Source organism: Capsicum annuum, unplaced genomic scaffold (genome assembly GCF_002878395.1).
Source record: "Capsicum annuum cultivar UCD-10X-F1 unplaced genomic scaffold, UCD10Xv1.1 ctg3705, whole genome shotgun sequence".
Classification (NCBI taxonomy): Eukaryota; Viridiplantae; Streptophyta; class Magnoliopsida; order Solanales; family Solanaceae; genus Capsicum; species Capsicum annuum.
In genome coordinates this window covers 35,001-107,089 of record NW_025844076.1, presented here as the reverse complement: position 1 = coordinate 107,089, position 72,089 = coordinate 35,001, and the positions used below count along the sequence as shown (strand labels likewise).

General features: G+C 35.7%; 2 protein-coding genes across 2 annotated transcripts; both read right to left on the bottom strand.

Annotated features, from left to right (window-relative positions):
- Positions 1 to 27,189: 27,189 nt before the first annotated feature.
- LOC107874132 (5'-nucleotidase SurE-like) lies at positions 27,190 to 33,999 on the bottom strand (the record flags this gene model as incomplete). Its single annotated transcript, XM_047403271.1, has 7 exons — positions 27,190 to 27,286; positions 27,445 to 27,692; positions 28,233 to 28,415; positions 28,796 to 28,949; positions 29,008 to 29,115; positions 29,517 to 29,560; positions 33,916 to 33,999. Coding segments are annotated over 6 exons (819 nt in total), but the record flags the coding sequence as incomplete, so codon positions are not given.
- Positions 34,000 to 40,368: 6,369 nt separating this feature from the next.
- LOC107874948 (protein FANTASTIC FOUR 3-like) lies at positions 40,369 to 41,389 on the bottom strand. The gene has a single exon (XM_016721639.2). It carries the CDS (start codon positions 41,239 to 41,241, stop codon positions 40,426 to 40,428), a length of 816 nt encoding a protein of 271 aa, XP_016577125.2. The 5' UTR covers positions 41,242 to 41,389; the 3' UTR covers positions 40,369 to 40,425.
- Between the last annotated feature and the right edge of the window lie 30,700 nt (positions 41,390 to 72,089).

Here is a 72,089-nt window from a genome sequence, read left to right as displayed (position 1 = left end):
GAGATTTTTATAAAAGGAAAATTCAAAAAAAGATGGAGAAAGTTTTGTACATTTTGCATAACGAAAATACCAAAAAAAAATCTTTCATAGTTGTTGGTGTCAGTTTTATGTGAAGTGTCAAATTTAAAAAAAAACAAAAAAATTTTATTGACATTCTTCATCTTTTGTCTATGGTTGTGTCTCTCAAGTTAGGGTTCAGTTTGTAAGTTAATCCCTAATTGTTCAATATGGACGAACTACGCACACCTGGTTGTCCTCACTTAGGAGTGAAATTCGTAGGCAGACTTTCTAGGATTCGGTGATCTTATTTCAAAAATCCACAAAAAATTTCTTCACTCTTCATTTAGAGTAGGTGGCATATACATCTTTAAAAGAAAACTATAAGAAGATTATCCTTTAGTAGTATTAAGTTTCACTTTCGTTTGAAATTCAAAATCGAAAACCCAGAAAGATTTTTTTTTGGTAATCATAGGTTTCACTTTGTATAGGGATATTAAAGTTGAAAAATTCAAAAAAAAAATTGTCAATTCTCTTGGCATTTGTTATTTTTCTTTTCTTCCTAAAGCTTCAAGAAAAAGAAAAAGAAAGAGAATTTGATCGGCCATGTTGTGCCAAAACTTCACGAACTATGCACACTTGATTCTCCTCTCTCAGGAGTGTGGTACATAGGTGACCTTCTCGGGTTCACTAATCCTTTCGAGAGAAAAATAAAAAAGAAAAAGGTTTTGAGAAAGTGTTGAACTCTAACGTATTTGTTATCTCTTGTTCAGTTAGTTTAAGGTGGTTGGTTTCTGGCATTTTGGTAGGTCTTCCATATTGCACCAAGTTGAAGAGAAAGTTATGGCCAACAAGGATACTGAGGTTGTTGTCACTAGTCAGATAGGGAGTTCGGAGAATGAGAATTTGGGAGCTAATTAGAAAATTAAGGCAGCAAATAATAGAAATGCATTGAGCTTGGGCTAACGGGTTTCCACCTCCTCCATTTTCTACTGATAATTTGAAATATCTTTATAGCTTGTCTCCCATGTCACATGCAAAATTTCTCATTTTTCTTGACATGCCACAACATGCATCAGGGTCCACTCCGGGGCAACAATATCCAAACACTTTCAATATTCATTTCCTCACTCTTCAAAACAAATTTACAACATGCTCGGCTCCACCTGCGATTCCCATTTATGCAAATGCCCCCTTCCCCATATGAGCCCCTACTTCTGAGGGTCATCAAACAGTTATGCTTCCCCACTCTATGGGAGAGCATGTATTGAATATTTTTGGTGGTCAACATTATGCTCTTGACCCCACATTTAAGTCGATTGGTCCTTATGGCTACACTCAACCGCCTGAATTTCCTCTTAACACTGAGAAACCTATTATGACAGCAGAACAAGAGAAAATGACCAAAAAATTGAGAAGTTTGGAATTGGCTATGAAGAACTTCCAAAGACATGGGTGTTACAAAAGTGTCTCTCATAAAGATATATGCATGATTCCAAGTGTTAATCTCCCTCTTGGTTTTAAAATGACAAAGTTTGAGAAATAAGATGGACATGAGGACCCAGTGGCACATTTAAGGCATTATTATAACCAACTAAGGGGCACTGAAGGGAAGGAAGAATTAGTCATGTCCTATTTCGGTGAGGGTCTTTCAGGTTTAGCTCCAAAATGGTTTGTTGATCAAGACATCGACAAGTGGAATATTTGGGATAACCTAGCTAATGAATTTGTGCAATAATTCCAATGCAATTTGATGTTGATACCTTATAAGAAATCCTTAATTAATTTGAAGAATAAGAACACCAAAATTTTCAGGGAGTATGTGATTAGAAGGCGTGAATAAGCTACTAGAGTGAAACCGTCAATGAAAGAAAGCAAGATAGTGGAGGAATTTATTCAAGCACAAGATGAAATATATTATCAACACTTGTTATCAATATTAGGAAAGCAATTTATTGAGGTCCTCAAAATAAGGAAGATGATAGAGGATGGAATTAAGACTGGCCGTATTGTGAATTTTGCAACATTAAAAGCAACTACTCAAGCAACTCAAAAGGATTTAGGAAATGCTAGAGGAAATAAGAATAAGGAAGATGTAGCTACAATTGTTGTTGGACAACGGGCACGATAAAAAAGATGACATCGTCAGTACCCTCAGGATTAACCCAAGTTCATGCCCAAGCTCCACAGAATCACTCTCAAAATCCAGTATACCCCATTCCCCACCTCTATATCTACTGTATAATGTACAACCACATGTTCAACCCCCATCTTACCCACAATGGCATGAACCAACTCCTCAGAGTCATTCTCCAACTCCATAAACATACAAAACCTTTCTAGGCCCAATTTTAAATCCAAGACAAATAATGAAATAAGTAAGAAGCCGAGGGATAGCTTCATACCAATTGGAGAGTCATATGCTAGTTTATTCTAGAGATTGGTATAGTGGGGAATGCTCACTCCTTTCCTTAGGAATACTCCTGACCCATATTCAAGAAGTTTTAATCCTAATGTATGATATGCATATCATTTTGATGTTCAGGGTTACAGTATTGAAGATTGTCTTGCTTTGAAAAGAGAAATAGAAAATATAATTCAAGATAAATAGATTATGGTGCATAATATTAATGGTTTTGAAAGCTCTAGTCATGCTGATGTACAAACCAGAGACTAAGATGTCAGGCTCAGCAAATGAGAAGTCACTCCTCTCCTTACAAGCAAAGGTTTCGGTAGCTTATTTTGTTTTCTTTTCTATTATTTGAATTATTCAGGGTTGTAGTTTGGGAACTATCTTGTTTTTTCCCTTTGTCGTTATGTTCAAACCCTTCTATTATTTATGGAGTGTCCTTTTGTTCCTTTGTGTTGTAAATATGTGTTGCTTGTTTGTTTTATTTTACATATACATTTTATCTTGGTTCTAGTGATATGACATGCTGGCAAAATTTACAGCTAGATCATAAAATCTGATTTAATCATGAAACATTGAATCAGAGGGCTAAAGCTAGAGAAAAAAAACATCTGAGAAATTGATAGAGTGTTGAGACATTTGGTGCCCACATTGAGGCCTTCTTTCAAAATTAAGGAAATTATTTTGAGAATTACAAGAATAACTTGGTCATCAATTGGAAAGTATAGCTTAATTAGGTCAAATAGTAGATGCGTAGTCTTTATATCCAGAGAAATAGGAAGATAATCAGCTCCACGAAGTCATGAGTCCTTCAGCATGAGGAATATATAACAAAAGATGAATGGTATATTGAACAAAGTGCAAGAGTAGTGATGCACAAATTTAGTAAAAGTTAGTGTTGTAAAAATTTCACTAATGATCTCCATCTTTCACTTTCACATTGCATGATATGTACTTGCATTTTTAAAGATTGATATGATGTAGGCATTTCATTCTGCTATCCAAGCATTGTGTCATCCTTTGTGAACCCCGTTTGAGCTTTAGTTCTATTTTCTTTCATACCCTCTTTTGGAATCAAGATAAGAGTCAACAAAGTTAAAAAAAGTGTCGAGCAAAAAAATAGAGTCAGAAAAATGTGTCAAAAATAAAGAAAAGAAGAGTGTCAAGAAACACAAAGCCAGAAAAAGTTTCAAAAAAAAGAAAAAAAAACTTTCAGAAAAAAAAAGGAGAAGAAATTAGAATCAAGAAAAAGAGCGAGTTGTCGGAACTACGTGTGACCTGATTCTTCTCTCTCGGGGGTGAGATACGTAGGTTGCCTTACTCTTGGATTAGTCTAACCAAACAAATAATTTAGAGTTACCCAGTCAAAAGAAACTAGGGTATGAGTTAATTTTTGTTGTTTGAGTCGATTCCAAAAGTTGTAAGTCCCACCCCACTTCAAGTGTTTTTTGGGCCCCATGTCATCCTTTCTTTCTAACCTTATCCAAAAGTCGAGTGACAACCAAAAAAAGACCTTTATATCAACCTTTGAGAATGATAAGGCTTAACATACAATGCATATGATAATGCATTTTGGAAACTACTCGTCTTCCTCAGCAAAAGGAATCAGGAGAGAAATAAAATGAGAGAGTCTTATTGATGAAACCCTTGCACGCACCATAAGATGATAGTAAGTTGAGAGAGATAAAAATGAAAAAGTCTTATTGGTGAAAACCCTCACGGGCATTGTAAGACAACTGTGAGTTGAGAGAAATAAAAATAAGAGAGTCTCATTGGTGAAAAACCCTCACGGACACCATAAGGCAATGCTGAGCTGAGAAAAAGAAAATGAGAGAGTCTTGTTGGTGAAAATCCTTCAAGACGCCACTAGCCGAATGAAGTCTTAAATGTAATTGACCTAAAGAAGCAACTCAGTTTCAAGGTCATTAACTCAACAATAATTGGTAGAAAGTTTGGATGGAAAAATTAGGCAGATTAATCCAAAATGCATGGCATAATCATTAGAGTTGACTATCATTTTTAGATAAATTTTTTATTTCTTTATTTCAAATGGGGACATTCATTGTCTTTTCTTTATTCTCTTTATTTTTATTTTATTTTCTTGAGTCAATTATCCAAATAAAAAAATTATTGTTATTTTTTCTCATCTTTGAGTCAAGTCTATGTCAAAACAAGTGAGAAAAGATTTCAAAACTGGATACCGACTTCTTCAATTGCACAAAGAAAGACAGAAAGGCCGACGCATGAAAGAGACATGATTGTAAGCCTAAATAAAGCATACAGAAAGTTTCGCCAACAAACAAATTTGGAAACTGATGGAAATACCAATGTTCAAAGAGTTTATCTGAGGAGCATGGAAAAGAGAAGATGTTGTGTTTTGTTTCAGAGTCACTCTTAATAATCTGAGTTTGGGTCAATAATGCAGTAAGTCAATGACATATGTTAATTATTGAAAGCAATATTGAATATGACCAGCACAAGAGCAATTGCCTCAAAGGCCAAAGCCCCAAACCATCCACCATATTTTTAAACTTACAAGTTTTCTTTGTATGAAACAGGAACACATATTACCTTTAAATCAAGGATTTCAAAGCCTAAACATAAAAGGCCGTAATTTCTTACTTTTACAAATGCAAGAGGCAATGTTGCTACACAGGTTTGGTATTCAAAACCATGGTAAAACTCATAATCCAATATCTCTAGGAGACACACTTCCTTGTCCAGGAGACACATTACCTTTGGGTAATTTATTTGGCATTTGTAAGGAGACACATTTTCTTGTATGGGTAAATTAAGTGACATTTGTAAGGAGGTGCATTTTCTTGGGAAATTTAAGTGGCATTTATATGGAGATGGATTTTCTTGTCTAGATAATTTAAGTGGTATTTGTAAGGAGACACATTTTCTTGTGTGGATATTTCAAGCAGCATTTGTAAGGAGATGCACTTCCTTGTTTGGGTAATTCAAATGACATTTGTAAGTAGATGCACTTTGTTATTTGGATAATTCAAGAAGCATTTGTAAGGAGACGCACTTCCTTGTTTGGGTAATTCAAGCGGCATTTGTAAAGAGATACACTTTTTTATTTGGGTAATTCAAGCGGCATTGGTGAGGAGACGTACTTCTTTATTTTGGTAATTCACTACCTTGAATGGGTAATTTAAATTTTACTTGTTAGGTGATATACTTCCCAACTTAAGCCTTCATTCCTAGAAGATGTACTTCCTGGTCAAGTCAATACCCTTAATTCCTAGAAGATGTACTTCCTGGTTGAGCCATTCCCCTTGATTCTTAGAAGATATACTTTCAATCGAGTCAATCCAATCGATTACTAGAAGATGTACCTCCTGGTCAAGTCATTCCCCTTGATTCCTAAAAGATGTACTTACTGGTCGAGTCAGTCCACTTGATTCCTAGAAGATGTACTTCCTATTCAAGTCAGTCTCCTTGATTCCTAGAAGATATACTTCTTGGCTGTGTCAGTCCTCTTAATTCTTAGGAGATGAACTTCCTGGTCGAGTCATTCCTCTTAATTCCTAGAAGATGATACTTCCTAGTTGAGTCAGTCCACTTGATTCCTAGAAGATGTACTTTCTAGTCGAGTCATTCCCTTTGACTCCTAGAAAATGCACGTTCTAGTTGAATCATTCCAAGTAACCCATAGAAGATACATTTCCTTGTTTGGGGTTTTCAGGTAGTTATGATGTGACTCTCACAAAAGTCCTCTAATGATAAACTGGGGCAAAAATTTAATTCCTGTTGTTTGAAAATTTACCTTTATGGCAAATGTAATCTCTCTTTATAATAATCTTTGTTTGGAATAATTATCTTTCTAGTTTTGATGTGATTTCAAGAGTCCGCTTGAAAAACTGGGCGAATAAATGAAAATTCAAGCAATAAGGTAAAGAATTTGAAAGTCAAGAAACAAGGTGAAGAAATTCAAAGTCAACGGGTGATGACATTGCAAGTTAGGAGCCCACCTGAAGAACGGGGTGAAGAAACTGAAAATCAAAAGATTAAAAAATAGTAAGTCAGGAGACCGCCTAGAGAACAGGGTGATGAAACTGAAAATCAAAAGATTAAAAAATAGTAAGTCAATAGCCCGCCTAGAGAATAGGGTGAAGAAATTGAAAGCCAAGCAACAAGGTGATGAAATAGCAAGACAAGAGTCAAGGAAAGCTATTTAGTTTGGACTTTTGTAATTTTATTTATCTTTTAACTTGTAATTTTCATTTTTGATGTAATGACAGAGCCGCAAATTGGAACCTCATAGGACCTCACTCGACTCTCCAACTCAGTTGTTCCCCCTCCTTCTGTTTCTTCCTTTGAATAATGGTTTGGTCAAAATTTTGTCTTGTTGTCTACTTCTTTGCATGAAAACACTTTGTGTTTACATCCAAAGAGGGGCATGATGTAGAAACATATTTTTGTCCCTCCCGAGAGTGTACTTTTACCCATTTACCCTCACTTTACCATAGATCTTCGCCTATGTGATAAATTTCACATAATAACAAATCCAACAAATTCTTAATAACTTTTAACACCTCATCCTAACAAATTCACTACCCATCCTAACTAATTTTGACACCTCATACCCCATAACCATACCTCCTATCACTCCTATCCCTTGTACCCCCAATACCCCCTACCCCACATTCCACCCTAAACCCACTAACAATTTTATTCCCCTTGACAAAATAGACCCACGAGGGGAAGAGGGATTTTTTCTCATTGATTATTCCATCAGCAATACACATACACTGGTATATATACTCATATACACATCACACTTCAGGGGATAAAAAAAATACACATAATTCTCACACACTCACAATTCCACTCACAAACTCCATTAACACACACATACACAGACCTCATAATTTCCATTTTACCAACAAATATAAATACACATACACATACATCAGGCCAGAAAAAGCTCCCAATTTTCATTGAATACACAATATCTATACACACAAAATACTCACTGAAATTGAATAGAAAACACACATAGTGAAAACTGTCTCTCTTATTGAAGCACACACCTGAGAAGGCACATACATACTCCTATAGCAACACACCCATGGAGATATATGCACACACAAGTTAGTGAGCGGGAAGAGAGCTCGAGATACACAACAAAATAGTGAAAGAAAAAATAAGGGAGAGTTCGGCGATCGAAAAACTAAGAAAAAAATGGGGGGAAATCCAATCAGCTCACTGGAAATACCCTCTTACTGGCGACCAAGCTCCTCATAGGAAAATGACTCAAACCTACTAGAAATGAGTGAAAAAGGGTCGGTTTGCATAAAATTGGGTTCGGCTGTGGTCTATTTGTCACGACTTCTATTTTGGGTCTAGTTGGTTTTTGGATTACGCAATTTCATTATTGGTTTTTAATTCGAGATGAGGTTCAATACGAGGTTTTTGATTGCGGATTCTATTTTGTTCAAGCAGAATAATACATCAAATTTTGAAATATTTAAATTGAGGTCCAATTCTATTCTTTTCCTCTCTTTATTTCGTCGCTTATTATATTTGATACATTGGATTGAACATTGTTTGTTGGGTTGATCCCTGTTGGTGATGGATAATTGCTTGTGTTGATGCATTATTGATTTTACTTGATTGGTAGCTTGCATATTAAATTGATTTAAACATGTCGAGAATGGAATTAAGGGAGCAAATTGAAACATTGATAAAAGTGAATATTGATTTATGTTGATTCATTGATAGTCTCTTGATTCGGAATAAGTATCGACTTTGTTAAATTCGATAGCCTCATGTATTAGGTCAATAATTGTTAGGCAAATAACAGGGGGTAGGCAAAACTTAGGGATTGTGGATCGCTGAATGTTTGGAATATTTTGTTGATTGATTCTATTTTTCTCGCATTTAGAAATGTATTCATTTAGCTGGGGAATACCCCAAGTTCATTTGTATTTATTTACCAAAGAATGACCCAAAGTATCTTGTCCTAGGGGAATGCCTAACACCTTTCCCTTGGTCAACAAAATTCCTTAGCTGGAATCTCTATTTGTGGATTAGTTTTTAAAGTCAAACTGTTTTGAAAAAGAATTTCCAAAGGTGACTTGACACACCCGATTTATGTCAAGTGGTGACTCTGAGTTTAAATGTAAATAATTCTTTTTGAAACAAATTTTCATTTTTGTCACTTAATAATAAAATCCCTTTTCAAACTTAAAATTAATCTTTTTGGTTAAAAAAAGGGTGTGACACTCATGAGGAACCAAATCATATAACTAGAGTTGTGGGATCTATGAGGTTTGTTTAATTGGTTTAATAGTTGGATAAGGTTTGATTGACTGAGGTAACATCTTGATAATTCTTTTGTAATGAATGTTTTCTGTTGGTTGCAAATAATAGATCTAGCCTTAAGTTGGTTTTCTTGAACTGAGAAATCAATTAAAGGAAGTGAATTATCAATGAGGATTTGGAAAGACTAAATTCCATCTAATGATTAATGCTATAACAAGATTAATCAACTCGACATAAAATCAGTGTGATTAGGAGATTTTCCCAAGTTTGAAAGAATTAGGAAATCTAGTATTTAAGTAGGTTGAAAGAAACTTGGATCAACTATCGATAATGATAATCTATACTATCGATAATGATAATCTGTTGTTTCTTGTATGTCATGATAATCTAACACTGCAACTATTATCCAATAAGCACCAATACTCATAGTGACCAAAACTCTAGTTTTATTATATCATTGATTTGAAATATTGAAATATTGACTTTGAGATACCAAAATAAAGTGAATAGTAATAATTAATTGGCTGATAAAAAACCCCTAATTAAAGGAAACTACTAGTAGTTAGTCAATTTAATCACAAATAGCCTTGATTAACACCGTATTCCCTATGGGATTCGACCCCAATCTAGTTGGTTTATATATTCAATGAAAACCGCTTGCTCTCTCATAAAAGAGGTGTAATTCGGGTGTATTAAATTTTGGCATTATTTCCAGGGAATACGGTTGTCAATTAAGAATATCTGTGTTAATTGACTTGTAGTTAAGTTTTCTAATTTTACTTTTATTTGTTGTTTTTTATCATTATAGGTTCTCTGTTGTATATGCTACAAACCATAAGGTCAGGAGAACTATTATTACCTTTCAACCTAGAACCTTATCTTATTGGGAGAATTGTTGGATAACAAGAAGCCGAAAGATTAGCTGTTTTACCTAATACACAACTCAATTAGCAAAGCACTGATAACCCAGGTTGAGTAGCTAATGTAGATGATGATGACCTGGGGTATGATGATCTGATTTATCCTATAAATAGAAGACGTGCAGAGAATATAGCTGCACCAGTGAATCAAAATCGGCCATTCAGAGAGAGAGTAAACCGCCAACCTACTGTACAATTTGCATTAAATGATGAGGATAATATTGATTTAGATGAAGATGGTGCTACAGGAGTAATTATTCCACCACCATTAGCACCAGGTGTGAAGTTCAATATCACAAGCACTATGATATATCTATTAAACCTTAATGGGTTGTTTGGTAGACTTTCAAGGGATGATCCAAATATGCATCTAGAGAACTTTATCAAAATTTGCAAATATTTTGATAATCCTGGAGTAGGGGAGAATGCAACCCGTCTGCAGTTATTCCAATTGTCTCTGTCTGAGGAGGCAACACTATGGTTGAATGAGTTAGCTCACAATTCTATAACAAATTGGAGGCAATTGAAAGGAGTTTTCCTAGCAAGGTTCTTTCTGCCCTCCAGGATGTTACAGTTGAGGGACAAGATTTGTAATTTTAGGTAGTTACCGAATGAAGCTTTTCATAAAACATGGGTGAGATTCAAGAAGAAGTTGATACAGTTCCCTAATCACAAGATGACTGGCGAGCATTTGATAAAAACATTCTACAGGGCTTTAAACTTTATCATGAAGCCAACTATGGACAATGCTGCAGTGGAGCATTCATAGACCTTACTTTTACTAAGGCTGTAGAGATGTTGTAAAGAATGAATAAGACAAGTAGATCTTGGAATACTAGGGATTCTGTGGTAGCCAACAATACTGTATCTAGTGGGATATCAGTTGAACAACGTAGAAGAGAAAAGAAACGTGACCAAGATATGGCACATCTAATGATACAAATGAATTTGCTCACAAAGCATGTGCTATCTAGGAAGATAAAAAAGGTGAAAGTTGTGGGGTCTTAAAGTATGGGAATTGAATTAGATTCTGAGGAGGAGGCAAACTACTTGAATAATTAGGAGGTTTTCAAGGAAATAGCCAAGAGAATCAAGGTCGGAAATACCACGACAAACCTGGTTATAGAAACCATGACCAAGGTAATTGGAAAAATAACAATGATATGAGTGGATTGTATGTACCTCCTGGGAACTGTAACAATGCTATTACTAGTTTCGGTAAGATGTCGATGGAGGACATGATGGCCAAGTTGTTAAAAGAGGTAGAGTGGACTGACGCTGAAGTGAGAGAGATAAAGAGTGATCTTTCATCTATAAGTTAATTAGTTGACTCACATTGGAATTTCATTAAACAACAAAAGTAGCAGATGAACCAACTATCGGCGACATTCAATTAGAAAAAGCACAAAAGATTGCAGAGTGATACCATGCAAAATCCGAGGAATAATAATTCTTGCATGGATACCACCATGAGAAGCTGGAGAATAATGGATTTCCATTTAATTATAAGTAGGTTGATGAGTTAAAGAAAGGCAAGAGGAGGGAAGGACAGACAGTAGTTACTAGAATGCCAAAAATATCTCCTCCGTTCCTGTACAGATTTCAAAAGAAGGCAGATGGTACAAAATTTAGCAAGTTCATGGCCATGCTAAAGAAGCTATCAGTAAATGGCCTTTCTTTGAGGTGCTAGAACAAATGTCGGGCTATGCAAAATTCATGAAGGATCTTTTGACTAAGAAGTGAACCAGAAGCTACCAGCCGGTGGACAATTTTCACCATTGTAGTGATATCACTACAAGATCATTAGTGCAAAAAAAAGCTGATCCGGGAGCATTCAGTATCCCATGTACTATTGGATCGCTTGATTTTGCAAAGGCCCTTTATAATCTTGGGGCAAGTATTAATCTGATGCCATTGGAGGTTTTCAAAAAGCTGAGGTTGGGGGATCCTACACCCATCAACATGTGGTTTTTTATGGCAGATAGATCAGTGAAGAGAACGGTTGGAATACTTTATGATGTGAATGTGAAAGTGGCCAGTTTTATCTTCCCAGCAGACTTTGTAATCCTTGATTGTGATGTGGACTTTGAGGTACCCATAATCTTGGGTAGACCCTTCTTAGAAACCAGGAGTATATTGATTTACTTGTAGACCAATAGGCTAAAATTTAGGCTCAATAATGAAGAGGTGAGCTTTGATATTTGTCACTTGATGAAGCAGAAAAAGGAGATGAGAATCTTCTCAATTGTTGATGTATATTATAAAGATGAGTAAGAGGTACCAGTTGAGGAGAGATTTAGTGTGGAAACATTGGCTGCGGTATTGGTAAACTTAGATAGTGATGGAATATTGGAATATGATGAGACTGTGTGTGGACTAACAGGAATGGGGTCATATTCTTATGCCTCCAAGAGACTGGACTTAGACCTTAAAAATCACCCAACACCACCATCCAAACCTTCTATTAAGGAGCCACGAGTGTTGGAACTAAAGGAATTGCCAGGCCATTTACGGTATGTGTTTTTGAGCAGTGAAAAAGCCATTACCGATCATTATTGCAGCAGACTTGGCAGAGCAATAGGTTAAGGCCCTTATTTCTATGCTTGGGAGATACAAAAGGGCTATCAAATGGACGATTGTAGATATTATTGATATTCCATCGGGCATCTACACACATAAAATCTAGTTAGAGGAAGAATGTATACCGACCATTAAGCATTAATGCAGACTAAACCCACCTATGTAAGAAGTGGTGAAAAAAGAGATTATAAAGTGGCTCGATGTAGTGGTAGTGTACCTAATCTCCAATAGCAAGTGGGTGAGTATAGTAAAGTTCATGCCTAAGAAAAGAGGTATAATTATGGTTGCTAATAAAAAGAACGATTTGATTTCGCTTAGGCAAGTGACTATGTGGAAAGTTTGCATGGACTACCAGAAGTTGAACTCGTTGACATTGAAAGATCACTTTCCAATGCCCTTCATAGATCAAATGCTTGATCGCTCGAAAGAAAGGGGTTAGTATTGCTTTTTGGATAGGTATTCGGGATATAATCAAATTTTGATTGCCTTGGAAAATCAGGAGAAAACAAAATTTACATGTCCATATGGAACGTTTGTATTCAAGCGAATATCATTCGTATTATGTAATGCACCGGCCATATTTCAAAGGTGCATGATGTCGATTTTCGCTGACATGGTGGAGAACACTTTAAAAGTATGCATGGATAATTTCTCTGTAGTGGATGATTTATTTGAATTATACTTGGTGAACTTGAGTAGAGCACTACAGAGATGTGAAGAATTTAATCTTGTACTGAACTGGCATTAATTCCACTTCATGGTGAAGGAAGTCATCGTTCTTGGACATCGATTTCAGCAAAGGGGATTGAGGTTGACAGGGCTAAGGTAGAAGTTATAGAGAAACTACCCCCTCCTATCTCAGTGAAGGGAGTCTGTAGTTATTTGGGTTATGTTGGATTCTATCGTAGGTTCATTAAAGACTTCTCCAAGATTGCAAATCCACTTTACAAGTTGTTGGAGAAGGAGGCCAATTTTGTGCTCCATAATGATTGTATGAAGGCGTTTTTAATTCCTTAAAGAGAAGCTGGTGGCTGCCCTAATTATTGTTGCTCCAGATTAGTCTAGGCAATTCAAAATAATATGTGATGTGAGTGGAGTAGCACTAAGGGCAGTACTTGTTCTAAAAAAAGAGAAACTATTTCAACCTATTTATTATACGAGCAAAGCGTTGAATGGGGAACAAAAAAATACACAATGACTAAGTAGGAACTTTTAGCTGTTGTGTATGCATTTGAGAAGTCCCAGGCATAATTGTTTGGGACCAAGGTGGTGTTCCATACATACCATGATGCTTTGAGATATCTGATGGATAAAAAAGATGCCAAACCAAGGTTCATTAGGTGGGTGTTACTGCTGCAGAAGATTGACTTCAAGATCAAAGATAGAAAAGAATGTGAAAACCAGGTCACAGACCACCTATCGGGACTAGAGAGAGAATATTCCACTACAAAAAAGCTTGATATTGATGATACTTTCCCAAATGAACCAATATTAGTGGCTTCTCTTAAGATGGTGCTTTGGTACACTAACTTTGCCAATTTTATGGTGAGCTACATTATTCCGAAGAATCTATCGTTCCATCAGAAAAAGAAGTTTCTCTAGGATGCTACGAGATATTTCTGGGATGAGCCATACTTATTCAGATGTTGTGCTGACAATATAATCAGAAGGTGCATCCCGAAAGTTAACAAACTGAGTATTTCAGAAGCCTACCACACTTCCCCAGTTGGGGTACATTATATAGGTGATCGTACAGTGAGAAAGGTGTTGCAAAGTGGCTATTATTAGCCAACCCTATTTAAGGATGCTTATGAGTTTTTAAAGAGATTTGATTAGTGCCAGAGACAAGGGTTGATCTCAAAATATCATAAAATGCCTATGGCGAAGATGATGGAGGTTGAACTATTTGACGTCTTGTCTATTGACTTCATGGGGCCATTCGTGAGCTACTATAGGCTGAAGTATATCTTAGTGGTTGTGGAAATGTGTCCAAGTGGGTTGAGACTGTTGCTTTAGCTAACAATGAGGGAAAAAGAGTGGTTGCTTTTCTAAAAAAGAACATTTTCTCCAACTTTGGGGTACCACGGACTATCATAAGCGACGAGTGATCCCACTTCTACAACAAAATATTCTGGTCAGCATTGATGAAATATGGTGTGAAGCAACATAAGGTGGCCACTCCATACGACCCATAAACTAGTCGGCAAGTAGAGGTCTCAAATTGATAAATCAAAGCAATCTTCGTCAAAATAGTGAATGCAAGCAAAAAAGACTGGTCATGAAAGCTCAATGATGCCTTGTGGGCATATCAAACAGCTTTTAAGACACCCATTGGGATGTCACTATATTAGTTGGTCTATGGAAAAGCATACCACCTTTCGATTGAGCTGGGGCACAAAGCTTTGTGGGCTCTCAAACGATTGAACATGGATTGGAAGAAAACAACTGAGTTAAGATTGGGACAGTTGAATGAGATGGATGAATTCTGTCTTAGCGCATACAAACGAGCTGACTTGTATAAAGAGAGTATGAAGAATTACCATGATCGAAGAATTAAGGAGACTTTCATACTGGTGATTGGGTGCTATTCTTCAATTCCCAACTTAAGCTCTTTCTAGGCAAATTAAAGTCAAAATGGCGGGGACCTTTCAAAGTAGTCAAGTATTTCCATCGGGTGTGGTGGAACTTGAAAGTAAAGATGGAAACTAGTTTAAGGTTAACGGGCAAAGAATCAAGAATTATACTGGCCCAATGGATGAAGCTAAATTGTTGTCTATGGTGTATCTCAACAAAATCTAACTAGTGGAGATAATCGAGTCGTGCCGCGGCGTTAAATCAGGCGCTATTGGGAGGCAACCCAACTTTTTTTGTTGTAAGTATTTTTTTTGTTTTAAAGATTTTCTTTGAATAATAAGTTATTCAGATGTGTAGGAATATATTTAGGATCAATGTTGCTGCTGAAATGGAATTGACGATAAAAGTTGATCAATTGTCAACTTGTTGATGACCAAGCACTTAAAGTTGTCAATTAAAGCAAAAAGGAGTGCATACACTGGATTCAGTGATGACCAAGTTTATAGATTATCAGAAAGCTGACGACCTATCACTTGAAGTCATCAACTTAAATAAAAATTGGGCACATTCTGGATAAGGGTGAAAACAAGGTTGATAAGCCATCACACCTTGTTGTCAGTTGAACTAAAACTCAGCAACATTTGAACTGAAACTCAGCAGTATTCTGTATTAGGGTGATGATATATATGATGGGATATCAACCAATTGATAATCCATCACTTAAATCTTGAAACTAGGTAAGTCATTTTAACCCGAATCCAAATACATGATCCGATCCAAATCCAATACAAATTTTTGTGAATAAATGTTCCCATTTTTATTTTTTAAATATATTGTAATTAATCTCAATTAGTATTTATTAGTATTTAAAATTAAATAAAAAAATAGATAAACTTAGAAAGCAAAAAAGGTGTCTACATCAGTGCAACCTTTTCACATTTCTCATCCTTTCCCTTTTTTAACTTCTAACATTCATCTTCTCTCTTCATCTTGTCAAAAGAAAGTTAAGTGTTAGAATTTTTTTTCTTCTTGGTAAAAACTCTTTGAACTCACAATAACATAGAATAAGAAGCAATTGGTTCCCTGAGCAAGTTGAGTATTCACAAGTTGGAGTGTGGAACCAGGACGTCTGAAAGGTATGCTTCAAAAAACTTCTCTCTTCTCTAATGGAAAGAAATGAGAACTTTATGCAATTGAAAGCTTTAAGAGTTATGAAGTGTTTATGAATAAATTTGAGTAATGCTAAGATGATTGGGTCACCCAAATCGACAAAACTCTGCATTGCTAAAAGTTGCTCATGAACAACTTTTCCTCAAGTTGTGAAATTCACCATTTTTGGTAGAAGATTTAAGCTTTAATTAAATGAAAATCAATTGCACCCACGTTTTCCAAGATTTATTGTATCAAAATGGGTGCAGTGTCTTGTTGAAAACCAAAAATTAGGGTTAACAAGTTGAAGATTGGACATCAAGTTCTAATTAGCCTGTAATTCAAAAATAAATGAGTTTGTAAATATGAATTGGGTTGATTAATATGTCGATAAGTCATTAATCAAGTGAAAACTTTTCAACTAAGTCATCAATCAAAGTGCAAAAGGTTGAGGATTTAGTTTTGAGCTGACGACATGGCTGATAAGCCATCTTTAAGTGACAACTTATTAGGCTAAGTCGTCACTTGACTTGAAAAATCTTTGAATTTGTTTTAGGCTGACGACATAGCTAATAAGCCATCACTTAAGTAACAATCTATCAGGCCAAGTCTTCACTTATCATTCTAAAGTAAGTTGATTCTGCCTATGGCTGATGACATGGATGATAAGCCGTCACATAGGTGATGACTTATCAACCAAGTCGTCACACACATGTTTACTCGTTATGCTGGAACCCTTTTAAGAGTGATACTGAAAATGATTAACTCTTTGTGATTACATATTATTAGATAATAAATGATTATTTTCCCTTGATGTAGATATAATCATACCACCAAAAAGAAAGTCAAAGAAGTCCAGTAAGAAAGTGAACAAAGAAAGTTTGACTCGAAGACTATTCAATGAGTCTGAGAGTGAATAGGAAGAGGCAAAACATCAAAGACGTCATACAAGGCAAAGTCTTTGTATAGCAAAACCACCTCCCCAGTCTGAAAAAAGGGTGATTGAGGAAGAGAGCTCTGAAGAAGAAGATTCTTATTTCTCTGAACGACCTTCTTCTGAGCAACCTTCTTCTGAGCAACCAATGAAGGAAGATACTCAGATAAGGGGAGATGCCATAAAGAGTAATAATTTAGGCATTCAAGACAGTGTATGGTAGAAGGTTATAGGATAAAAAATTTATCATGAGGGATTGATAGCAATAGTAAGATGGAGCCTTATAAGGCCTGTATGTGAAGAGGTAAAAATAATCACATCTGGGCTGAGCAGATATCCACAACTAGAGAGAGCATTCAGAGAGCATAAACTAGTATAGACAACAAAGGAAGGAGATACATAATGCCCAACATTGGTAAGGGAATTTTATACCAACTACACAACTACACTCGAGAGTATATGAAAAAGGGGAGAGAAAGCTGTAGACAAACCAAACATAAATCAAATACTAGTGCGGGATGTGATGGTAGACTTTTCTGGCCATACAATCAATAGGTTTTTGCATGGTCCCAACTTTATTCCTCCAGTCACCTTACAAGAATTCTATTGTAGAATGACTGATGGAGAAAACCAACACCCTTGGTTGGCATAGGTTATAGCTGATGGGGAGCCTGAATGGTTACACAATCCAAGTGCAAGGATTTTTAAGTCATCACTAACTCAGGAAGCAAGATTCTGGTGGGGAATAGTAAGGTGAAGACTGATGCTGATAGGAAGAGATAATATCATGGGTAAGGATAGAGCAGTTTTAGTAGAAATTCTATTGTCTAACCTCCTCTGAACTTTGAGGAAATCATTGCTGACAAGATAAAGATTTGAGTAACACAACCCGATATAACATACCCATTCCCCTTCCTGATTATAAAATTATGCGAAGCGGCCCTTGTGCCAGTTACATAGGTTTAGACAAAAAGGTCCATGGAAAGAAAACTCACAATCCTTACAGATTTTATGAGAGTAAGACAATTCTGGTTCTAGACAAAGGATTATATATGGAGAGTGACACAATCAGATTTAATGGAGTGAAGAAACCTGCCACTGCTGCTGGTTCTACACAAAATGTACAGCTTTTAGTACCTGATTCTGCTCAGGCTACGTCCTCTACAGGTGTTGTGTCTGTTATAATAAGAAAATCTAGTAATGATAGCACCGATGTCTGAGTATGCACTAACTTCCTACAATTTTAAGAAGATAGTAAAGCAGGGAAAAAGGTTTGAATCTCAATTGAGGTTGTTTTCTAACCAGTTTGAGCTCACTATTGATAAGAAAATCAAGGTAGCGATGCACCTTTCTTGACTCTCTATGGATTCATTAATGAGATAGTATGTTGAGTAAATAAGAGGTTGAAAGAGATATCAGTACTGAATTTTACGATATTTGAGGCAACCTTGGAAAAGGCTAAGCCTTCCAGAGCCATCAAATTGTGATATTTTTAGACCCTATTGTTAAAAAATCTGAAGAAGAATCACCACTGCTTGACATCACTGGGAAACCGATGGATAAAAAATACAAATTCAAAAAAAAAAGTGACAACGATGAGGAAAGAAGACGTGAGAAGAGAGAAAAGAAGAAAAAGTTGAAAGAAGCTTTGAGAAAGTCAAAAGTGGATGGTGAGCCGCTTGAAGAATTATTGAGAGCCCGAGTTATGGGAGCCTCAGATAGTGGCCTCCTAAGACTATTGGGGAGTTATTTACTCCATCAACCACTATTGTAGATGTATCGTCTCAACCTGATGCCACTGATGGTAATTTTTCCAGTAACACCCCATACTTTTACCTAGCTTAAATTCATCCCAAAAATGTCAAATACTTTCTTTAAAGATGAATACACTTTTATACATGTGTAATTTTCAAGATTTTAAATTTTCATTATGTGGTAAATTGAATAAACTTTCCATCGATACCAAATTCGCCCAAATTCGACACTCGAGCGAAGAGTTAGAGCCATTTTAGTAAGACAGTGTACCACCTGAGCCATCAGCGTGTCACAGAGCCAGCCAGAATAGCAATTGTAAAAAATTAGTGAGACTTCACGATATTGGAAACTTGGCATCAATGCTCAATTTTAGAATTGTCCTTTTCCAGTGAGGTACCGTGATACCAGTGCGTCGCGCCACAACTTATTTTCAAATTTGTCAATTACCAGTGTACCAACGCAATTCCACCACGTCGTGGTGCACTTCCAGTTCACAAAAAATGGTAACGTGATACCACAGCATCACATCACCAAGAAATTTTCCATTTGTCCCTTTTCCAGTGACACGACATGATTGCGCCACGTTGCGCCAAGGGCCCAGATCAGAAATTTTTTAGTTAATTTATGGTTTTAAATTTAAAGCTTTTAAATCAATCCAGGGATACTTGAGTCTTTGTCCATGGCCCTAGTCAGCCTGTAACATGAAAATCAACCCTAATAAATCTAGTTACACTATTATTCATTCAGTTTTTCCCCAAATTAAATCATTCTCTCTCAAGAGGCAAAAATCCTAGTTCAAAAATCAAGGTCAATCCTCAAGAATCTATCCAAGAACCTTCAAGAACTCTTTCTCTCAGGTATGTTAGATGTTGATTCATGGGTTCCTTTCACCCATGAAGTCCAAAAAATTTTTTTTCAAAGTACAAAGATGATGTATTTATGATTTTCATGTTTGAATTAGATTGAATTCATGTTTATAGTATTAGTTGGGTTTCAATCCACGATTATGATAAGATTCATGAAAAATTATATTAGTATTTTTATAGGAAATTATATGAATTGCATACTAAACCCACGGAATTACAATTTGGGCATTGTAGTTTCCATGTTTGTATGTTATCCATGACTATATACATAAAGTTGTGCTCCCCAAGTGTTTAATAGAATGTCCATGTGAATAAAGTGATAAAATCATGACATGTTAGTATATGAACAAGCTTATGCCCTACAAGTGTTTGATAAAATGATTATGTAAATTGACTAGTGAAGGCATGACATATTATTATGTGATCCCATCCATGTACAAGTTAATGCATGACAAGTGTTTGATGAAATGTCTCTATGAATGAATTATGACCAAGTGAACATTGTTATGTTATTCAAGATGATGCTTTGGTTTACTTTTCATTCTATAGAGTCCTGTGTTATTTAATACCCGGTAATCTAGTTGTTAGTTAGAGCCAGTGTCAATTACAAAATAGTATCAGTCATGTCATGATAAGTAGTACTCTCATTCCATTACAGAACTCAGTAGAATTTAGTCAGTTACAGAACTTAGGAAAACTCAATAATCTCAGTATCAGTCCAGTCCAATTTAGTGTCTTTCAGATGGGAGTAGGATTCAGTACAAAGCGAGCCTAGGAATGGGGGCACACTCATTAGCTAGGACTGGGTCCCTAGAAGCAATCCCTAAGCTCCAGAACTACGTAGCCAGCGTAGGTTAAGAGATGTCACACGTTAGATAGGACTGATATACTCAGGGATCACCCGCTAGATTAGGACTGATCTCAGGGATCACCCGTTAGTTAGGATTGACTCCACAGCAGTTGTCTTTACCCATGGCACGGTACTGACATCCTTCCAATTGGGGTTACATATTGGACCCTAGCTCATTTATCTTCTCTTATTTGGGGCATGTCGATTAGATGATTACCTCTCATAGTTTCAGTTTTCGTCTTCAGTTTAGAACTCAGCTCAGTTTTACAGAATCAGGACTGTCATACACAGTCAATCATTATCAGTAATTCAATTATTAGTAATTTCAGATATTAGTCAAACAGATAGCAGAACTCAGTACTTAGCTTTAGAAAACTCAGTTATAGTATACAAGTACTTTTATGTTCAGTTACTCTATATTATTTAGTCAGTTATTATTCATGAATATGAACCCTTGCATTTAAAATTACCTCATCTAGAATACCAATATATTCTTGCGTATTGACATATATTTTCTTGCGGTATGATATTTCATATCATAGGTTCGGACGCTCAGATTTCTAACTGCGCTTAGAGAGATTCAATCAACAGTAGACGATTTAGCAGTGAGTCCTCATCTATAGAGGATATATTTTTATTTCAGTACTTCAGTTTAGCAGTATTTTAGAAGATGGAGTTAGTTGGAGAATTATCCCATCAACTTCACTTTTAGACAGATTTAGTTAGAGGCTTTTCAAACTAGATTTTCAGACAGTATTTAGTTTTATAGATGTTATATTTTATCAGTATTTCAGATGTTTTGAACCTTATGGCATTTCAGCTTATTTTTTTGCATTGATTTTAGTATTACTATTATTCATTGCTCACAGCAGGTACAAAATCATGAGTTATCTTGTAGTCCCTCAGATCGTAAGCACCATGTAATGACTAGGGGATAGTCTGAGGTCATTATATTTCCACTGATGATGCAGCAGCATAGTCTACGACTCGTGATATAAGCGTTTAAGGCGCAGTAGGTATTTACTCACTCTTATTGTTATAGTTTAATACATTTGGATTGAGGACAATGTATATTTTTATGGGGGTGGGGGTACTTGCAATCTCAGAGGTATATTTTCTATGTTCTGTGCCCTTGAGTGCTATCTAGAGAATCGACGTATTTAGAAGTAGTTGTATGTTATGTTTGTGTTATGTATGAATTGAAGAGTAACATGTGTTGAGTCGCAATTATATATTTATGATTTAGAAATTATCAAAATTATGTGCCCATCAAAAAATTTTATTGTGAGATTGATTACTAGGTGCATGGGAAACTATTTCTGTCTATGAAAGTATGCAAATATGGCACTCCTTGCTTCAGTTTGAGTTTTGATTAAGTATTTGGTGATGTTCATGAAATTCCATGCCATGAGAGAGTGAGGTTTTTCTATGAATGTGTTCTTATTGTGTTCATGCATCTAGAACTTGCCCAAATCGTTTTGTTAGAGTTTCAAGTAGTCATCTGAGAAGTGATCATAGGCCATTTTTTATTAGTGAACCATTTAGCCAAGATAATCAACCCTTAGGTACATATTATATTCTATTTTAATCCCTTATTTAGCCATTAGAATGTTTTCTTTATTCCAACAAATTGAACACCTTTCATTAAGTTTATAATAGAGCCTTGTTTTAGCCAAGTTCTCTCTTTGGACAGTTCACATGTCAACTTAGGAAAATCACCTAAGTTGAGGGTGGCTACAGTAGAGAAGATAATGATTGGAAGGTGCAAAAATGTTGTGAAATTTAGTATGATATATATATATATATATGTGTGTGTGTGTGTGTGTGTATAATATTCTTTAGTAATAGTAAATAAATGGTGATAAGTGAAATTGCTGAGAATGATGTGAAAATTGATTGGGAATTGAATGCGAAGGAGTAAGTGGGTGTAGCCTAGTATTGTAAGTGAAGAAAAAGAGGCTAAGTCACTAATCCTAAATCTACCTTCCCAACACTTAAGCCTTCATTTCAAGCTGAGAAAGTCCTGTAGTGATCTTAGTCTAACTACTAGATGAACCAAATGGGATGGTAAGGTCAAGCTTATGGAATTGTAGGTTCACAATTTGAACCTTTGTTCTGAGAGCGAGAGCTTTATTGTATGGTTGCTAAAAGAAATATGTGGATTTAGGAACTAATTTCTTCTGTGTGAGGGAACGTGAATGGTAGTGGAAGTTGCTAAATATTTGATTGAATACTCTAAGTTTAAGTCATGGCTTGTTTGTTTGAACTTTGAAGATGTGTATGGAATCTTGATGTCGCTTGGCAGAAAAAAAAAGATCACATGTTTCTTAATAGGTACAAAATAAAGGAAACAAAGGATACTCTTTACATTGATGCTTTTGTTGTGTACATAATACTGTGTTAGGTTTTTTAGGACAAGCAAGTGTTTTAAGTTGAGGGTACTGATGTGCTAGCTTTGTGTTAGCACATTTAAGGCTTTTATCTCGAAATAATTGTAAGTTCTTAAGTAACTATTGTTGTTTTTTATTATATTTCATGTGGTTTTGCAGGGAGTCTAGATGCATGAAAACCTATGAAAACTACGTCAAGAAGGATGATTTTTGGTGAAGTAGATATGAAGCTAGGTTTTAAAGATTTTAGTTAACGACTTGTCTGATAAGTCGTCAACTATCTGATAAGTCGTCAGGGGAGGCCTTCACCTATAGGTAATGTACAATAGCTGGGAAGAGTTGTTGACGACTTGTCTGATTAGTCGTCAACTTGCTGATAGATCGTCAGTGGAAGTCATTAGTTGTAGGCAGTAAGCAAGGATTGGAAAGAGCTATTGACGACTTGTCTAATAAGTCGTCAACTGTCTGATAAGCCGTCACAAAAGCTCGTCAGCTATGGGGTGGAAAAGATGGAGTTTGAAATTCAAATCCGGAAGATCTTGAGTATTTATAGAAAAATCTTAGGTTTTCATTGGTATTGTGAACTTACTCAAAAACAACAACTTTTACAGTTTGATCTCTTAAGTTTGAATTCAATTTTTGAATTATTGGTTTAGTTTTTACGATTCTTGTTTGAACTTGAAGGAGAACAATCCTCAATTCCATCTTTTGTAAGTTAATTACTTCTAAATTATGGATTTAATCTATACTATCTCTTTCTATCTTATGAGGAACTAAATCCCATAACTAGAGTTGTAGGATCTATGAGTTTTATTTTATTGGTTTAATAGTTGGCTAAGATTCGATTGACTGAGTGAACATCTTGATAATTCTTTTGTAATGAATGTTTTCTGTTGCTTGAAAATAATAGATCTAGCCTTAAGTTTGTTTGCTTGAACTGGGAAATGAATTAAAGAAAGTGAATTATCAAAGAGGGTTTAGAAAGACTAACTTACATCTAATGATTAATACTATAACAATATTAATCAATTCGAGATAAAATCAGCGTGATTAGGAGATTTTCCTAAGTTTGAAAGAATTAGAAAATCTGGTATCTAAGTAGGTTTAAAGACGCTTGGATCAACTATCGATAATGGTAATTTGTACTATCGATAATGATACTCTGTTGTTTCCCACATGTCATGAAAATCTAACGATGCAACTATTATCCAATAAGCACCAATACTCAGAATGACCACAACTCTAGTTTTATTATATCGTTGATTTGAAACATTGAAATATTGACTTTGAGTTACCAAAACAAAGTAAAAATAACAATTGATTGACTAATAAAACCCCCAATTAAAGGAAACTACTAGCTATTAGTCAGTTAAATCACAAATAGCCTTGATTAACACCATATTCCCTGTGGGATTCGAACCCAACCTAGTTGGGTTATATATTTGGCGACGAAGCTTACTGTCTCTTAAGAGAGGTGTAATATGGGTGTACCATTAAGCATCCATGATAACTAAAACACTCTAGGTGTGAACCTTTTAGAGTGAACTTACTCTGATACTAATTGTTGAAACCTTGGGGGTTGCACCACATAGTGAGGGACCAGGTCCCTCAAAATCAGTCACAAGCAATAAAATACTCCCTCCGTCCCATTTTATCCGTCCCAAATTTCCTAATCTGGTATTCCATTTTACTTGTATTTTTTTACTTATCAAGATAGACAATTTTTTTCCATGTTTTACCCTTTGCCTTAATTACTTTTTCTTTATATTTAAATGCAAACATCATTTAATAGGGGTACAATGGTAAACTAGTCATGTTATTTATTATTTTTCTTAATAGTTGTGCCATCCCAATTTGGGATGGGTAAAATGGGCCAGAGAGAGTAATAAATTAACCAGGAACATAAATAGTGCAGGAAACTTAAAGAACATAGGATTTAACGTGGAAACCTCCTTGCTCAAGGGACGAAAAATAATGGCTTGCCCTCACAAGCTCTTCAAAAGTTTACTATAATCAACCTCTTAATTATAGATTTATACTTGAACCTAACTCTAGGCTCCTCCTGCTTGTAGTAGCTCTACTACAACCTCACCTTGACAACTCTGCCAAGACTCCCTCAAGACTCATTAACTCTAACTAGTTTCAAGCTCAGGCAACTCTATCTAAGAACTCTGAACAAAGCAAAGAAACATTACTCTTAAAACATAAGTAATACAGTTACAATTCACGACTCAACTCAAGAACACTCACTCATTCTGTGCATAAGAAATAAGTACTTGAGCTATACTTGAGCAATGAAGTTGGATTAGGTTTTTGCCTCTCTTAATTTCTTTGATTCTGATTTTTGCAAAAACTATCAATTAAGAAGCATCCTTTACCTTATATAGCAGAGCAATAATTAGGGTTAAAAATGCAATTGGACCGGGTGTCCTAAATAGTACAAGAAAAACCTGCGTAGTTTGTTACACCAGATGAAAAAACTGTGCAGGCGCGTGCCAGCTGTACTTTAGCCTTGAAGATCCAAAGACCTGGTTCCTTGTAGTAAGCTACTCATCATCAAACAAACCTGGTCCCTTGTAGTAAGCTACTCATCATCAAACAAGATATAACAACAATCAATCATGGCATTGGAGTTTGAGGCTCTATATACAAATAACACCTTGGATCTAGTGTCTTTACCTATATCTAAGAAAGTCATAGGGTAGAAATGGGTATATAAAATCAAGCACAAGGCTGATGGTTCTACGAAAAGGTTTAAGGCCAGAGTGGTAGTGAAAGGCTACACTCAACAGGATAGGAGTTGACTACAGAAAAATTTCTCACCAATGGTCAAGATGACCGCAACGAAATCCTTGATTGGTTTGGTAATTGAAAAAGGTTGGCATCTGTACCAACTTTATGTAAACAATGCTTTCCTCCATGGAGATCTCTATAAGAAAGTTTACATGGTTATTCCACAAGACTGGAAGTAAGTGAGAATAAACTAGTCTACAAGTTGAGGAAGTCCTTGTATAGACTAAAATAGGCCAGTAGACAGTGGTATGAAAAGTTTAATGTAGCATTACATTTAAGGGGTTACATACACTCAAATAGTGACTATTCACTATTTCATACGAAGGATGGAGTATGCAATATTTGTTTCCGTGTATGTTGATGACATAATACTGACTGGAACGGATACAAAAGAGATAGAATCATTGAAGACATTTTTGTATGATCAGTTTAGGATCAAGGACCAAGGTAGGCTTCATTATTTCCTAGGATGAGATATTCTCTATAAGGACAATGGGGTGGTGATCAAACAATAAAAAATTATTGCTGGTTTGATCAAAGAATTTGATTGCATGAACTACAACACAACTAATGTACCCCTTTCTTGCAGTATGAAACTGAGCTCCACTGAAGGAACAGTGCTTGCTGATCCAACTTATTACAGAAAACTCAACGGAAAGCTAAACTTTTTCACTCATACTAGGGTGGATATTACTTATATGTTTAGCACCTCAGTCAGTTCCTACAAATACCAAGAAAATACACTTCAAAGCTATATTTCATGTATTGAGATATCTAAAAAGTAATGTAACTTGAGGAATCTTCTTGTCGAAAAATTGGGACTGTAAAATCAGAGTATTCTGTGATTCAAACTAGACATCATGTTCTGATTCAAGAAATTCTATAAGTGGTTACATAGCGTTAATGGGGGACAATCTCAATGGGTCGAATCAAAGAAACAGACCACTATGTAGATGAGCAAATGAAGACAATCATCTACATAGGAGATATTTTCTAGATATTTTCGTTTCTTGTATCCATGTATATATATACTATGTAGATGAGCAAATGAAGGCAGTTATCATTTTCCGCATTTCACTATCTTCTAGATTCTTCCTTCAATTTCTCTTAGTAGCTCATCTTTTCCAAGGGTTCTCCCATGGAGTTTTAGGTCAAATTCTCAAGTTGATCCATCATTCTAACAAGCTTCGTCGTCCTTCTTTCATGTTTTTCCCACTAGCCATGCTACTTTTTCCAATGTTAATTGAGTCCAACCAATTTGATCTATGGTGGGACTTTATCCACTAGAGCGTTGTTCATCTCCACATGCATATGATTTTCAAGGTGAAATCAGATCCTCCATCACTTTGGTTTTACTTTCTGCACAATGAAATCAGGCGATTTCAATAGCTTGACCAATCAACTCTAAATTCATCTTCTATTTTATTTTTTTTTAACTTGAAATAATTTTTGATCCGAGAATTCCCATTGCTGAGAATGAGAAGATGGTGCTGGCCATGCTCATGTGCACTGAATGTCCAAAATCTTTAAGCTAGGCCCTGCTAAATTATTGCAGTTAACGTGATCCTTGTCCCATACTTCAAATGGCATCTAGGAAGAGAAATGGCTTAACTAGTTCAATGTGGTCACATAAATTTGGAGAAATTGATGCAATTGCACAAGAATCAGCATTGAACTGGTGAAGGACGAAGGATATGATAGAGAGAAGAATGGAATGCATTTGCAAAACTTCCGTGATTTAAGGACTTATCAGCTGCAAGTGCTCTGATATCCGATTGCAGAGCACCTTATTCTGAAAGAACAACAAAATTATCAAGAACTGACGAATGATGCCAGTTATCTCAAACCTCAATAATAACTAAAAGTGTCCAGTTGAAACAGCTCGTTTAGGCACCATGCATATCATACTGAACATACGTAGGACTTTTAAGTCAATAGAGCAAAAGATACCATTAAGAAGAAGAAGAGATACGCTCATGAACACCAGGTAGCCATCCTTTGAAGAATTCCAAATCATCCATAGGTGGAGGAGATAAGGCTCCAAGGCGTGTAACAGTAATTGTAATGAAGGGTAAGGAACATGTTAATGATGAGCCACTAGCGAGAGTCATCAAGTAACTAATTTCTACATACATATCCTTAGCTTGTTGAAGGAAAAAGTAATCCCCATCGTCATCATCCACTGGTGCTTCCCTGACCTGGGAAAGGATAGGCATACAATAAATTTAGTAACTATGGGCAGACCCTTTACCAAAAAGAATAACATGCACAAAGTACCCAAAAAAATAACATGTACAAAGACAATTACAATGAAGGAATCCAGAATAATATGAAAATTTAACGCCAAGTAGATGACTTGCTTAAGGGCTTGAAATTTATACTAATGTAATTGTCTTGTCACTTGTGGATTAGGCACCGAAACAATTATTATTGCAAAACAAGAATAAATAATAGAGAACTCCCCCAGACAGCCATCTCATTGGAATGGAAGTAACGCTGAACTGAAATTAAATGAGATGCCAGAACCTATGAATATTTACATCAATAAGTTTTTCAAACAAAAAAAATATCAAAAATAAACTTTCCTATACAAATGTGTTAGGTATATTAGCAACCTGTTCTGTTCATCAAAGGATTTTTCTTTGTTGACCTCTTGCTCAGGGGAAGAAATGCATTCATGTGATAGCATAATCGAAACATCTAACAAATAAGTATCAGATAGAGAAAGAGATAATTACTTCTCTCTTAAACAATAGGTGTTCTTGTTGTGTGCTTAAGGTGCTCTCCTCTACACAAGCTTCTTTACCAGCTGATGAATCCATTGTCATTGTGGATAACATTTTTCCTCCTTGTGCTTCTGAGGTAACTTGTCTCCATCCCATTTTGTAAACACTCTTGCCTTGCTTGGTCAGGCGATAACCCTATCAGTATAACAATCAATATCTTTTCCTAGTCAATAGCATACCTACTTTGGCAACAATAACAACAAAACTTAACTCCATCCATCTTAGGATTACAGGATCCAGCAGAGTAGCATATTTCCTCGTAGAAACCTTCACTATCAACCACAAGATTAAATGACTTAACTAAAGACATCTATCAAGCTTTCTGAGTCATCTCTATATAAGGATATTTCTCGTTACATCAAATAATGATGAAATCAAAAGATGTTGTTTTGATAAGGTAAATCAAAAGATCGTTTATACTCCTTTTAATATTTTGAAATAATCTCATATTACTTCTCTCCAAATTTTATGTGCATGGCATGATGGCAAAGGTACAAAGTTATTGTTCAATTTACCTGGCGATTGGCAACATCGGCTGGTACATCTATGTTAAGAAAGCAACTTTGAGGATAAGTATTATTCTTGATCTCAGCCAATTTAGCTGTAATGATTGGCATGCAAGCTTCAGCTGCCAATACGAAATCATCAACCTTGCTTTTTCCACGAACCCTAAAGTTCACAAACCAAATTGAAGAAGAATAAAAAAGTAACTTGACTTTGCGTTAACCGAAAGACAGGATAACATGATGTACTATACCATTCATATGACAATGAGAGAGAAGGAACACCATGGAAGAAAGCCTCTAGTGCACCAGCCACTGTCCCTGAGTAAACACTGCATCACCAACAATGGATCCATCAGCATTAAGTAGCCATCAACATTAAGTAGCCCCTAGTATTACTATAATATAAAAAAGGCTAGTCTGTGACTTTCAATTAGGATCATCAGGAAATCTAAAACAAGAATTCGCGAGGAAGCAAGGCCTTAGACCTTCGAGATGAAGGTCTTGTCTAGCACTTTCAACACACATCACTAAGTGTTGTCGGTACTGTGCTTTATGGTCTCATGGACCCATGGGAGGTGCATGATTAAAAATGTGATACTTCGTTCAAAGAAAGATGGTTTAAATTGAGTCGTAATGGCTGAATTAAAAACGTTGAAAATTAGAACAAGAGGTAATGACTGATTACAACATGCAGAAGGATCTAAAGGCTAGATACAGAAGTTTTACTAACATGTGATAACCGCAATTGCCACCCATATTTATACCTCTGACAACCTGCAAGCATGAATTGATATGAGTACACATAGTTTAATGAGATGATATATAGTAGGCTTTAGCACACATGTAGCCTCTAGGAAAAGCTCCAATGCAAACTATTTAGACATCTACAGCATGGCACGACATTAAGCATCAGAAATAGGCCCAACAGAAAACCCTAATAGGAAAGCACCCAAGGGTGTGGTTTAGTGGTTCAATGAAGTTGGGTTGAGCATCATGAGGTCTCAGGTTCATTTCCCAACAGAGACAACACTAGATGATTTCTTTTCATCTGTTCTAGTCTTGGTGGACAAAGTTACCTGGTACCAGTTGCTGGTGGGAGGTGGTAGGTATCCCGTGGAATTAGTCGAGGCGCGCGCAAACTGGCCCGAACACCATGGTTATCTAGAAAAAAAAACTAACAGCAAATGAATTGTTAGCCAGCTATCAGAAGTATCAGAAAGAAGTCTATATAGCTAAAGAGCACCAAATTACATACACAAATATTGTCTCCCATTGGACCTTGCTCATGATTTATTCACGGAGTATCATCCCAAAAGGGAGATAGTTCACCCATATTAGATGCATCATTGTGTATGTTCGGCAGTTATCTTTGATCTTTTCATGGTTTAACCTTATTGTAATTTGGCCTTTTGTTTGTTTCTTGGATTCACACTTGGTCAAACAAAGTTGCTACCAAGCACTTGCAAGATCATTTGTTGGCTTTGTCAAATTTGGTTGGCTAGTCCAACATTGCATGCAATTTGTTTCTTGTCAAATTTGGTTGGCTAGTCCAACATTGCATGCAAGTTGTTTTCTTGTCAAATTTGGTTGGCAAAGTAGTGTGTTGATGTCATTGATGACATCAACGTAGGTTTTTCTTGTGCCTATAAATAGAGGCATTTCCACCCTCTTTGGAAAATACCATTTAGAGAAGAACACCAACATTTGAAGAAGATTTAGTTGTGTTTGTTTTCTTCTTTTTAGAGAGTATTTGTAAGAGAGTTGTGTTGGGAAATACTTTGAGTGAACCTCTTCTTTGGAGTGATCTTTGTGAGGTTATTCTTTTGGGTATTTGAGCTATTAGAGTATTTAATTACTCTAATTTTGTACTCTCTTTTGTATCTTTGTACTCTTTTTTGTTCCGTTGGTGTTTAGTAAAGTTGCTCCTCCTTTTGGTTGTGGACGTAGGTCAAGTTGACCGAACCACGTTAAATTTGTGTCTCCTTTATTTTTCTCAACTCATCGCTATTATCATCTTTATTATCATCTTCAATCGATTACTTTGTTTAATTCCGCACTATCCGGGATTTTTGATCCTAACAAATTGGTATCAGAGAGAGGTTAATCCTGATTTTATCTTAGTAGTCACCATGACAATTACAAAGATTTATGTTGAAAAATTTGACCGAAGTGCAAACTTTGGTATGTGGCAGTTGAAAATGGAAGCTATCCTAGTTCAAGATGGTTCAAATATGGCACTGCAAGGAAAGGAGAAAATTTCAGAAAAAATGACAGACGAGGAGTTTGATAGCCTTGATAAAAAGGCGAGATCTAGTATTATACTAAATCTCTCTGATGATGTATTACGTGAAGTAGCTTCGAAAACCACTGCCAAAGGCATATAGGAAAAGTTGAAAAGCCTGTATATGAAAAGGATGGTAGAGAATAGACTCTACCTGAAGCAAAAACTCTATACAATTCGTATAGATGAAAATACTTCCCTACTGTCACATCTTGATGCCTTTGATTCCATTCTTATGGATTTAAGTAATATAGATGTTAAGGTTGAGGAAGAAGATCAAGTTGTTTTGCTAATATGTTCCCTACCCCATTCCTTTAAGATTTTAGAGATACTATACTTTATGGGAAAGAAACTATCTCTTATAGAAAAATCAAATCTATGCTAAAATCTAAAGATCAGATAGATAGAGATATTACCGGGGAAGGTAGTGGAAATCAGGCGTCCGATTTATTTGTCAGGAGTAGATCTAATGAAAAGTCTAGATTTAGTAATTTAGTGTGTTATTACTGTCATAAAAAAGTCCACATCAAGTTTAATTGTCCTAAGTTGCAAAACAAGGAAAAAGTAAAGAAAAATGAGCATGGGGATTCTGACACCGCTGAAACAAGTGTTGCTGCTGATGAGATTGAAGGAGCAATATTTTTAGTAACTGAAAATATTTTTTGTTCTAACAATGAGTGGATTTTAGATTCGGCTTGTTCATTTCATATGTGTCCTAACAAGGACTTGTTTTCTACATATGATCCTGTTGAAGGAGGAGTTGTCTTGGTAGGCAACAATGTTTCTTGAAAAATTGTTGGAACAAGTACCGTCTGAATTAAAATGCATGATGGTATTGTAAGAACTCTCAGAAATGTTAGATGTGTCCCTGAGTTGAAGAAAAATCTCATCTCTTTGGGCACTCTAGAATCTTTTGGGTGCAAATACATAGGTGAAGGTGGAGTTCTTGAAGTCTCTCGAGGTGGTCTTGTGGTTATGAAGGCACGCAAGTCTGGGACGCTGTACACACTGTTGGGATCTACTATTACATGTGTTGTTACTGGTTCAATTTTAGATGGAGACTCATCTGATTCTGACGTCATGGAATTTTGAAAGTCCTTTAAGGCTTTGTGAAGAAGGTGGAGCAAATTTACTATATTAAACAAACTCAGGCCAAGGTGGAAATTTGTAATGTGGCCTTTTTTTTGTTTCTTGGGTTCACACTTGGTCAAACAAAGTTGCTACCAAGCATTTGCAAGATCATTTGTTGGCTTTGTCAAATTTGGTTGGCTAGTCCAACATTGCATGCAATTTGTTTCTTGTCAAATTTGGTTGGCTAGTCCAACATTGCATGCAAGTTGTTTTCTTGTCAAATTTGGTTGGCAAAGTAGTATGTTGATGTCATTGATGACATCAACGTAGGTTTGCTTTGTGCCTATAAATAGAGGCATTTCCACCCTTTTTCGAAAATACCATTTAGAGAAGAACACCAACATTTGAAGAAGATTTAGTTGTGTTTGTTTTCTTCTTTATAGAGAGTATTTGTAAGAGAGATGTGTTGGGAAATACTTTGAGTGATCCTCTTCTTTGGAGTGATCTTTGTGAGGTTATTCTTTTGGGTATTTGGGCTATTAGAGTATTTAATTACTCTAATTTTGTACTCTCTTTTGTATCTTTGTACTCTTTTTTGTTCCGTTGGTGTTTCGTAAAGTTGCTCCTCCTTTTGGTTGTGGACATAGGTCAAGTTGACCAAACCACGTTAAATTTGTGTCTCCTTTATTTTTCTCAACCTATCGCTATTATCGTCTTTGTTATCGTCTTCAATCGATTACTTTGTTTAATTCCGCACTATCCAGGATTTTCGATCCTAACACTTATAAAAAGTATTTTTGCATTCACCTTTTCTTATGTCTAAGTAAGACTTACTAGTGAAACCATAATTGGCAGGAAAAATAGTATCTCCTTTAATTTAGCTGCAAAGCAGTAAAACTTATTCATCCTTTTGAAAAATTAGGATATTAAATGAGGAAAAGAAGTGTCAGTGACCAGTTCTTTTTTAAAAAATATTTTTCTTATTCACTACACACCCACAAATAGGCTGAGCAACGAGTGTTGAATCTAGGTAGTACGGAAGGATTCAAAACAATTTTTTTAGCAATTAAACATTAAAATCCCTCAACCTTGTGAACCCCAAAAAAGGAAATAAAATGAACTTGCGAGATTTCACTTGTCATTTCAAGGAAAAAGGAAGCAAGAACCAAAAGCAAATTTTAATATTTTGTTTTTGATGTGTAAAAGTAATTTTACATTTAACTAAAGTGAGCTTTCTCTGTTATATAGAGACTTCCTATGAACATATATGTGACCGCTGAAGCTAAAAGGGTGTTTGGTATGAAGGAAAATTTTCCATGAAAAATGTTTTCTTGAAAAATAAGTTGATTTTTTACTTATTTTCTAGTGTTTGGTAAGTATAGAAAAAGTAATGTAATATCAGAGCATTTAAATGTAATCTAGCAAAAAAACAAAAAAGAAAGGTTGGAGGGAGTAGAGCGTGGGACCTTGGGGTGGCGGTATGGAACGGTGAAGGGGTAGGGGTTTAGGGCTTGGGTAGGTGGGAGGATACAGTACACATAAAAAATCTAGTGGACTTGTTTTCCCTACTTCCATTGAGGAAGTCATTTTCCTCTTGTTTAAAGAACGTGTCTTCCTACGGAATATGTTTTCCAAAAGTTTTATCCAATCATACATGAGAAAATAAGAAAATATTATTCGGAAAATGTTTTCCCCCATACCAAACACACCCCAAGTGCTATATGACTCTATCATAGGGCGGCGGAATAACTTGTTAAGCATTAGTATCAAATTCTACCAGATCAGGTACAAAGGGGAAGAGCATTTTGGAGAGCCCAATGGAAGTGGAATCTGCTGAGGTTCTTGTCAAAATAAAAGCAATAAGAGTATGAGGAAGAGAGCATTATGAAAATTGGTTATGACTTATGAGAGTAGCCTAAAAAAAATGCTGAGCAAGTAGTATTATTTTGAGTAATCAGCAGTCATACTTTCAACCAGTAAAATATGCAGAGAAAAGAAAATAGAAATATGTCAATTTCCTTTCCTACACCAGAAAAAAGAAAAGATATCTATCCCCGTGTTTCGTCCAATAAGTTCAAGATTAGTATCGTTGTTCCCCCCTTTTTTCCCTTTTGGTAGAGTAAAGCAAGAGAATTTTCATTCTTAGGAGGTGTCAAAATGAATTCAAATTGAGTTGATTCATCCAACCCACTCAATATTTAATGGGTTGAGTTCAAGATAATTTAGTATGGGTAAAATCTTAACCCATTAAGTCTCAATCATTTTAAAATTAGGTTCAAATGAGCCTATTTCAATCTCCACTTCAACCCGTTTGATAGAAAAATAATTTTCTAAATGAAATTAGAAAAAAAAAACTACAATGTGTCCTCCCACTCCCAAAATTACATACCTCACCTAATCCCAATCCCACTACATCCCCAGCTTGCCCCAACATACATTTTGTTTGGGCCACAAAGAGAAGTGCTCGCCTACTCCAATCTGAGTGATGATAAGGGACAATATTGAGAGGAGTAAGGATGTGCAAGGTGGTAATCTGAGAGTGGAAAAAAAAAGAAGTTGTGTGGAGAGAAGTGAGGGGATTGCCACCAAACCGAGCTAATATTGTTTGTCCTTCTATTTCTAAGGACATTTATGTAGGTACCGACATGGCAAGTAAAGGAGAGCAATGCCAAAGTGAAGTTGCTATCCAAGCTTGTGGAGGACCTTCACAACACGGTAAAGGAGAGTCTACTCAAGAACTTCAAGGTAAAATAGATAACTCTTACACTTTTGTGCATGTGAATGAGAATTGTGTGGCTAGTAGCCCATTGATTATGAGTAGTAGCTTACTTACTTGTAAGTCTAATGATTCTTTACCTCTTGTTGATGATGTACGTGTTGTGAGTGTGGATATACTAGTTGATCCCATTAATGACCAAATTGACTCTTCTTGTAAGATCAATTTATGTCCACCTAGTGTTGAAGCCTATATGTTAAACGAAAGTACATCATCTTGTGTAATTGGTGTTGATTAACTTATTTGTGAAAATTGTCCACCACTTGAGTATGTGTGTGATATGATTAATAGAACACCAGTGAGTGAAGTACTTGAAAATTTTGGTCAACAAAATGGGAGTGAACCCCAGAGTTATTCTTGGAATAATCTTGTACTTAAAACCTCTTTGAAATTTGATATTGATCTTATAGAGAGTGAAGAACTTTCTTGTTCCAAATCTGCCCGTGAAATAGATCATGCTTTTTTTAGGTATAATGTCTTGTTTGAAGATGATATACACACTCCTAAGGAACCTAGTGCAGAAAATGATGGTATAGATTGCCTTGAAGTCTATAACTGATATGCTAATCCACTATGGTGTGACAACATTCCTCCTAAAGATGAAAATCTCTTTTTGAAATATGAGAGTACTATTAAGGGTAAGGAATGTATAGTCCTTCTTGAAAACCCAAGGGCAAAGGTATCATTGACTCCTTAGGGTAATATTTATAAATGCTCATCCTTGCTTGACACACTTTTGTTTGAGTTACGTGAATATCAATTTTTGGAGCCGAGTTATTTATTTGTTTGCAAGAAGGAAAGTATATGTGCTTAATTGGTTTTTCTTCATCTGTGTATGTCTCTACATTTGATTCCTTTCTATACTACCTCTTTTCTTATGATGACATCCATACTAGTTTTAGATTTATTTTATGTAGAGGTAGGAAATTTGTTGGTAAGTCCACGTGTGTAAGTAATAGTGCTACATGGATCTTGTGGAATTTAGAACCAATTAAATCACCACCCTTGGTGTGATCTCTTGAAGATATAAAAAGACAATTGTGTCTTGTGGATCATAAGATCCTAATTCTACCTTTTGGACCGAGTAATGCCATGAAGAGCCTCATAGGTTCCTTATCTCTTAGTGATTTCGTAACCAAATCCTTTGTCCATTTTCATTGAGCATTTAGTAATTAGTTCAAAGGATTCTTGGTTATATTTTAGATATGTCCAACCTTGGCATGCTGAGATGATTTGTCGTACTAACCCTAACCCTCTTGCCATGAGGAGTTTGTATGTGTTTGTCCTTTCTTCGATTTGGCAAGGTTTGGATTCAAGGTCGAATTCTTTTCAAGAAGGAAAGGATAATATGGGTCAAATGGTCATCTTATATTTTGATGACATCATTCGAAATTAGTATGTGGGGCATCAAGCTTTGGTCGCATTGAGGACATGGGATCCTACATGGAGGGGCAGATTTGAGTACACCAAAGAGCAATCCCGTTTGTGGAAGATTGCTTGGAGCATTGAAGATTGAGGAATCAAGATTTTAGGACCTTCATTAAGGTAATTTTGGTCACTTAGCCTTGTCCAAGTAACACTCTATGGCCGCCCTACCTCATTAAGGGTATTGTAGTCATTTTGTCTTTCATTATCTAATAACGCTATATATAGTCTCTTTTTGGTCTTTTCTCTTTAGGTTTTGAATTATGAATATATGAAAGACTTCTTCTCTCTTTGAGAGTGTAACACCCTTAGTGTAGGGCTTGAAAAAGACATTAGTGTAGGGCTTGGAAAAGACATTATTGATCTTTGCTTAGAAACGGTGGTTGAAAAGTAGAGTAGATTCTCTTAGCGGTCACCGTAAGAAGATTGGTGTTTGTTGTTGTGAGTTTAAGGGTCTTATCATTTAATACATGGTTTGGTTCTTCTTTCTTCCTAACTTCTTATTTCATCTTATCAATCCCTTTATCTTATTGCATTTGTGTGTTTATGTCTTATCATCTTATTCTCAAATTCTTTGTGTTGCTGCCCGTGCTTGTTTTGTATCTTGTTCTTGGTTTTCTCTTATTGTTCTTGATTCCGCCACTTCCATTCTCTGTTCTTATAAACAAATAAAAATTATAAAATACTTTTGTTTTTCCTTTTAAAAGAAAAATACATCATTTCCCCCCTCAATTTGTCATCATAACTTACTTTAGATCCTAAACTACACGAATAATTATATACCTACTATAGACATGTAATTTGTCCCTTATAAAAGTGAACTTTCACCATTCACCCTCGCCTTACCATATACCTTACCCCGACGTGATGATCCCTTCACAAAAGGACAAAAATAATAAAATTCCCAACAAATTAACACCCTCCCCAATCAAATTTAACCACCTCACCTTATCCTAACCACTCACACTCCTACCCATCTTACTACCCTAATACCCAACCCCTTACCTCCTATACCCCTAGACCCCTTACCCCACTCACATTTTCCTACTTTTTTTCCTTAACAGAATGTACTACCAATCTATATACAAAAATTCATCATCAAAAGGGGGGGGGGGGGGACTCCATTTTCTTTTCTTCTCCACAGAATACACACACACCTATAGGGTGGAGCAAAGTTGAGAGAGAGGAACACATACACACTGAACTCTTATAATATTTACAAACACACATAATACATATACACTTACTCACATTACTGTAATACCTCGTACTTTTTCTAGCTTAATTTCGCTCCTAGAATGTCAAAGATTAGCTTAAAAATGAATATTTTCTTATGCATGTGAAATTTTCCAAATTTAGACCTTTCATTATATGGGAAACTAAATAATCTTTCCATCGATATCAATTTCGTCCAAATTCGACACTCGGTTAAGAAGTTAAGGCAGTTTTAGTAAAGCAGTGTGCCAACTGGGCAGTCACCGCATCGAGGTGAAGGATAATTTCATAATTGTCAATTCTAGTGGACCATTATGATTAGCTCGCATCATGGTGGAGTACGATTTATCATTTTTCACATTCCAATAGACCAACGTGATCTTACCGCGTCACATTGGTGGCCAAAATGGCATTCCAATATAATACCATGATGGTGGCGCGCCGCAGAGTACTTCTAGTCTCCACACATTATTTTTCAGTGAGCCACCATGATAGTGGAGCATCGCGATGGCCTGCCAAATCATAAAAAATTTTCTATTCCAATTTTGAATAAAATTAAAAAGGGGGTATTATGGTCAATTCCCAAACCCCCAATCCGTCCAAAACATGAGATTAAACTCATTCTAAGCACTTTATACTCATTATTCGTCAATTTTTCCTCAAATAAAAACCCTAGATCTCCAAAGCTTATTCTCCAAGAAAATAAATTCCACCATTGTTTCTCCAACAAAATTCTAAATTGAGGATTCCCAAGACAAGATAATCAAGAACTCATCTTCAAAAACTCAAATAAGAATCAATAATTCAAGTTTCTTCATCTAATCATCAATCAAGGTATGTGGGGTTTATGAACCAGGATCCTCTTTCATCCTTGTTCCCAAAACCAAGTTTTTATATCAAATTCATATGATTTTAAATGATTATACATGAGATTTGAATTAAGGTTCATACCCATTATTGTTAATTACAAGATTATGAGTTTTCAAGTAATTTTAGAAGTTGAATTGCATGTTTACCTTCATATTTTCATGCATATTGCAGTAATTTCCATATTTTGAGATGAATTATCATTGTTTTCATTATCAAGCATGATTATAATGATGTTTTGACATGAACTTGATACATGGGCTACTAAGCCCAAGTTTATATGTTGATATTTTAAGAAAGATGATGCTTTAAGCATCTTATGATCAGATTATTTACAGATTCTCAATAAAGCTTTGATCTTTTGATCCTCAGATAAGTTTTAGAATCCACTTTACAAAATTATTACAGATTTCAGAAACTCAGAATAGCTTTACTACAGATTGTTTAAGATAAATGCATAATTGGTTTTATAATAAACTCGGAAAAAGGCATCATTTCCACCCCATACTATACAAGAAAAGTCTAAGCCACACCTAAATTATTTAAGTGACTTATTACACACCTTAACTATATAAAAGTGATATTATTAGCTCCCTGTGACTCTTATTCTAAGGCGCGTATGTTACACTTATTTTAGGCGCGTCCAGCCTATTAAATAACAAAAGTAAACGGCTTAAAACATTAAGGGAAAAGACATCGTTTCCACCCCAAACTATAGTCGAAAAGTCAAATCCACACCTAAACTATATAAGTGACATATTACACACCTTAACTATTAACAAGTGATACTTTTTACTGACGTGGTGCTGATGTGGCAGCGCGTGTAAAACACTACACCACATGCAAGTGGTGGTAGCCTGACAGGGTATAAATAGTTTCAATTTTTTATAGTTTAGGTGTGTAATAAGTCACTAGTATAGTTTAGGTGTGGCTTCGACTTTTCGGGTATAGTTTGAGGTGGAAACAATGCCTTTTCCTTAATAAACTCTTTTGCTAGTTTTAAAGTGGATTTCCAACAGAATGAGCGCAGATTAAAAGAGTTGGTATTTAGTAACAAGCGGGAAGTATGGAATTAGCATGACCTATCTTCCACAGAACTATGTAGCCAACGTAGGTACAGATTATCAGATTATTCCCACTTTTATGTGGATAACAGTTACAGATGTGATCCCTTAGATTCTGCACTTTGATTCTGCCATTGATTTAGCCTCGATCTCATTGCACTTTGGTTTCTCATTTCTTTATCTCTAAACTATGAGGTAAAAGTAATTTTATGGGAACTTGTGAGAACCTTTGGGGGCACCATGTTAAAAAGTAACGATAATAACTACCATTCACAAGTTCATAGGGCCAAGTTTATATATCTAATACTCTTTCCATTCATATTACCAGGTCATTTCGATATGTCACACTTGTTAGAAAAGCTTTAATTAGAAACGTACTTTACCAAACTTATCTTATTAATAATAGGAAAAGTGCTCTATTTCCAACTTGAACTATACGCGAAAAGGTTGAGGCACACCCGAACTTTAGGAGGGTCCTATTACTTCCCTGGACTAATTAAAATCATATTTTTGACAATCTTAGTGCCTACGTGGCACATACGTGGAAAACACGTGTGCCTATGTGGACCCGTCACTGTGTTGTGCCACGTAGACTCTAAGATTGTCAAAAATACAGTTTTAATAGTCCAGGGGTAATAGGACCCTCCTAAAGTTCGGGTGTATCTCAGCCTTTTCGCGTATAGTTCAAGGTGGAAATAGAACACTTTCTCTTAATAATATTTAGAAACTCTAAATTTGATTACTACTTTATGTAATTATTTGATACTAAGACTTATATGAAAAAAAAATAATAAAACTCTCTTAATAAGTAAAATTAAATATTTATTTTTAGTATAGAAATCAAATAAAATGAAATGGAAGAAAATAACATTAGATAGAGAGGGACGTAAGATGCCAAATTTTTGGAGGTGAGAAAATGAAGTATTTCAGAAATAACACTTTAAGAAGTAGCCACCCATAAAGGGTTCCTCCAATCACAAAATGTCTTATTGCCCTGCCTTCCCTCCTTGCACCTACGTATCCTTTGACAATTCACTATTCCAATTTCAGCCTCAGCATCATAACTATTTCCATCCATGTCCCGTTTCATGTGCATGCCATTTTCTTCTTCCTCCTCTTCATCCTCTCGTTCTTCTTCTTCTTCCTCATTGTTAATTTCATTCTCAAAAGCTGAGCATCCATCATTTAATAAACAGAGTCTTAGCCTGCCATTACTTCTTTCAGCATGAAAGCAGGGATGCACTTTCGTGGCCTCAGCGGCTTTGATGACTAATCTACCGCCTTCTCTATGTGGCCGAACTTGTATAGCATTCGATCCTCTTAACGTTGTCAAGGGAGGTGGAAATTCTCGGATGATTTCAGTACTGTTATAAGTCATCACCTTATTGTAATTTGACTCGACTTGTACAGATAAGGCTAATTGCGCTGTCTTTGACTCGTGTGACGAAAATGAGAAAATGTTGCTGTCTATGCATTGATCAGTTCCCGTTTCACTTCCCAAGTTTTCGGTACATAGTGCAAGGCTTTTTTCACTAAGCTTCTTGGATGAAGGTTGAACATAAGAGTTCTCCTTTTCGTTGGAGTTCAAATTTGAAATAGTGGAGAGATTTCGAAGGGAACTCCAACATTTTTCATAAGTAGGAGTAATAGTTTCTACTATAGTAGTTGGGGTTGGTACTTTGAGCTTAAGGGTAGTTGTTTCAATGATATTGGACTCAGAACAGGACTTGAAATCTTGATACACTATAGTTGACATGTTGAATAATACTTGATGATTGTGAGAGAGTATCTAAAGAGGAAAAAATGTTGAAATTTTGTTGAATTCTTGAAGACGAAGAATGTTAAATATGAATTTTGTTAGGGAGTTTAATTTTCTTGTTCTTTCCTTTTGTGGAGTATAAGCAAGAAAGGAAAGGAGACAGAAAATTGAACGAGTTACAAATGAGGGGTTCGGTCAGAATTTGTAGTGCTCAGAAGTGCCCATGGCTGTGTGCATGGGGTGTTTGGGGGTGGGGGACATGGGGAGGTGCGGTGGGGTGGGGGCTTTATTTGCACCACTTGAATTGTACAACTGTTGTTGATGCCATGCCCATAAAATAGAAAAAATAATTTTCAAATGAATAAAAATAATCCTGTGTACATCTCCCTCCGTTGCGAAATAAGTGTCACCATAACTTATTTAAGGTACCTTAAAAGAGTAATACCTCTTAGTTCAATTTGTATGACACAGTTCCAATTTCAAGAGTTAGTTTAATTTTGATAATAAATTCGAGCATGAAAGATCATAAATTCGAGAATGAAATTTATTAATTTTTTAAAATAAAATTTATATATCTGAAAACTATGTAAACGGTAGTATAAGTTAAAATAATTGATAATTTAAAAGATCCATGAACAAGTTTCAGTCAAAAAGACTCCTGTTTGAGTCTAGAAATTCTTAAGGTGACATATAATTTGGGACAACCAGAATAATAAGTATTCCATCCGTTCTCTTTTTCTTGTCATATTTTGACACGACACACTAATTAAGAAAATAGTTATTGATATGGCTATTTTACCAGACTATCTCTATTAATTGATATTTAGAGTAGTATGTCTTGAAAATGATTTGAAAAATAAACAGTTAATGCTAAGGGTAAAATAGAAAAATTTCTTTCATATTTTCTTAATATGTCAAAATTGACAAGTAAGAATAGAAATTCAATTAGAAAAATAGTTACAGGTAAAAACGAATGAAAAGTAGAAGGTATAATTTACTAAATTATCATTATTTATATTAATTTTTCATAAGCATCGGGCACAATATATTAAAAAAAAACAGTTCTTTAATACTAGGGTATAAGTGGAAAATCATACTACATTTTGTCTTAAATTTATAAAATGACATTTATATTGAAATAATTTTTTTTATAATGATTTTTATTTTGAAACACTGTATTTCATTAATTATAATAAGAAGAAGAAAAAAGGAAATCGAAATTGAGTATTTTTCTGCCGGAAATGTTTTTTTTCCTTCGAACAACCAAATGTGGAGAGAGATGTTCTTGATGAGAATGTCCAAATGAGTCATATGTTTTTGTTACTACTAATGATGCATGAATGTTAGCATTTACTCCCAAACTAAGCCACTTATAATTTGTATTTTTCCTATTTTACCAAATTAAACAACCAGTAATTAAAAAAAAAAAAAAAGATTCTTCCATGTGTATTTTTGAACAGAAAAACAGCTCTTCAACAACTTTTGGTTTTTAAGATATACTACTAGTACATTAAATAAGAAAAAGGGTCATTCCTTCATGCATGATTCAGACTTGTTCACAGTCAAAATCGGTGTTTCATGTCTATGTATCACCAAACATCATAGGCCACGCTGTTTGAAATTTCTTGAAAGCACCACCAAGGAACGTGGTGAGGAGCCAAAGCCGGACCTTTAAAGCGCGCATATGAGTTCTAGATTTTAATCCTTTCACCCGGAGTAGTAAATTGAATACGAGCAAATTAGAAATGAGTAAAATAAAAATAAATAAAATATTAATTTGATTCACCCATATTTAACACAGATTAAAATAGTTAGCCAACGGATAATATGAAATACTCATTATTTCGAATTACCCATGAGCTCTGAAATAGTCAAGTGAGAAGAATACAAACTAAAGTCAAAATAAGTTTTAGACTTTCAAAAATAAGAACTCGTAAAAAATAATAAATGGAGAAATATGTGTGAATATTCATTTTTAATGGACAATATCCGCATTTGATCCTTTTTAAATGGTCACTTATCCAAACCATCAACACTGTTTGGATGATGGTTTTTTAAGATATAATATGGTTAATAAGAGAATCAGGTTTGTTTTGATTGTTTTTTCAAATGTATAGTATAATATAGTTTAATTTCATGGTTGGGTAACCATAGTTATCTCATGATTTGGTTATTTTTTTCCAATTATGTCTTTATTGGAGTATTATATATTTTTATTTTACCCTTTAACCTATATTATTTAACTTCACCTCCTATCCCTCCCCCCACCCCACGAGCCACCCCCTCCTCCTCCCTCTCCCAGCCTCGCCTCGAAAAAGTATCTTTTAAATTTCATTTTTAGAAAATTTTAAAAAAATTTCTTATCACATCCCCCGCCCTGAATCCGACATCACCCCTTACCAAACCTCACTCCAATTTTTTTAAAAAATTATTTTCTTAAAAAAATTCAAAACTTTTTCTTACCCCACCCCTCTCCCTCCACCACCACTTACCAGCCCCTCTCCCGAACTATTATTTAAAAAAAATTAAATTTTTTTAAACCCACCACCACCTCTAACCAGCCCCTCCCCTCATGCACCCACCCATAAAAAAGAATATTTTTTAATTTATTTTTTACAAAAACCAAAAAAATTCTTGCCCCACCCCTATCCCTACCATCGATCCCCCACTCCACTAACCCACCCCCAAATATTTTTTTAACAAAAAATTCATAATCTTTCATACTCCACCCTCTTATTCTATTCGTTCTCATTGTTTTGTGTTAAATACATATATTTTTAGAAAATATTTTCTATTTGAGTAACGAACATAAGAAAATAAGCTAAGTTGCTCGGACTCTTCAAAAATGTCTTCAGGTGTGTGTCGGATCCTCCCAAATCATGAATTTTTGAAGGATCCAACATGGGTACTGCAACATTTTTGGAGAGTCCGAGCAACTTAGAAAATAAGTAAGAAACAACTATTTTTTCTATAATTATTTTTTTGTATTCCATACCGAACACACCAGTAGCATAAAAAAAAATGCATTCAAACTTGTACTTGTCGTTGGTGCTTACGTTTCAAAACATCAAAAGAAAATGAAATTTGTTACTATAAAAAATGAATTCGATGATATTTATTTTGATCTACTCTTGTATTGAATTTTTTAAAATTTATATGGATTTAACAACTTAATATATTTATATGGCATAATTTGTGACAGATTAGTAGGAAGAAAATTATTTTATTAATAATTATTGATAAATTTAACATTTATAATAATCAAGGGCATTTTAGTAAACTGATTAGTTACGATATAGTACCATACCGTCAAACCAAGCAATAAAACTATTATTCAATAGAACTGAATGATACAGTACATCCAAATATTGTATAATACTATATAGTACAGTACAATACCATACCATACCATGCAGTATCGTATATTATGAAACCATGGCAAACCACCATCCTAACAAAGTGTAAATATGGGTTGGATTGGATGGTTACTCTTTCTTTTCTTAATAAGCCATTTTGTCGGTCATTAGGTTATATATATATATATATATATATATATATAAAACTTGAATCAAAGTCACTCAATATAATCAAATTAATAGGCAACGCTCTTCCTTCACCCTTGTGAGGAGGGATTGATGACTGAGATCTTTCCATATTAAATTTTAATTGTCTCAGATGAGCCTTAAGCGTACAAAAGTTTTAGATAGAAAATGGATCCATTTTAACAAATCCTATACATCGTACAGTCTAAATAAGTAAAGTCAATAAGTTTTAGTTAGCGAAACTAAGTAAAAGAAATTTCATAGAAGTGAAGTAGTGAAATTCAAGTGGAATTGTTAAGAATTTGAATGTTATTTTTGCCTAACTGTTGCTTATAGATGGAACAGGTTGTCTGACGTGTTCCACTGACGTGTTCCAAGGAAGCAGTAAAACAGAAAGTAAAGAACACAATAATTTTTACGTGGAAAACATCTGGCTCAAAAGGTGTAAAAAACCACGACCTGCACCTCTACAGGATTTAACCCCAACTTCACTAAATAACTCTGAGCCTCAACAACGACTGATTACAAAACTCTTGTAACCAACAAATAGGAATTATAAACTCTAATCCCTATAACTCAACAACTAGGAATTATAAACTCTAATTCCTTTGACTCAACAACTAGGAATTATAAACTCTAATTTCTTTGACTCAACAACTAGGAATTATAAACTCTAATTCCTAACTACTCACACATCTCCCAAGGTATGCGTTCTCAAAGTCTCTGAGTTTTCCCCAACTCGAAGACTATCTCCTAATTCAGTTTATAACACACTAAAACTAATATTACATCAATAGCTCAAAAACAATGAACAACTCTAAAAATCAAAGCTAAAACTCTTACCTGGATTTTATACTTAGGACCAGGTTCTTCAATGTGTTTCTTTAATGATTGAGTAGCACTTCGTGAAGTCAATCTGTCGATTGTGCTTTTTTACTTTGTAAGTGCGTGAATTATTCTGACTGATGCATCTTCTATTTAAGCATAGCTCTTCAAAGAGTCATTTTTTATTTCAAACTCCTCCTTTAATTAGAACTCTCATTTCCTAGAGTTCTACTTCAAGTGAGACTCTTTCTTTAATTCCAACTCTTTTTCCCTTAGTGTTGTAGTGAAACTCCAACTCTTTTAAATCAGCAAATGTTTATTTATCAGAATCTTTCTCCTCCCACACATAGGACTCTTCAAGATATATTCAGAAGTGAAACTCCTTCTTCACGTAGGACTCCTTTTTCAACTCAAATTGTTTTCCCTTATCATTAAGTGTTTGAATCAAATTCACCTTGTTATAATCCCCACATGATCAGTAGCTTGAGTATATAAGAATTAGGCTTGCTTATTCGTTCTTGTCTTTAAGCAATCTTGTCTGCATCTATCAGTGAAACTGAAAATTTGCTTTCCTATGCGTGGACCAACTCAAGTAACATGTTTCATTCATGTGTCAGTTTTTCAATTATCAAAACTACATAGTACCCAACAAATTCCCTCTTTTTGATGATGAAAAATCTCTTGTCTTGTGCATTCAACCATCTTCACCAGTAGGCACTAAAGTATAAAATACTAGAATGAAATAAGTTAGTCAATGGGTTATAAATATTGAAACAAACCTATTATATTCCTCCTTTTGGCATCATCGAAAAACCATTTCAATGCAATAATATACTAGCCAAAGTAATTTGTTATGTTATCCATGGCTACTGGGGCTATCAACAAAATAATTAGACAAAGACTCTAGCCAACATAGTAATGTGTTAAAGAGAACAAAAATAAGTCAATTTAGCAAAGATAACTATTCCATTTAACTGACAGAGCATGTTCCATATTAACCTAAGCTAGTACTGAACAAAGCAAAACAATTGAGCATTAATAAAAAAAATATGATATAAAAGTGGGACATGGCTAAGGATACAAATGATGAAGGGAAAGAAGGAACAGGTGATATCAACTGTGTCAATTGATGAATGACTTCAATATTTTCATCCCTCACTTAATCAAGGTCAAGCTTCAAAGTTATGATCTAAGCCTGAAGGACCACTTATTCCACTTCATGACTGTCTTGTGCAGCTTCAAGTTCAGGTATTTTTTTTTGGCCAAATTATTTTTTTTTAATTTTTTGTGTGTTAGCCCTCCTTATTGAAACTGGTAGAGCAACATGATTCATCTGTGAAAGAACATCTATTGTTGTTTTCTAAGTCAACCTAAACTAGGACTAAGAAATCTAAAAAAAAGCAATTAGGAACTAAAAGGGAGCTCATATCCCTTTTTATTTCTTAGAAAACTTATGCTGCATGTGATTGATTATCAAGCTTGGAAAATCCATCGTACACAACTGATATTTTAGTTGAGAGAGAAGAAGAAATTTCTGGTGTAGGATTAACATATTTGTGCACAACCATTTGAATCAAAGAAAGTTTGGTCAACCAATTCATCAACTTTATAAGACAAGGGGAGAATGAAGTGTGAGGAATTAAATAGGTGTGCTGTAGTACCCTGGGAAATTTTTCGTTGAAATTTTGTGCGTAAACGTGGTGGGTTCTATCTTCTAAAATAAATTATAAATTTTCCATATGGAATGTCTTATATTATGACCCACCATTGCGTAGAGTATCGAATAAGTTTTCCAAAGATATTTGGATCATCCAAAACGGAGACCCGAACGATGAGTTATGAATATTCCGATCGAACCGTGAATAGTAGTGAATAGTAAAACGTGCAGGAAAAAGTACTGAGGCCTAGCGTATTTTTGCTCCAACTTCAAATGGTCATAACTCCTTGTACATAATGATCTGGGTGATCTACTATATATCAACGGAAATCTCTACGAGTCCTCTTTCCAATGAAATTAGTTTCTTCCAATTTGTCTATCGGAGCAAAAAGTTATGGTCGATCTACTTCAGCCTATCAAAAGTGAATTTTTGGGTCAAATTCAAACAATCATAACTCCTCGTACATAATGATCTGGGTGAGATACTATAGATCAATGAAAAGATATAAGAGTCCTCTTTCTAATGAAATTAGTTTCATCCAATTTGGATATCATAGTAAAACGTTATGGTTGATCTACTTCAGACTATCAAAACAGTCCACCAAAGGATAGATTTGAGAATTATTTGATTTTTAGGGGTGTTTTGGTCATTCCCCCTCACCCAAAATCCGCCTGAACCCTATATTAAGTCCTATTAGAATCATTATATGTTATAATTCATCAAATTACCTCAAAAAGAAAACCCTAAGCTCCTACATCCAACTTCAAGAACCTCCAAAGTTCACCATTAATTCTGCAAATTTATTCAAGATTCCAAGTTCCTAGTTCAAAAACTCCAAGAACCATCATTCAAAGGCACGATTAACATCTCAAAAATGAGTATCGATCTAAAGTTCATCATTCAAGGTATGTGGGGTTTTTAAATAAGAGCTCTCTTTCGTTCATGTTCCCAAAAGTAATTTTCTTTACAAAGGCATGATTTTTATTTGATTTTTACGAATTTGAAGCATGAACCCATATCTTATGATGATTATTATGAAATCTCTATGTTTATGATTTTGAAAGATGAATTTACATGTATGGAGATATAAAGCATGAATCTTGAACGATATTTATCATGATTTTGATATTTGGATCGTGAATCTCCATTGGAAATTGTGTTTTTTTTAGAAATTGTGTGTTATAAACACGTTGATGTTGAATATTTGAGATATTTTGAATGATTTGACCTTTTGGTCTTAATGGAGTTGTTTTGAACTTGAGTGTGAAAGAAATCCACAACGTGGTTGATTTTGATAGATGGAAAGCATGATGACTCCCGATGTATATTTATATATTACTGAAATTATTTTGTTGTGGATTGTCTTTGAAATGATCTGAGCTAAGTTCAGGAGAAATCTTTAGCACCGAGTGGGAGGTATAAAGCGACCTTACTTTCCTAGAACTTCGTGCCCCCGTAGGAGTGAGACTGAGGCTGATTTATATAGTGATCACTAGTTTGTGTGGATTTGATATCGATAGTCCTACTCTGATGGCAAGGATAGGAAAGCTCTCCCCAATGTGGGTTGTACGTTGGACTCTATGTAGCTCACATGGTTTATGTTAGTTATAGGATCTCCCAGTGTGTGTGTGTTTCCTAGTGTTTATGGTGAACAGTGAAGTGATTTGAAAGTGGAATTGTGAAAGTTATTCTTTCAAAAGATTTAAATGATATTTACATTATGAGAATTGATATTCTTGATGAACTGAAAGTGATTGCCAAATTATATGATGACTCACATGTGTTATTGTACTTATTTCATCCTCTCATGATTATGATGATTTTTTCGGATTATGTGAGTCTTTCATACATCCTGCATCTTTCTTATAAATATTTATGATGATTATGTTTATACAACTGCATACACCCCCATATACTTAGTTTCTTTCCATGGTACTGACCCACATCTTTGGATGTGGGCTGTATTTTCTCAGAATGTAGGTTCAGGTGCTTAGTTTCAGGTTCGATAGTGATTCTTCGAGCACGCTGTTCTACATCCTCTGTTGTAGTGAGTCCTCATGTTCTGAGGACGTGATGTCTGATGTTGGTTTCATGGAATTGTTTACATTTGATAACTGAGTATGAGTTAATTGGGGCAAGTCTCAATGGCTCGCTGGTTTTATTGATTTTCTTAGAGGCTTGTTAGACTAGTATAGATGTTAGGAGTTGACTACTAAGTCATATTTTGTTATCTTTCTGAAATTCTTTTATTCTTCGATGATGATTACTCTGTTGATATTTGAGGGTTATTTATGGTAACCCTGTTAATTTGTGTTGAACTGAATGAAAATGGCTCAAAGGTTTAGCTTGGGGCTACTCATAGCCTTAAGCACCGTGTGATGCTCCGGGACCCATTTTTTAGGGCATTACAAACTTGATATCAGAGCCTAAGGTTTTAAGGTGTCCTAGGGAGACTGAAAAGCCACGTTAAGTAGAGTCTTGATCATCACCGTGTAGCGTGCCACATCTATAAGCAAGAGGCTACAAGACATTTTAGGAAAAAAATGTGATTCTTTCTTTTAGAAGTCTACCGTGCTTAAAGTATCTCTCTCTACTATTGATTCATGATCTCCTCTTTCAAAAATATGACTCCACATTGAGCGAGAAGAAATAATGATGGTCATCAACCTCAACCCACTGACCCATTGAATGAAAACGTATCTCATGTTGAATTTCAGGTAGCCTTTCAGGCGCTGGCCTAAGCTATTACTGCAAATGTTCAGGCCAACCCAGCCCCGGCTTCATAACAGCAGAGAGGTAATTCAGCTGCTGCCAGGATCCGTGAATTTATGCGGATAAATCCACTGAAATTCTATGGGTCCAAGTCTGATAAGGATCCACGATTGTTTTTAGAGGAGGTTCGAAAGATTACTTAGGTGATGCATATATCTGAGGAACAAAGTGTGGAGTTGGCTGTGTATAGGTTGAAAGACCTTGCATATAACTAGGTTGTTTCTTGGAGGAAAGGTAGAGGTAAGGGATCTGTCCCTATAACTTGGAAAGAATTCCAGGATGAATTCCTGGATAAGTTTTTCCCCTTGGATATGAGGGAGGCGAAGGTGGAAGAGTTTATGAACCTGCGATAAGGCTCTATGACTGTTAGGGAGTACTGTCTAAAGTTCTATCAGTTGGCCAAGTATGCTCCTGACTTAGTGGCTGATCATCGAGCTAGTATGAGTAAGTTTGTGAGTGGAGTGTCTAGTTATGTGGTTACGAAGTGTAGGTCTGCTATGCTGAATAGTGAGATGATCTTTCTAGGATGATGAATTATGCCCAACAAATTGAAGCAAACAAGATTAGGGAGAGAGATAGAATGAGAGGAAATAAAAGAGCTCGGTCTGAGCAGCACGGACAGGGTCGTACTAGATCACCGGGAGGGAGTCGCCTTCTATATCAGGATCGTTCGTCTATGCCAGTATTTTCATCTGCTAGTGCTCCCGTGCCTAGAGGTAGGCAGGAGCGAGGTAGCAGTTCATATGCATCCAGGTCCCAGTACAGTGCTGGCAGTAAGCCAAATCATCCCCTGTGTCCTAAGTATGGTAGGGCTCATTCGGGTGAGAAGAGGGGTTGTTTTCGGTGTGGTGACATGGGTCATAGAGTTAGAGATTGTCCATAGGATGGATAAGGGCGTCGTGACTATCGCCCTCAGACCCAGACTCAGACTGTTAGTGCTTCAGTTCCAACGACTTGTCCAGCCCCAACTCAGGGCGCCTCTTCTAGCAATGCTGGCGGGCAGTGCCAGAATAGATTCTATGCTTTACTATCCCACCAGGAATAGGAGGACTCTCCCGATGTTGTTACTGGTATGCTTCGTATATTTTAGTTTGATGTGTATGCTTTGTTAGATCCTGGATCCAATTTCTCATATGTTACACCTTTAATTGCTATGAATTTTGAAATGAGTCCTGAGATTATTCCTGAGCCTATCCTAGTTTCTACCCCAGTGGGTGATTCGATTGTTGCCCAGAAAGTGTATAAAAAGTGTCGTGTTACCATTATTCATAGAGTCTTGTTGGCTGATCTGATTGAGTTAGACATGGTAGATTTTGATGTGATTCTGGGTATGAACTGGTTGTATTCTTCTTATGTCTCTATTGATTGTCGGACCCGAATGGTCAAGTTTCAATTTCTGGATGCATCTGTATTTGAGTGATCTAGGAATTTTGTGTCACCCAAGAGTCATTTTATCTCTTACCTCAAAGCTAGAAAGCTTATTTCCAAGGGCTGTGTTTACCATTTGGTTAGAGTCAAAGACACTAAGTCTGAGACTCCAACTCTCCAGTCTGTTAATGTTATCAATGAGTTTTCTGATGTCTTTTCGAATGATCTCCCAGGGATACCTCCTGATAGAGAGATAGAGTTTGGGATTGATCTTCTTCCCGATACTCAGCCTATTTCTATTCCTCCTTACCGTATGACCCCTGCAGAACTTAAGGAGTTGAAAGAGCAACTCAAAGATCTACTAGATAAGGGTTTCATAAGGCCCAGTGTTTCTCCTTGGGGTGCTCCTGTGTTGTTTGTAAGAAAGAAAGATGGCTCTTTGAGTATGTGCATTGATTACCGCCAACTGAATAAATTCACCATAAAAAATAAGTACCCCCTTCCTAGAATAGATGATTTGTTTGACCAATTGCAAGGTGCAAGTTATTTCTCAAAGATAGACCTTCATTTCGGCTATCATCAACTCAAAGTTAGGGAGTGTGATATCTCGCAAACTGCTTTTCGAACTCATCATGGCTATTTTGAGTTTTTGTTATGTCTTTTGGGTTAACTAATGCCCCAGCAGCTTTCAAGGACCTCATGAATCGAGTGTTCAGACCATATCTGGATATGTTTGTCATAGTGTTCATCGATGATATACTAGTGTACTCCCGTAATGAGGATGAACATTCTGATCATCTCCGAACTGTCTTGCAAACCCTTAGAGATCACAAGTTATTTGCCAAGTTCAGTAAGTGTAAGTTTTGGCTAAGGTCAGCTGCTTTTCTAGGCCATATCATTTCTTTCGAGGGTATTAGAGTTGATTCCTAAAAGACCGAAGCTGTTAGAAATTGGCCTAGACCTATTTCTCCGACTGATATCCAAAGTTTCTTGGGTTTAGCTGGCTATTACCGCTGTTTTGTTGAGGGTTTCTCCTTTATAGCGTCTCTTATGACTCAGTTGACCCAAAAGAAAGTGAATTTCTTCTGGTTCGAATCTTATGAGAAGAGTTTTTAGGAGTTAAAGACTCGACTCACTTCAGCCCCTGTTTTGACTTTGCTTGATGGTGTTGATGGTTTTGTGGTGTACTGTGATACTTTGAGAGTTGGGTTGGGTTACGTATTGATGTAGAAGGGTAAGGTGATAGCTTATGCTTCTTGACAGTTGAAACCCCATGAGAAAAATTACCCTACCCATGACCTTGAGTTGGCTGCTGTTGTGTTTTCTTTGAAAATCTGGAGACACTATTTGTATGGTGTCCATGTTAATATTTTCACTGATCTTAAGAGTCTGCAGTATGTGTTTACCCAGAGTGAATTGAATCATAGGCAGAGACGATGGTTAGAATTGTTAAAGGACTATGATATAAATGTGTTGTACCATCCGGGCAAGGCCAATATTGGGGCGGATGCCCTAAGTAGAGTGTCCATGGGTAGTGTTTAGCATGTGGTAGAAGGTAAGAAAAAGTTGGCTCGTGATGTACATCATTTAAATAGATTGGGGGTTAGGTTGTTTGACTATGTTGAAGGTAGTATAGGGGTTCGAAAGTGAAGGAAAAGCAATACTTAGATGCTTGTTTGGTCAGACTGAAAAAGTCAGTCAAGGATCAAAAAGTAGAGGTTTTCTCCCAAAGGGGAGATGGAGTATTGAGATTGCAGGGTAGATTGTATGTCCCGAATGTTGATGATCTAAGACAGAGGATTATGGCTGAAGTGCACGGGGCATGATATTCTATTCATCCTGGTTCCACCAAGATGTACCGAGACTTGTGGGAAATCTATTGGTGGAGTGGCATGAAGAAAGATATAGTAGCGTTTGTAGCTAAGTGTGCAACATGCAAAAAGGTTAAGGTTGAACACCAAAGACCTGGTGGTATGATACAAGAGTTTAGTATTCCCACCTGGAAGTGGGAAGATATAAATATGGACTTCGTGATTGGTTTATCTCCTTCCCGACGCCATCATGATTCCATTTGGGTTGTGGTTAATAGGTTGACTAAATCTGCGCATTTTTTGCCTGTTCATACTTTATATACTGCTGAGGATTACGCTAGATTGTATATCCGAGAGCTAGTCAGACTGCATGGAGTTCCCTTGTCTATCATTTCGGATAGGGGTACTCAGTTCACTTCGTAATTTTGGAAAGTTTTTCAGAAGGGTCTTGGTACCCAAGTGCTTTTGAGTTCTGCTTTTCATCCGCAGACCGATGGTCAGGCTGAGGGGACCATCCAGACCTTAGAGGATATGTTGAGACCTTCTGCACTTGACTTTAAGGGAAGTTGGGATGATCACTTACCGTTGATAGAGTTTGCTTACAATAACAGTTTCCACTCTAGTATTGGCGTGGATCTGTTTGAAGCCTTATATGGGAGGAAGTGTAGATCACCCATAGGTTGGTTCGAGGTGGGTGAAGCGGCTGTGAGTGGGGGTGATTCGGTATTCGAGGCTATGGAAAAAGTTAAGTTGATTAGGGAAAGGTTAAAAACTTTGCAGAGTCATCAGAAGTCATATGCGGATGATAGAAGGAGAGACCTTGAGTTTAAAGTTAGTGACCTAGTGTATCTGAAAATTTCACCCATGAGGAGGGGTGAAGAGATTCTAAAAGAAGGGGAAACTTAGTCCCCGTTATGTTGGTCCTTACAAAATTCTTAGCCGTGTTGGTAAGGTAGCTTATGAGGTTGAGTTACCTTCCGAGTTGTCCTCTGTTCATCCAATATTCTATGTCTCCATGCTTAGAAAGCATATTAGCGATGCTGTGGTAGTGGATTCCTCTGTGAATGCTGACATTCAAGAAAATCTTTCTTTTGATGAGATTCCTATTGAGATTCTTGATTTCAGTGTCCGAAGACTAAGGAATAAAGAAGTTCCCTTGGTCAAGGTGTTATGGAGAAACCAATCTGTTGAGGGTGCAACTTGGGAAGCTGAGGCGGATATGCGATCCAAGTACCCGCACCTATTTTCCGTGAACTCCAATCAAGCCGAAGGTATCGTTCTTTCCTAAATCATGCACTTTTGCTAAAAGTTGCAGCAATTCAGCTGTCATTTATTATGTGTTCAGTTGTAGTTTCTTGAATTTATGCATTCTATATTGCATTCGGAGTGGTAAACGATGTGGTGATGAGTCTAACGAATGGTTTCAGCTATATGTTCTATTCCCTATGTAATCATGGAATGTCTAGCGTCATTCGAGGACAAATGTTTCCAGGGGGGATGATGTAATACCCCGGGAAATTTTTCATTGAAATTTTGTGCGTAAACGTGTTGGGTTCTATCTTCTAAAATAAATTATAAATTTTCCATGTGGAATGTCTTATATTATGACCCACCATTGCGTAGAGTATCGAATAAGTTTTCCAAAGATATTTGGATCATCCAAAACGGAGACCCGAACGACGAGTTATAAATATTCCGATCGAACCGTGAATAGTAGTGAACAGTAAAACGTGCAGGAAAAAGTACTGAGGTCTGGCGTATTTTTGCTCCAAATTTAAATGATCATAACTCCTTGTACATAATGATCTGGGTAATCTACTATATATCAACGGAAATCTCTGCGAATCCTCTTTCCAATGAAATTGGTTTCATCCAATTTGTCTATCGGAGTAAAAAGTTATGGTCGATCTACTTCAGCCTATCAAAAGTGAATTTTTGGGGCAACTTCAAACAATCATAAATCCTCGTACACAATGATCTGGGTGAGATACTATAGATCAACGGAAAGATATAAGAGTCCTCTTTCTAATGAAATTAGTTTCATCCAATTTGGATATTGAAGTAAAACGTTATGGTTGATCTACTTCAGACTATCAAAACAGTCCACCAAAGGATAGATTTGAGAGTTATTTGATTTTTAGGGACGTTTTGGTCATTCCCCCTCACCCAAAATCCATCTAATCCCTATATTAAGTCCTATTATAAGCATTATATGTTATATTTCATCAAATTACCTCAAAAAGAAAACCCTAAGCTCCTACATCCAACTTCAAGAACCTCCAAAGTTCACTATTAATTCTGCAAATTTATTCAAGATTCCAAGTTCCTAGTTCAAAAACTCCAAGAACCATCATTCAAAGGCACGATTAACATCTCAAATATGAGTATCAATCTAAAGTTCATCATTCAAGGTATGTGGGGTTTTTAAACAAGAACTCTCTTTTGTTCTTGTGCCCAAAAGTAATTTTCTTTACAAAGGCATGATTTTTATTTAATTTTTACGAATTTGAAGCATGAACCCATATCTTATGATGATTATTATGAAATCTTGATGTTTATGATTTTGAAAGATGAATTTACATGTGTGGAGATATAAAGCATGAATCTTGAATGATATTTATCATGATTTTGATATTTGGATCGTGAATCCCCATTGAAAATTGTGTTTTTTTTAGAAAGTATGTGTATAAACACGTTGATGTTGAATATTTGAGATATTTTGAATGATTTGACCTTTTGGTCTTAATGGAGTTGTTTTGAACTCGAGTGTGAAAGAAATCCACAACGTGGTTGATTTTGATAGATGGATAACATGATGGCTCCCGATGTATATTTATATATTACTATAATTGTTTTGTTGTGGATTGTCTTTGAAATAATCTGAGATAAGTTCGGGAGAAATCTTTAGCACTGAGTGGGAGGTATAAAGCGACCTTACTTTTCTAGAACTTCGTGCCCCCGTAGGAGTGAGACTGAGGATAATTTATATAGTGATCACTAGTTTGTGTGGATTTGATATCGATAGTCCTACCCCAATGGCAAGGATAGTATTTCTGTCCCCAACGTAGGTTGTACGTTGGACTCCATGTAGATCACATGGTTTATGTTGGTTATAGGTCTCCCAGTGTGTCTGTGTTTCCTTGTGTCAATGGTGAACGGTGAAGTGATTTGAAAGTGGAATTGTTAAAGTTATTCTTTCAAAAGATTTAAATGATATTTACATTATGAGAATTGATACTCTCGATGAACTGAAAGTGATTGACAAATTATATGATGACTCACATGTATTATTGTACTTATTTCATCCTCTCATAATTATGATGATTTTCTTCGGGCTGTGTGAGTCTTTCATACATCCTGCATATTTCTTATAAATATTTATGATGATAATGTTTTTACAACTGTAGACACCCCCATATACTCGGTTCCTTTCCATGGTAATGACCCACATATTCGGATGTGGGCTGCATTTTCTCAGAATATAGGTATAGGTGCTCAGTTTCAGGTTCGATAGTGATTCTTCGAACACGCTGTTCTACATCCTCTGTTGTGGTGAGTCCTCATGTTTTGAGGACGTGATGTCTGATGTTGGTTTCACGAAATTGTTTACATTTGATAACTGAGTATGAGTCAGTTGGGGCATGTCTCAATGGCTCGCTGGTTTTATTGATTTCTTAGAGGCTTGTCAGACTAGTATAGATGTTTGGAGTTGACTAATAAGTCATATTTTGTTATCTTTCTGAAATTCTTTTATTCTTGGATGATGATTACTCTGTTGATATTTGAGGGTTATTTATGGAATCCCCATTGATTTGTGTTGAACTGAATGAAAATGTCTCTAAGGGTTTGCTTGGGGCTACTCATAGCCTCAAGCACTGTGTGACGCTCCGGGACCCATTTTCTAGGGTGTTACATGTACTCAATTGTTTCAACTTAGACAGCCTATACTTATGTCAGTGAATAACATACCTGCTAAGAAAAACTTTGTGGTCACAATTGCTTGCTTGTACGTATTTTTCTGCACAATCTAATTCAAAATTAGGTTAGAAAAGTTAAAAATCTGAAACTGGGACACACAACTAAATGTGCAAGACTGAATAGAATAACTTTTTAGCTAATAAGATTAAGAAAAAAATGATTATTCTAGTCAATCGTTGAGGGGAGTTTATGCAATTTTAATCATCCCTAAGTCTAACCTATTCCTTTCAAAATTCTCTCTACTTAGTGCCTTTGTTGATTACATAGTCAAGATTTTTATAGCCCTCAAGAGTGAAATTACTTTCCTTTGGATACCATAGTCTCAAGCCATTGATTTCAATGGGATATCTCAAGATCCTTTTAGCAACACCATTTCTTATAGACTACCAACAAAATTACCAGCAACTTGTGTTGGTTTTATTAATGCATCCATTTCTTTATTTATTGTTCCCCCTGTTAATATGCCCTCAATCTGTACAACAGTTGGACCAGGTAGTACAACATGTTCCTGTGTATGCTCATTAGTTTCATTGTCATCCTTTTTTTTAAATCTCCCTTGCTTCCCCTTACACGAGTACTACAAATCTGGCCATCTTTCAAATGATCCATTCCCCCTTTAAATGTGGTGAGTGAAAGAAACTTTGTTTTATTCTAGTCTTATACCTTGAGCAAGCTTTATTTATGCACAAATTTTGCTTGCCTCCTTTTACTCTCACCTACAAAACAAATTAGGGGTTAACTTTAGGCACCCAGATAAGATTGGGTCATTTTTTATGAGTAAATAGATGAATCCGATTTTTTCTAGCCCATGCAAGCAATAGGTTACGTGACCTATTTCTCTGACCAGGTTTAGTTATCCTTTTCTTGGTCTGAGATAGTTTATTTGCCAGATTTAGACTGTTGGATCTGCTTTTGGAAGAAACTAGACATTCAGTAGTTGGATGTCCAAGGTTTCCACAGATATAGCATAAGTCTTGATAAGCATCAAGACTTTTGTGAAAACCCAAACCAGCTTTTTCACTGTGATATATTTCACTCAACTTATGAACAATTCTTAAGGAATTTGTCCACTTTTTTGCTCTTTCAAGGTCAGTTTTAGTTTAGAGACTTCTTGACTCAGTTTATTCACCATTTATGTTGCATTATTGCACTATTCTTTGTACTTGACCAATTCAAGTTCAACTTTTTCTTGTTCTTTACTCTTGGTGTTTTTTCCTTTTTCAAAGAGTGTCAATTTTAGAACTTCAGACTTAAGATCATTATTTGAAGAATTAAGTTGCTCAACCTGTTTCTTGAGAGAGCAGTTTTTCTGTTCAATAGTGTTCTTGCAAGCTTCTAAATCAATAAAATCAAATTTGATTCTTGCAAGACTGTTGAACAGCTCATCCCTATCAGAAGTTGATTCTTGGAAGTCATCAATTAGTGCACTCATTAAGGAAATAAGTTTTGTTTTAGAAAAAAATGCAAATTTTCTTTAAGTTCAAGTGTACTTACCTCAGAAGCATCATCTTCTTCCTCCAAGTCTGAATCTCCAAGAGCCATGAGTGTTGCTTCATCAACTTCATCATCATCTAAGTCAAATCCCCAAGCTGCTACCATTGCATATTCTTCCCTCTTTTTGGGTTTTTCTTTTAATTCCTTTTCAGCCCTTTCCTTTCTCCTTTCTATTTTTCAGACAGGACAATCCTTGATATAATGATCAGTCTTACCACACTTGTAGCATCCATTTCGATTGTTATTTTACCATTTCTAGCTACCTGTTCCCTTTTTTTTTTTTAAAGAATTTGCTTAAGTTCTTAGCTATAAAGGCAACTTGTTCTTTATCAAGTTCAATTTCTTCATCACGGTAAGATGAATTCAGAGCTAAGGTATCCTCTGGGGATTCTAGCACTTTAGTTCCATCAATTTCCATTTCATAAGTTCTTAAATTCCCCACTAATTTATCCAGGGTTATGCTTGCAAGATCCTTATTTGTTTCCCTAATTGCAATCTCCTTAACATTCCACTTTGATTTTGGTAATACCCTCAGTACCTTCTCGACTTGTTCTTCTTCAGATATAGCTTTTCCTAAGGAGTTCTGCTCATTTGTTAAGGCAGTAAGCCTTGTCATCATATCATGTAAGGTTTCATTCTCTTTCATCTTAAATGCCTCATACTCAGTAAAAATAAGAGAAATTCTGAATTTTCTTACTTAAGATGTGCCTTCATGAACATTTACTAGAGCATCCCAAATTTACTTAGCAGTGGTGCATGTTGATACCCTATTATATTCAGTAGGTCCTAATCCACAGAACAAAATATTTTTAGCCTTAGCAATTTTCTTTAATGACAATAAGTCATTAGGAGTGAATTCACTTCTTACTTTCTTGACATGTTTCCCATCTTTTAACTTTATTGGAATAGTAGGACCATCACTGATCCTATCCCATAACTCGTAGTTTTCCCCTTGAATGAATGTTTTCATCCTAGCTTTCCACCAAATGAAGTAAGAACCATCAAAGAGTGGTGTTCTAATAGTGGATTGACCTTAACTGTGACCAGTAGGTGGTGCGAAATTCATCATATTGATCTTTGTCTTAGGTGCTAGCCCTTTTTAAGACAACCTCGCTCTGATACCACTTTTCAAGAATTTGTGCTCTACTGATTATCTTATTTTTTCCTAACTATTGCTTATCGATGGTATGGGTTGCCTGACGTGTTCCACTGACGTGTTCCAAGGAAGCAGTAAAATAGAAAGTAAAGAACACAATGATTTTTAAGTGGAAAACACCCGACTCAAAAGGTGTACAAAACTACGACCTGCACCTCTACAGGATTTAACCCCAACTTCACTAAATAACTCTGAGCCTCAACAACGACTAATTACAAAACTCTTGTAACCAACAAACAGGAATTATAAACTCGAATCTCTATGACTCAATAACTAGGAATTATAAACTCTAATTCCTTTGACTCAACAACTAGGAATTATAAACTCTATTTCCTAACTATACACACACCTCCCAAGGTATGCGTTCCCAAAGTCTCTGAGTTTTCCCCAACTCGAAGACTATCTCCTAATTCAGTTTATAACACACTGAAACTAATATTACATCAATAGCTCAAACGCAATGAACAACTCTAAAAATCAAAGCTAAAACTCTTACCTGGATTTTATACTTAGGACCAGGTTCTTCAATATGTTTCTTCAGTGATTGAGTAGCACTTCGTGAAGTCAATCTATCAATTGTGCTTTTCTTCTTTATAAGTGCGTGAATTGATGCATCTTCTATTTAAGCACAACTCTTCAAAGAGTCATTCTTTATTTCAAACTCCTCCTTTAATTAGAACTCTCATTGTATAGAGTTCTACTTCAAGCGAGACTCTTTCTTTAATTCCAACTCTTGTTTCCTTAGTGTTGTAGTGAAACTCCAACTCTTTTAAATCAGCACATGTTTATTTATCAGAATCTTTCTCCACCCACACATAGGACTCTTCAAGATATACTCAGAAGTGAAACTTTTTCTTCACGTAGGACTCCTTTTTCAACTCAAATTGCTTTCCCTTATCATTAAGTATTTGAATCAAATTCAACTTGTTATATTTCCCATATGATCAGTATCTTGAGTATATCAGAATTAGTCTTGCTTACTTGTTCTTATCCTTAAGCAATCTTGTCTGCATCTATCAGTGAAACCGGAAATCTGCTTTCCTATGCGTGGACCAACTCAAGTAACATGTTTCATTCATGTGTCAGTTTTTCAATCATCAATACTATATAGTACCCAACAGGAATTCAAAACATTCATTCTTCCGTACTTGTTGTGTGTATTGACTTAAAAAATTTCCAGACTTTCCATGCTTTGAGATCAAAAAATTTAAAGTTGTTACGACCCATTTATTAGGTCATGGTAGCACCTTCTATAACTCACTAGTAGGTAAGTCAACCCGTAGTCCAAAATAGCTAGTAACAGACTACCAATAGAAGTGAGGGACATCAAGAGGAATTTAAGTAAGGAAACAAACATAAAGATAAAATTTTAAAATATGGTGAACTCAGTACAAGAGCTTCTAATAGGATTGGTGCAAGTGAAAGACAAAATAAATACATATACAAAGATGTCTCTGAATATAAATAGAGATCAATCTAACAATAAGAAGGAGGGTAGGAATACTCTAAACATCAGGAGCTCACCCCAAATCTCCAATTCATTATTACTCCATATGATGTACACTACAATGATGAGAACTCATACTATGATCTGCAGGCTACAAAAGTTTAGTATGAGTACCAAACACGTAGTATTCAGTTGGGGTCGGCCTACTGAGCTCTAAAGATAATGTAAGCATAAATAACATATAAAACAGGAATATAAACTACAAAAAACTATACCAAGAAACTAAACATAAGAATGCTACTAGAGAAATAAGGGTAAACTATCTTATTCTGAAAGTAACCAGGGACTAATGTATAATATTGTATATCACTAGCCAATATACAAATAAAAAGTGAAATAATGATATATAGTGAAATACCCCGGGTGTTGGTCCCTGAAAATTTCTAAAATTTTATCCTCAGTGACCTGACTATGACTCACCTTACAAGTCGTAGGGTGTCTTGACAGGTCATATGACCCTACTCATAAGGTGTCCAGTGAATGGTGCCTGAGTTGCTGACATGATTACGACTTAAGATCACGTCATAAAGACTCATGAAACACCCTAAGTTTAACATTTAAAATTTCTTGGGTTTTGAACTCTCCGTCCATCATACGACTCAAGCGTACTAGTCATATGATGTGGGTTCGACTTAGTATCCCAAGTCATATAATAGTTAGTGTGTGGTAGGTCATTCACTATCCAAGGTACGACTATACTCCATATGAGTCATATTGGGAGGGTAGGAGAACAATAGGATAAATTCATATGATTAACAGTGTTAATCCCTTGAGGTACTATATAGGGTATAAGTTAAGGGTACTACTCTTATGATGGGGTACGAGTGAGGTACAAGAACCATACCCACCTGCGTCCGTTTTTCAGCTTTTAAGTTGAGGGTATTTTGGACATTTCTTCTCTTAACCCCTTTTGATCCCACAACTTAAAACACTATTGGGACTTCATTTACCCTATTATTCTCAATCAAAAACACTTTAAACACTCTCAAATCTCTCTCAAGCTCTTGCTTCAAAAAAGAGGCTAGGGTTTCCTCAAGGTGGTCAATTAAAGTCTCCAGGGAGGTTTCTCTCTGAACTCTTTGGTATCTAAGGTATGTTACTCCTCCCTCATTGTTATTTCAACTAAAAACATGTCTTACTTAATGGTTTCATGGCATATAATTGTGGGTTTGTGTTAGTTTTGAAATATATGTTGGGGTTTGGTTACTAATGGTTGAATAATGTTTTTTCAAGCTCTATTTATGTTTTTTCATGTTATAATGTTGGTTTAAACATGTGGTTGCATGGAAATAGTTAATTGGTTCTTGATTTTGGTTTTGGAAACTATATGCCCTCAACATGTTTGTTAAAATGCCTATGAGAATGGTTTTATCACATAGTTTGACTTTTATTAAAATCTTTACTTTTATAATATGGTAATGGAATACAAATTGATTTAAATGATTTTAAATGAATTATAGATGTCTTGGTGGACATATCTTTGTTTAATTGGAAAACTTGTAGGGTACATGGGAATTCCTTAAGTATTGGCTAATAACATTGCTTACAAGCTATAGTCGGTATGACGGTACCACTTTATAGTGCCTTAGTGATTAACTCTTAGAATTGGTGGTTTGGTTATGTGCTAAAGGTTTTAACTAGGCAATAATAGTGGGATGTGATAGCTAACTGTGAAGGTATGAGTCCGATGGACAAACACTGGAAACTCATATTTGCCAACATAAGGTTTGATCATAGTGACCATATACTTGTGGGGTATATAAGAATTCCTTAATTTATACTCGTACATGTGTATCATGGAGGTCAAAGGGTACACGGGAATCCCCGACCCCTATGATATCTCTAGTTCGTGCAGCTACACGCACTGGACTCGTTCAGGGGGTAACACTAGACCCATATAGCCCGTGGATGGTTTCAAGATGGTTAAGCTACACAACCCAATTTAAGATTTTAAATGCATGCTAAACCCAATTTCCTTTCCCGGCATGGAATATATATATGTGTATAAATGTGATTGAACTTGATTACTTACTTGGTTTTAAATATTGGCATTGTTTTATCCTTATTCCTGAGTACATGTTAGCATTCACCCGCTAACCCATCTTTGGGCGTTCTAACCCTACACGAGTAGGAACCAACCATACTACTCTTCCTGCTCAGGGATTAGATTCGGGACAACTTTGTGTTAGACTGAAGTAGTGAGCTTCCATACTCTGGAAATCTTTATTTCATGATATGGACTTCTTTATGTTATTTTTGTTTCTTGGACTTTCATTTTGGCTATGGTCGGGGGCATGTCCTGACTAGGTGCTCTTTGTTTTTAGATAGAGGCTTTGTGATACTACTTTGGGCATGGACGGTGTTGGTATAGGTGTCATCCTTGGCATTGGTATTGGTTTCTGGGCTGACACCGATTGGATATTTGATTGGATTGTTGGTTAATTATGGTTATGGATTTCTTTTAATTATTTATTATTTTATCTTGTTATATGTCCGGGATATATCCGACATAGGTTGAAGGGAGGTTATGGTTTGGTTTTGGGGGTGGTCTCTAGTCTCGATTAGACTTGAGGAATCCAACACAACTAGGCCCTAATTCAGGTCGTGTCAACTCATGATAAGACGTTATGACTAAATCGTAAGATATCCAGTGTATATAAAAATAATTTTTGTGTTAACTATGACTGGACCCTATGAGTCATAGGGTCTCATTATGAGCAATTATATACGAGTATTAAGATCAATAGTGTGTGTGCCTATTGACACTGTCTTGACAATGACTCGTGGAGATGAGTCGTGTTAAAACACATACCTACCGATTTTACTAATTTACTCTAGTAGTTACCTATCAGTGAAACAAGTACGCTAATTTTGTTCACTTGAGTGGAGTAAATAAAGAGATGGTGTTTTTACGTGGAAAACACCCGGCTCAAAGAGGAGTAAAAAACCACGACCTGTACCTCTACAAGATTCAACCCCTTCTTTACTAAAACTCTTAAGCCCCAACAATCAACAAATTACAAGACTTTTGTAAACTAGGAATTAAACTCTAACTCCTATTTCTACAATAACACAAATCTTTTCAAGATGAGTGTTCCCACGTCTTCGAGTTCCTCAACTTGAAGACAATAGTCGTAACTTAGTTTATACTTTACTGAGAAAGGAATTACAATTCACTACGACTCAAGAACCAACCTATTACACAAACCCTATGACTCTAAGTAAAGGAACAAGTTGTTCTTATGACTCCTTCAAGTTATAGAACGAATTTACTGATTGATGTTTTTCTTGTTTTATGCGTGAGTTAGACTCCTGAATGTCGTTTCTCTTATTTAAGCCAATTTTGATGAAGTCCTTTAGATGATTTAGTCTTCTTCTTTTGCTTGAACTTTATTAGTTAGTCACACTCCTTATTGTGTTGTGTCTCCTTGTCTAGACAGGACTCCTTAACCAACTCAATCTCTAAGTTTTGTATTTATCTTCTCGTCAACTTCTTTTCTGCACGTGATATATGTTGACAGTGTATCTGAATTTTCTTGTTTATCCACTTCTGACTTCAACCACTTTAGTTTATCAACAGCCTTACCCATGACTTTACTTTTTTCACTTGTGTGGACCAGCATACACAATATGTTTCTTTATATGCCCATCATCAAAACTTTAGTTCCCTAACAAATTCCCCTTTTTTGATACTGATAAACTAAGCAGCACAATATCCATCACAAAGTCCTGACATACTCAATAAAGGAATTTAAACAAAATAACACAGAATGAAACAAGTTAGTCAATTGAGTTGTAAGCATTGCACAATATATTCTTCCCCCTTTTGACATCATCGAAAAGTTGGTCCAAAAAAGTCACAACGTTTAATAATCCATGGCCTCTAGGGCTATCACTAAAACAAATAAAATTCAGAGAAAAAGAATATTTATGCATTATGAAAAACAGAAGCAGATCACAATCAAGAAAGTGAGTCCATTTTATTTAAAAGAGCGATACAATTAAAATTACCTAAAAATAGCTAAAAAGATAATAGGCTAGCCAGTGAAAAAAACAAGAAAAACAGTCCAATGGCACGACAGGGGGAACTAACTAAAGGAAAATGAGGGAATAAGGGTGGTCAATTTTTGAAAAATCTCAGCATTTTCAGATCGTTCACATTCCATAGAAGCCTTAAAAGAGGTAATTTGAGCAAGGAACTCCATCTTCTCAGCATCATAAGAAACCTTAGCAGCATCCAATGCAGCTTGAACTACTTCTATTTCAGTAGTCTTAGCAGCAAGAGCATTACTTAAATGTTGCATGGGGTTATCAACACTCTTCATGGAAACAGGTAACTCCATATGGTTCACAGTCCCAATGACATCCTTAGTGGTTTGCAGAGACCACACTTGAACAGGCATGTTGAAGTCCTAAAAAATGAAAGTAAGCCAGAATTCATATGGAAGGACATGGCCATTCACATCTTGAAGTATAACTCATTGCATGTGCTGAATCATAAGTCGAGGCAGTCCAATCTGTACTTCAAAGCCAAGGAACTCCATGAGAGTGAGACCAAGGAAATTTTTCATAGTCCTTCATTCTTGTCAAGAAAGAAGCATCTTATGGACAATATCAAACTAAAGATGATGGAATAGGGATATCTCACACTTAATAACCCTACGATGATTGACAAGATAAGGATTTCTAAAAAATTTGCGAGATATATCAAGGGCAGATGGAAGATTATTAAGAAGAGGCCTTCTAACCTTGACATAATGACCCCAACCTCCTATAGGAATGTGCAAAATTTGAGCAACGTCAGTAATAATAAGATCAATAGTGATCCCTCAAACAGTGGTAGAAAATATTTCCCCCAGAGCTACCCCATTAGTATAGAGCTCATAGACTTCATCTTTTCTAAAATTACATTGGTGATCACCTTGAAGAACCAGGTATGACCACCCCTGAGCCTCCAATTGGGATACCAAGACAGCCATCTCAGGGTCCCTAAAACTAGTGACAACATGTTCTCTAGTTAACTTGTATTTTTGAAAGTGTATAATATGAGCCGATTGAGAGGCATGGTTAGCAGGAGTATCCACATCAATCTCAAAATTAGGATCTAGCTCAATAGAGGGAGCAGGGGGAGTATCATAAAGTGACTCAGATTTAGAGGATTCAGAGGGACAGGTGTGTCAACCTGTTTCTGTAAATGTAAGGAGGCTCTTTTAATAGTGTACTTGGAAGAGGATGAATCCTTTGAAGTAAAAGTAGATTTTGGCTTAGCTAAAGGTGTACAAAAATAAAAGGGTTTTGGAATTGTTTGTTTCACCATCTTATCTTTTCACATAGAGCGAAGCAATATATCTGGAGAGAAAAAAAGAGGAGGGGCAGGTGTAGCTACATGTTTCCTCTTGCTCGCTTCAATGTCTTCAGCTAGAGAAGCCTCTTCCTGTTGTTTTCTCCCACGAGTGTGAGGAGTTCGAGTAACTACTATAGAAGGATGAGGCTCAACAGGATTTTGATCTTCAACAACTATAGGAGAGGAGAAATGATTTCTCTTTGAATGACACCTTATTGTTTGGGAATTAAATTTGTAATTGGAATATCATCAGGGTCGATAATTTAGAGATGAACAAGAATGAGTGGAGTGGGCTTGGAGAAGGATGAAGGATCTGAGAAGAATTTAGAGAAAGGGTTTTGAAAGTTTGTCTAGATGAAGAAGTTGGATGGTTTGATTTTAGGGTGAGTGGAATAGAAGAAATTATGTTGGCAGCGAGGTAGAGGATGATTTCAGTGGAAGGTGAGGTAGTGGAGTCATGGAGGTTTGAGAAATCAGATGAGTAAGAAAACTCCATGGTTGAGAGGAAACGTGAGGTTTTGATTTGTACTTAGGAGAGTGAATAAATAATGGAGTATAGGGGAACGTATTTAAGGAAAGGAAAAAGAATTTGAAATATAGGTGGACTGTATTTGGTGAGGAAACATAATGATGGAGGTGTGCAGTGGTGATGGCAAAATGGTGGTAGCTTTTTGAAAAAGAAGGACTATTGGGTTTTTGGTGGTTTTGGGAGTAACAAAGAACCGTGTAGCATACATATTTCTTTTTATGAAATTTTAGGTAGAATGTAATTGTACCTTAACTTTGTGAACAAGATGGACAAAATTGCTTGAGTATTCCACCATCTCTGCAAAAACAATACATGAATGAGTCAATTTATTCTAAAATCTTGGAATTAGGACATACAACTAAATGTGTAAGACTGGATTAATCAACAAACACTTAAGAGCACATTGTCTTTTTTAGTCAATCATTGAGGGAGATTTATGCAATTTTAATCATCCCCAAGACTAACCTATTCTTTTCAAAATGTTCTCTGCCTAATGCCTTAGTGAATATATCAACAATTTGATCTTCAGTAGAACAAAACATGATTGATACAAAACCTTTTTTAACATTAGGTGTGTTTGGTATGAAGGAAAATGTCTTCCATGGAAAATGTTTTCTTGGAAAACAAGTTGATTTCTTACTTGTTTTTCTATGTTTGGTTAGTGGATGGAAAATATTTTCTAGAAAATATTTTATAATGTTTGATTGGTGAATGAAAAAATATTTTTCAAAACATACATTCTAGTGTTTAGCTAAAGCATGAAAATCCATTTTAGAAAAATAATTTTTTATCTAAAAAAATACTTTTTTTAGGGTGCGTTCGATATGAAGGAGGAAAAATATTTTCTAGAAAAATAAGTTATTTCTTACTTATATTAGTGTGATCGTTATGAAAATTGGATAAGTATATGTTTTCTAAAAGTATTTGTATATATTTAACAAAAATAATGAGAACGACTAGGATAAAAAGGGTGGGATAAGAAAAAAGTTTTGAATTTATTTTAAAAAATAAATTAAAAATATTAATTTTTTCAAGAGGAGGTTGGTAGGTGGGGGTTAGGGTTGTCAAAATAGGTAATAAAGGTGAGGTAAGAAAATAATTTTGATTTTTTAAAAATAAATTAATTTTTTGGAGGGGTTGGGGGGCTAGTAGTGGGTGGGGTTAGAGGAGAAAGAGTGGAGTAAGAAAAAAATTTGAAATATTTCTTTTGAATGAGGAGTATTCGGGGTGGGGGTCGGGATAGGACAATGAGGGTGGGGTATGAAAAAAATTAAAAATTTTCAAAACTTCTATTTTTTTTGGAAGGGGGTAGGGTTTTGGGTTTTGGGTAGGGGGTGAGGTAAGAAAAATATTTAAAATATTTTTTTAATAGGGGTGGTAGGGGCGGGGTGGGGCTGGGGTAGGGGAGGGGAATTGAGGGTCGGAGTAGGGATGGATTATTTTGAGAGATGTATGAATATTTCAACTTAAGAGTGATGTAGAAAGAGAGTTTTGGAAAATGGTTTTTCTACTTTTTGAAGAAAAGTCATTTTCCTTAGAATTGAGGAAATTAAGTTGATTTGGAAAATATTTTCCACAACCTTTAGGCCAACCAAACATGAGAAAATTAGAAAATATTTTCTGGAAAATGTTTTCCTTCATACCAAACACACCCATTATCTCTAAGAAAGTGATGTCGAATATCAATATGTTTAGTTCTTTTATTTTTGACAGAATTTTTAGCAATATTAATAGCACTTGTATTGTCATAATAAATGGTAACACAACCTACATCCACCCCAAAATCCATGAGTTGTTGTTTAATCCACAACAACTGAGCAAAACACTACCCAACAACAACATACTTAGCCTCAACAGTATATAAAGCTAATGAGTTTTGCTTCTTCGTGGACCAGGTAATTAAACATGATCCAAGAAAGTGTGCCATCCTAGTGGTGCTTTTCCTTTCCACCAAATAGTCTGCATAGTCAGCATCAGAATAACCCACCAAGTTAAAATTTCTACCTTTAGGATACCATAGGCTAAGATCAATTATTCCTTTGAGATATCAAAAGATTCTCTTCACAGATTTCAAATGAGATTCTTTAGGATTTGCATGGAATCTTGCACACAATCCACACTAAAGACAATATCAGGTTTGCTTGCTATGAGATAAAGTAAGGATCCTATCATTCCTCTATTCAATTTTTGCTCTACATCAAGACCTATTTCATCTATATCTAGCTTGGTGGCAGTAGTTATTGGTGTACTGATCTTTTTAGCTTCCTTCATGGAAAACCTTTGAAGAAGTTCCTTGATATACTTCTGTCGATGTATCATGGTAGCAGAGGCAGTCTGTTTAATTTTCAATCCCAAGAAAAAAAATTAGCTCACCCATCATACTCATCTCAAACTCACAACTCATGAGTTTTGCAAAATCATGGTTCATATTCATGTTTGTGGAGCCAAAGATGATATCATCTACATAAACCTGCACCACCAATAAATTTTTTACATTAGTTTTCAAGAAGAGAGTATGGTCAATCTTACCTCTAGTATGTCCATGATCCAAAAAAAAATTTGATAACCTTTCATACCAAGCTTTGGGAGCTTGTTTTAGACCATACAGGGCCTTGTCAAGCTTATACATACAATCAGGAAACTCTTTACTCTCAAATCCTAGTGGCTGTTTGAAATACACCTCCTCCTTGAGAATGCCATTCAAGAATGGACCCTTAACATCCATTTGATAGAGATGAATTCCATATAAGTAGCAAAAGCTACAAGAAGCCTAATTACTTCAATTCTAGCTACAGGAGAAAAAGTCTCATCAAAATCTATGCCTTCTTCTTGATTGTATCCTTGGACCACCAATCTTGCCTTCTTTCTTGTAACTGTTCCATGCTCATCAACCTTATTTCTATACACCTACTTAGTCACAATTACTGTTCTGTCTTTTAGAAGAGAAACTAATTTCCATACTTTTCTTCTCTCAAACTGGTTTAACTCTGCTTGCATGTCAATGATCCAATCAGCATCAAGAAGTTCCACATTCACTTTCTTGGGTTTAATTTATGATAGAAATGCTTAAAAAACACACATGTTCCTTAAACCTGACCTTGTAATAATCCCCAAAAGTGAGATCAGTAGGTATATTTTCAATAGGATGAGATCCTTGATACTTGTATCTTTTTGGGACCAATCCTTGTGAAGTACTAGAATCAACTTGATTATTCTGAGTTGGGGTGGTTGGTGGTTTAGTTCTCCCTGTTAGTGTGCCTCCAGAATAAATTCCCCATGTTGAGGTGCCCTCTATTTGACACCTTCAGTTAATGGACCAGGTTGAGCTACCTGTTCCTCAGAATCACTTCCTTCCAGCATGTTAGTCTTAGCACAAGATTCATCACATACTACATGCACACTTTCTTCAACACAATTAGTTCTGTTCTTTAACACCCTATATGCTTTACTATAATGTGAATATCCTAGGAAAATTCCCTCATCACTTTTAGCATCAAATTTTCCCAATGGATTTTTCTTATTATTATGAATGAAGCATTTACAACCAAACGTTCTAAAATGAGAAATATTAGTTTTTATTCCATTTAGTAATTCATAGGGAGTCTTTTCTAGAATAGGTCTGATCATGCATCTATTTATGATATATGAAACAGTACTAATTGCCTCAGCCCAAAGGTTTTTAGCAAGATTTCCTGCAAGCATCATAGTTCTAGCCATATCTTCCAAGTTCCTATTTTTCCTTTCTACCACTCTGTTTTGTTAAGGTGTTCTAGGAGCAGAGAAATTGTGATCTATACCATTTGATGAACAGAATTCTAAAAACTTGACACTATCAAATTCTGTACCATGGTCAGATCTCAATGAAACTAGAGAATTGCCTAGTTTCTTTTCAATTTCTTGATGAATATAATAAATACATCAAATTCATCTTCTTTGGAAGCTAGAAACAATGTCCAGGTAAATTTGGAATAATCATTAATAATTACAAAATCATACTTTTTTTCATCTCTGCTTTGAAGTCTCATCGGTCCACACAGATCGATATGGATCAGGTCAAGGCACTTAGTTGTGCTGACATAGTTCTTTGATTTAAAAGAAGATTTTACCTGCTTCCCCCTTATACAGGCACTTCATACCTTTCATTCCTTGAACTTTGTTATGGGAAAACCTAATATCATATCTTTGGAAGAAAGTATGTTTAATTATTTTAGACTTGCATGTCCAAGTCTCCTGTGCCAAAGGAGGGGATCATTCTCTATAGCACTTAGGCAGGTCAACTCTATTTTTGGCATTGCCATTATGTGATCTTTGTACATATTTCTTTATTTTCTTCTTGTGAGCACAATATCCTTAGTGTCCATCCTCTTGACTTTGACTCCTGCAAAAGTAAAAATAAATTTGTTACCTTTATCACACAGTTGTGATATGCTAAGCAGGTTTTGCTTCAATACTTCCACAAGGTAGATATCCTCCAATGCTTTTGATTTAGATATGCCAATATTTCCAATACCAGTAATGATTCCCTTTTTTCCATCACCACAAAACTCCTCCTCCATTATTTTTGGAGAGTGAAAGGAGCTTTTTCTTATCACCAGTCATATGTCTTGAGCAAGCATGTTCCAGGTACCAATGCTTTTTGCTTTCTTTCACCTTCTCCTACAAGAAATCAATGGTTAAATTTAGGAACCCAGACAAGCTTGGGTCCTGTTTTATGAGTAAATGGATGAATTAAATTTCTTCTAGTCTAAGCAGGCAACAGGTAACGTGACTTGTTTCTCTGACCAGTATTAGTTTTCTTTTTCTTGGTCTGAGAGAATTTATTTTCCATATTTAGACTACTAAATCTGCTTTTGGTAGCAAT

Bases quoted from the DNA above. Each gene is read 5' to 3' on its own strand.
- LOC107874948 (XM_016721639.2), bottom strand. From the start codon at position 41,241: ATGTCAACTATAGTGTATCAAGATTTCAAGTCCTGTTCTGAGTCCAAT.